Source organism: Lolium rigidum, chromosome 7, assembly GCF_022539505.1.
Source record: "Lolium rigidum isolate FL_2022 chromosome 7, APGP_CSIRO_Lrig_0.1, whole genome shotgun sequence".
In the NCBI taxonomy this organism is placed as follows: Eukaryota; Viridiplantae; Streptophyta; class Magnoliopsida; order Poales; family Poaceae; genus Lolium; species Lolium rigidum.
This window is the reverse complement of record NC_061514.1, coordinates 236,266,524-236,335,627: the sequence shown is the minus strand read 5'-3', so window position 1 is coordinate 236,335,627 and position 69,104 is coordinate 236,266,524. Positions and strand designations below refer to the sequence as shown.

Here is a 69,104-nt window from a genome sequence, read left to right as displayed (position 1 = left end):
GGCTCCAGCGACCTTTTACAGCTCTGCTTCGTCAAAGTTGGACTCGATCAATTCCTGGAACCTCAGGGTCACATCATCAAACACACATTGCGTGGCCACCTGATTTTCCATGACATTAAGATGACCATGGAGTGAGCAACTTCTAGGTACACCAGCTATAACATTTATGACCTCTAACCTATCACACCACAAACTATATTAACAAAGTAAGTGGTGGTCAATTTATTGATATTTTGTAGGAGGAAAACTTAGGTAATGCTTAAAAGTTTGCATTCGTGAGCAGACCTATATTTGTAAACCATAAAAAAACTATCAAACTCAAGGCATCCAGAGTCCAGACAGATATAACAGACCTGATGGAAAAAATATTTCTTTGGTATATGTATAGCAGAAATGCGTATAAAATGTGGGAGCTCACCAAGTCGGTCAATGAAAAGTGCGAGCTATTTTCCTAAGCATAAATTACCTCTCTGATGGGTGGAATCTTGAACCAGTGGGCGCATAACTGCAAGTGGGGCCTCAAAAATAGGAAGGTCTTGACTTTGGTGTTCAACCTTAAGCTTCTTGTTACCGTGGTCAGAATCAAGATGGCCACATCTATCCTTCCTCCCCTTAGCTTGCCATTTCTTTCCTTCCTGTACAAAAATATAGGTTAAATCATACCAAAAGTGGTATAATAACGAATTATATGGGAAATGTTTCCCTACAAGATTTTTTTTCAAATTTTTGATACACCAAAAATCTCTTAACTAAGTGAGGGTAGGTGCCATGGTGCTTAGAAAAAAGAATCTCTACATTCTAAAAAAATCAGAAGAAAGTGAACAGACTGTACTTTGGGATCAGGCTTGTCTAATATAGCATCGTTTAGAACCCGAAAATCATCAGCTTGCCATTTCTTTCCTTCCTGTACAAAATATAAGTTAAATCATACAAAAAAGTGGTATAATAATGAGTTATACGGGAAAATGTTTCCCCTCAAGATGTTTTTTTCAAAAAAAATCATACACCAAAAATCTCTAAACTAAGTGAGGGTAGGTGTCATGGTGCTTAGAAAAACCAATCTCTACATTCTAACAAAACTCAGAAGAAAGTGAACGGTCTGTACTTTGGGATCAGGCTCATCGAAAATAGCATCAGTTAGAACCCGAAAATCATCAGCTTCTATATGCTCCCAGTTGTAATCATACACCTTTAGTAGATCATCCAACGCTTGTGAAACAGTTTTTCTGTCGACTCCAATAGCAGCATGCAGATATGTGACAACAGAATCAAATTTTTCCTTGTAGACCTTTGAAGATGTCATCCTGCATGCAATGAAGGAAATCAGCACAGCACATCATACAGAAGGTGACCTCATAAAACAAAGTTATCAGAAGCATAAATACACATAATAGTTAAGTGAGTTATGATAAACATCTCATGAAGGCATACAGTGCAGATGAGAATATTGGTATATTACGAAAAGTTGTGTAACTACTGAGTGAATGCAAGATTGGCTCGAGGGATCAACAATTGGAGAGTGTATTAGTTATAAGCCACCGACTCATCCTTGGAGTAGTGTTGCAACTATTTTGATTTCAAATATTTCCTTTAACTTCTGTGTCGCTGTTATGTTGTTGTTACTGACACCTTGGCTGTACCCTAGTTACCTTTTAACTCTCCAAACTTCAAAATTAAGGAAAAAGTACAATAGTTAGCAAATATCGTATTTTGAAAGAAATAAACATGTTAAGAACCATCCCAAAAGTAAAAACTCAACAAGATCTGAATATATAAAAAGGAGATAAGATATTCATGTTATCACAATTTTTTCCTTGTGAAGATGTGCATTCGCGAAACATTGCATGGACAATACTGCTATCTCGATTCTCATATTTCAGAATTTTAATGCATATTGATCTACTTAAGTGAGGTATACCTCACAATTTCTTGAAAAAAGAAACACAAAGAGAGGATTAGACTGGTGAGAGGGCACATGCTTTACTCTTGCTTGAATGTGATGCTTACAATACTGAAACTACCCTTATCATGAAAATTGAAATAATATTCGAAATAACTTTGTGCCAAAAACATTACAATGACAAATATGTATCCTAAAAAGTAACAAATATATAGGAAACTAGAAACTTGATTGATAACATGATATCTGTCTCTTTTTTTTCTGATCGAATTTAAAGTTGGAATTCTCTAACATGATAAACTGAGTGTGCCGGCCAAATACTTTGAATTTACATGTCTGTCTGCACGGTTTCTAATGAGATGCACCAGGGCAAAAGCTGGGATGCACCGGGTAAAAACTTGTTAACACCAAATGCAGCATGCCAGCATGCATGCAAATCCATTTCCTAACATGCAACTGACATGGGAAAGCAAATAACCTGATGGAAATCATCACACATTATGGACCGACAGCACTAAATCCATGCCCCTGAATTTGGGAGCAATTTGTGTGTACTATTATATTGGAGACTCGGATAGAACCTCTAATGGTCATGAGAAGTTTGAATAAATTAAACAATATCAACACAGAAGTCATATAAATTGCAAACATTATCTAATTTCCATACACACATGGAGAACACGAAAAAGGACAAATGATATTGTGTATAGTACTCCAGATCTACTCTGCATACACTTAATTATGACCCATTTGCACTGGCTCAGTTTATTACACAAGGTTTTTTGATAGTTTCTGTCATTTTAGAGAATCCAAAAATTAAAAATATGAGTGCACTAACTCAATTTTACTCACTCAACAGAATTTAAAAAATCACATACACTTAATTATGAATGATAGTTTTACTCTGCATCCGGTAAATGAAACTACTTCATTTTGTCAACCTTGTGGCCCCACATGCATTGATTGTCCACATTTGATACGAATCAAATAGTACTGCACAAAAAAAAGTGATGTACTTAACGGCTCGTTTACATACATTACTACTAATCTCCAACGAATTAATGGCCAAGATTTAGTCCTCCCTTGGAAACGAGACCAAAGGACCATTTTCGTCCGGACCTACTACTACAACACGAAGCGGGATTTGCCTTATTTCGCTATGCTTTGTCGATGTCGTTGAAATTCCACATTGTCATCAGAGATGTTGATATTGATTTTTAGTGCACGTGCTAGTAGGACTTGTATGGCTGGTTAGTGCACTAACATATCATCCGGAAGTTGCAGACTTTCAGGTATAATCTAAAGCAGAGCATTTAGTCGTAGTACCATCACCACACAAGCCTGCAAACTCGAAAATCAGAACATACTGGAATTTGGTTCTAAAAAAAAGAAAACTTTCAAGTACTATAATCTAAATCGGAGCATCCAGTCGTTGCATCATCACCACACAAGCCTGCAAACTCGAAACAATCACCCATAACACGAATTACCACCCCAGACTCTGACTGAGCCGAGACGAAGCAACAAAGACATGACAATCCGCAACGACGGGACCCACAAAAACCATCACAGAACCTGCATTCCGCACCACAACGTAGACAACAACAGCACGCGCATACCTCCCGGTCCTCCGTACGAAACCAGAATCTGAAGCAGAGGATCTGGACAGCCGCGCCTCCTCCCAGGGTTCCCCGGCGGCGAAGCGGCAGGAAACTCCGAACTAGCCGCGGCCAGAAAGGAAGCAGAGCGCGTCAGAATCCGCGGAAATTGGCCGGGAATTTTAAGAAAAAAAGCGAAGGAAAAACCCCATTCGGAACAGCGAGCGCGCGCACCTCCTGCGGCCACCGGCCGGGGAGAGGAAGCCGAGGCGCGGGGAAGCGGCCGAGGCCTCCGCGGAAGGCCGCGGAGGCGCGGTGATCGCCGGCGGCTTAGGGTTTCGGGGGCGATTGGGGGTTTGGGGGTTTTGGAGCGGCGTTACGGCGTTGGGGCTTTTGTGCGCGATCGCGTGGAGAAGAGGGGGGCGAGTTGTTGTTGGAGTAAATAAAAGACAGGGGAAACAGAGGGCAGGCAGGATGCCAGGTGGCCGAACGGAGTGGCCGAGTGGGGAGGCGGTGAAGCCTAGACGACGAGACGAGAACAGGGGAGCGCTGGCTTCCGAATCCAGCAATTCGGCCTCTGGAGCGATTCGTTCGGCCTGGCTCCGCTTTACACGGCTCGGCTGCAGCCCATAACCGGCAGAATCAGCCTGCTGGGGGAAATGTGCGGCCACTCTCTCAGCCCGTTCGGAAGGCCAATCCTATACACCGACCAGGTCGGCGCCGATGCGGGTTGCCGCACACCCCTGGTCGGGTATTGGGCCTGGCCAATTTAGCGTTTTTTCGATTTCGCCTTCGTTTTCTCTCTTTTTTCTTTTTTTTGTTTTTCCAATTTTTTGTTTTGTTTTCTATTTCTTTCTGTTTATTTTTTCTTTTGTTCAAATTGAAAAAGTCTATATTCGGAAAATGTTTAAATTCGAAAAATGTTTAAATTTGAGAATTACTAAAATGGTTCAATATGAAAACTATTAAAATTCAAAAATTGTTCAAATATGAAAATCGTTCATATTCGAAATTTGTTCAAATATGAAATTTTTTCAAAATCGAAATTTGTTCAAATATGAAAATCGTTCATATTCGAAATTTGTTCAAATATGAAATTTGTTCAAATTCGAAAATTGTTCTAATATATGAAAATTGTTCAGATTTGAAAATTGTTCAAATATAAAATTTATTCAAATTCAGAAATGTACAAAAAAAAACGAAAAAAGAAAAAAAAAGGCTTACCTGATGTTGGGCTGCGGCCCGTTTAGGGAAAATGATTCGGCAAACTGGGCCAAGCCCACGAACTACCGGAAGAAGGTGGAGGGGGTGTGCGGCAACTGTTTCCGCGCCGATCAGGTCGGTGGACAGCATCACCCCGTTCGGAAGGCAAACCCTACACCGACCAGGTCGGTGCGTACCGCGCACCGCACACCCCCCGCGCGGTACGGGCCGGCCCATTTAGGTGCGGGCTTCCTCTTTTTTACGCTTTTCCTTTTCTTTTTTGTTTCTCTTTTTTCTGTTTCATTTTCCTGTTTGTTTTATGTTTTATTTTTCTTTTGTTCTTTTTTCTGTTTCGAAAATTATTAAATTTAAACGAATTTATAATATAAACAAATTTATAATCTAGAATGAATTTTGAAATTTTACAAATTTATATTTGAACGAATTTTGCAATTTGAACAAATTTTTAATCTTGAACGAATTTTGAAATTAGAACAAAATTTTAAATTTTGAACAATTTTAATAATTTGAACAAATTTTAATTTTGAACGAATTTTGAATTTTGAACAAATTTTAAATTTCGAACAATTTTTGAAATTAATTAAAAAATCATTTTTAAAAATTGTTCAAATTTAAAAAAACGTTCAGTTTCAAAATTTGTTCCAAGTTAAAAATGTTCAGAATTTGGAATTTTTTATTTTCCAAAAGTATTCACATTCTACAAAAAAATAGAAAAGGAAAACAGAAACAAAAAGGAAAATCAGTTACTAATGCTGTTGGGCCGCGGCCCAGCAAGCCACCTCAGGCCTATAGGGGTGTACAGCATCACCCCGTTCGGAAGTCCTCCGACTTTTGGCCTCCTGAAAATCCACCACGAGGATTGCCGATAGTCCTCTTTATGAAGGAAGAAAAAAAAGGAAGAAGATACGATTCAAAGTTGGTCGAAACCGAGTTCAAAATGAGGGTCGTATGCTTGAACATTTTCGTGCATTTGGGTAATGATGGATATGTGAAAATATGCCGAAGAACATGCTTTCATAGTGGAATATGGAGAGCAATCTGTAAGATTTGTAAGATTTTACAAAGCAATCTGCATCCTTGTCATCATCTTTCTTGATTTTTATTTGAATCTTTTCCTTGTAACGTTTTAGAGCTTATGGTTATTTGAATGACAACTCTAGTTCATCAAAGATCTCCTAGTGTGGGGTTGGGATCTAGTCTAAAGATGCCAATCTAAAGGGAATAAATTCACGTTATACCCTCATGAACCTATAGAGGTTCGGCCATGAGATCAAAATCCTATAGTTGATACCCTAGCTCTTTCCTTAGAGCATCTCCAATGCGGCCACCTATTTGGACCGCGCCCTTCCGAATAAGTTGCCAAGGACAAAAGATGTGGCCCAACGAAATTCCATGATTTTTATCTATGGTTCTTCCTCGGGTTTCCACTTATTTTCCCCGGCTTTTATTTTTGACAAACACTAATATTACGAACAAAGAGACCTTGTGCTTTATTGATCTTTTCAAGTGTTTGGCATATTTTTGAGGAAGGGAAACCACACCTGAGTAAATTGGAGTATCCAGGAGAACTTTGCTATCGGAGGCACTTTCATCTGAGGCTCTAGTGAGTTTAACGATTAGTGATACTGGCACACCTTGACCATATCGCCGCCAGTATGGGAAGCCACTAGCTCCGCATCGTTATAAGGGCAACTTTCGTAAAGGGAGAAACACGAATATCAGATCCCAGCCGCCATTCACCCGAAACCATGAGAGGAAGAGATCTGGAGAAAAAGCAAAAGAACTTCGATTCGATTTGCGGTCTTTACCCTCTTATTCATCGATTCCGCTTGTACAATAGAGAAGAACATTCACACTTGTTGGATTAGGGTTCAGACTCTATTCGTACTTGGTTTGTATTTGGATTTGATCTCCCTTATTGTGGCTTGCTACGGTAATATCGAGATGAAATTTATTTACTTCTTGATTATATCTTTGTTTTATCCTTCTCCCATGTGCGAGTAAATCTCCATAGGCGTGGGAGATGTAGGGGATTGGTGATATGTGATGCACCTCTTTACTTTCCGTCAATTTGTGGTTATGATTATTATTATATTATGCAAGAATGATTGCATATGTTTACCTAATGCTTGTTGTCTAATTAAGGGTCCGAGCAACATGATCTTGAGACATCGTAGATATAAACTTATTTACTAGTGAATCGGTGACCTTCGAATGACAAAGTTGATATCAAAGAGGGTCTAGTATTTCTTGAGTAACAACAAGAAACCACTACACTTGGAGCCTTGATTTGGTCCCACAACCTTAATCACGAATTCACGATGCTAGCCAGGGTTGTTGAGCGACGCACTGTAGAATCATGGGTGTTGGATAAAAACTGCCCGTGGAGTCCAACTATTTATGGGTTTCTTGCCTACTTGTGTATATAAAGAATTATAATTCACTTAATCCGTTTATTCCATTTGCACATCCACTGCCATCATGAACTGAATCTCTCCGCACCTAACTTCTCATCAGCAGGAAATCGGACTTTCTCAACTCTCTTTACTTTGATGTTATTTACTTTCAAGCAGCTTTTCAACACATAAATTGAAAATCCATTTAAACCCACTCTTTCACCTTGCAGTACTCATAGTTAATTCACTCAAGACTACTCAGACCTTCAGTGTGATAGAAACATCGCATATAAACACTCACCTAAGCTCCTCGTTGGAATCGATATTAAACCAAAAGTCATACTTCCACGAGGGCTCTCTAATGAACATGTGCTCTTGCGGACATCAAGTATTTCTGTGACGAAATAGAGTAGAGTGGCTTTCATTGTTGTTATAGTGTTGACCTAGGAAATTTTTGTGGCTCCTTGATTAAACCGCAAAGGACCGACGAGGAGGCGTCCCGTGAAACGCCCAACCGCTGGTGTTCATTCAAAGTGCGTTCGCTAGATATTATTTTTAACAAAGAGAAGGGAACTGACTTTTTGCAGGTTATTCGTCGGGCTACACACTGGATCTAGCTATGGGGTTTTCTCCTTCCGGAGAATCAGCGGAAGGATATGGATATTGGATGTAACCGGCTGCTGACGGTTGCTCAGGACTTCTATTTCCAGGCTACTGGGTGGCGGCATATTAATAGGATATAAAATGGGTAGCCTGATTATGTGCCTCATCTTCCTTTGATTGATTCATGTATCAACCTTGTCTGATTCATGATTATAAACGTTACTGTACTCGATATTTTTAATAAAAGAATAACCGTGTGCATCTATTAATGCAGAGGCTTGGGTTTTGCTCCCATGTCGAAAAAAAAAGTGCGTTCAGTCCACACTGATTTTGCTCGGAATCCAGTGTTTCTCTTGGTTCTACGATGAAAATCTGCAGGGCCGGCATTGAGAACAAGCAAGTGCGTGTGTGTTTGCCCCATCCCAGAGTGCTCCACGATACCCAGCTAGCGTTCACTCGAGGAAAAAGACATCCCGATCCGTTCGATCTGGGAACGAGCCCCGCATCCATCTGGACCGTCCCAGCATGAAACACGACACACAACCGACGGAAACCCTAGCCACCCACGCTGCCTAGCTCCTCTCCGCCGCCCCATTCCTCGCCTCCCCTCCGCCGCCCCTTCGCTTCCTCCTCTCCACAACGTCCAGCTCCCCATGAACAGGACCGAGAGGATGTAGCCCTTCCTCACCGGCGCTCGGTCCGCAGATGCGACGCGCGAGAGTGAAGGATGAGCGGCAGTGGCCCACTTCCTCCTCTTCGCCGCCGCCCTCCCTCCCCTGGCCGTCGCCTCTCTTTCCCCACACCTCCTCCTCTCCTTCTCCCAGCGGGCTCGTCGCTCCTCTGTGGACGAAATCCATGGGAATCACGATCAACAGCGTGGAGGATGCGGCAGTGGCATGGGAAGTCGACGGCGCTGATGAGGATGGAGACAGACACTCAGTGGTCCGGTTTGCATCTTATATTTGTCACGTGGCCGACGTACTGGTCTCCAGCGCCCTCGTTGGAGACGAGGGCCATCGTGGGCGTGCAGTGACGAGCGCACAGCTTTGCCTCGCATATGTCACTGCTTCGACTGCCACCCAAACGTGTAAGTGCCATTCCATCTCTCCCTCTCTCTCTTGTCTGATTAAAGTTTGAGGAGATTTGTTTCCCGTATGGGCTTGTAGAGGTTAACTGTGGAGGTTCAGTTTACGATTTGATCTGGTTGGTTCGGTAAGATCAGAAAATGAGAAGGGCTACGATCTGTACATGTTTAGGTATTGTCCAGATTATTTCCTTGGTTGCCGAAAGTACACATGGTTTTGTGGGGTTGTCTCTTTATTTTGAAGTTCAGATTGTGCTTATATATAGTGTTGATAATTTAGACTTTGTAGATTGCAGGTATGCCAAGAAAGATCCATCAGAAAATATTAAGTACTTCCATTTGTTTAGATATAAAGTGAAAATCCTTACATTGTGAAGAACATTGGGTTTATTGGATTACCCTTCTTTCAGAACTAAATGGCTCCTGCCGAAGGAATGTACTGATGATGAGTCTACCGCCTAAAATTACCAAGTATACTGCTACGATGCCCTGCGGTATTTTATCTATGAAGTCAGATGGGTTCAGTTACTTGGTATTGCTTGAGGAGATCAATAGTCTGTGGGATATCAGTTGCTTGAGGAGATCAATAGTCTGTGGGATATCAGTTGCTTGAGGAGATCAATAGTATGTGGGATATCAGTTGCTTGAGGAGATCAATAGTCTGTGGGATCAGTTGCTTGAGGAGATCAATAGTCTGTGGGATATCAGTTGAACGTAAACTCGCTATCGCTGCCTACAAACCATAACCCACTTAATCACACTTCGTATCATAGGTATGCGATGTTGCGTCCTCTTCATTGTTCTATTGGTGAAGAGTTTCCGTTTCCTTCCCCGTTGTGTTCTCAGTCTGCTGGTCCAGAGGGACTTATGTTGAACATTTCGTTTCTATACTTGGCACGCATTGCACTCAATACTACAGGCTTCTTGAAGGACAATCTTCGAGTGAGTCAAATTTGCTCCAGATTCTAGAATCTATGTCCTAGAATTTCAGTACATCTCAGGTAACAAATTGCAACATTTTTTCTAATTTTATTGCAGGAGTTCTTTTATTCGGTTTGGTTGTCAGAGTTTATTCTAGAGCCAACAAGCAAGAAAAAAGTTGGAATGAACAATCTACAGGGGTAAGTACAACACCATATTAATCTGTTTTCTTACTGAGGATGAGTACAATTTACTTCTTGTTTGTGGAAAGCATACTGATGATGATGGTTCAGGTAAAGATATGATGCAAAAGCATCGCCGGTAAGTCTTATTCAGTGGTATCATTACATCTGTCGGTAAAAAACTAAGAACGTGTCTAAATTGTTAGGCTCGCTTGCTCTATCAGGCCTGTACTTGTCAAACTTTCTTTTAGGTGATATTATTATTTGAACTATTTCATGCCGCACGAGGTTCCTTGATAAAATTCTGTGAAGTTTTCCTTCCTTGAAGCTACAATCATTTAAATTCATACTTATTGTGAGGTGCAGGAATCAGCTTGCACAATTTTCCCGATGGAATGGTGCTGTTTCTTGGTTCTGTGAAGGTAATTCCTTTGTGTATTCATGTTATTATATTCACATAATTGATGTTCTAAAGAGGTTTTAGGACTTAGACTTCACCTTGCATTTTTTCTAATAGAGAAGTTATTGGGGCCTACCTTGACTATTGCAATTTTCGAAGAGCTAAATTACCATTTCTGATTAACTTGCTCTAATTATATTGGTATAATGTGAAAATACAGGGTGTTCGCGTGGGACTTAACTGGCTTCTGCTATTGCATTACATAACATACCTGATGTGATGAAATCAACCCATCAGCCTTTCCGGTTAAGTAACCTGACTATTCTTATCTGAAGGTGTGTGTTGCATCCTTGCCACTTTGAATATCCTTTGCAAGTTTTTTCTAATAAGATTCAGCTGCCTTTATTATTTGGCTGTAATAATGCAGTGTTTATATGCCATTAATTTTGAGTTTTTTTGTATTCACTAGGTCTGCACGCATATCGCTGTGATTGCGCGCTAACCGTTATAATGTATAATATTACATTTAATCAGTCTATTTTCAGTTTGATGCTGAGCAAGCATAATAGAATTAGGTGGCATTAAGCGTATTAGTACACAAGGGACCAATTTGGAAATTGTGTTTGCATGATCTATTATTCTGAATAAAATTTGCTGCAGAATTTTTTTGTGTGGAGAGGATGATTTAGGGAAGTTATGGTTGTACAAACAAATATCTGAGACTACTGATTTTGTGTTGTTTACTATCCGTGCTTCTTCTCTTATTCACTATCCTATGATTAAATATACGCATCTTCTTTAGGGACTGTCGAATGGATATTTTTAAAGAAATAATTACAAATTTGCATATAGATTATTAGATCTTTATTTCTACGCTTACATTGTATGCTTGTAGCAATTGAAGTCCACCTTTTCTTTTAATATTGGTCGAGTTCTTCGCTGGTTTATTGTAATGTGTTGTCATAAATTATTATCTTAAATCAATGGGTTACTACCTTTAAGCACTATTTATTGTTCGTTCTATTTCACAATGGTGATATTCAACTATATATACATAAAGTCGATCTATGTGGACAGGATACTACATCTGTATCATGAAATCTTGAAATCCTTGTATCATGACAGCATAGACCGACTTTGTTACTGTGTGGGATCCTACAGCAAACCAATCCATGTGAGCACAAGAGGTGAAAGCTTATTAGGAGCTTGATTCACGTGGAATAGTTGATAGATATCTGAAACCAAGCTGAATGAGAAGAAGTAAGTGCAAGCTGTGTTACTTCTGTTTTCTTGTTGCACTTTGACTCGCAATAGAAAGGTAAATCATGGTGACTGATATTACATTCAGTGGTTGTTAATTTCTTCTGTCCTAATGTACCGAGGCAAACAGTTTTGCATGTCCAATGCGTGAACCAGAAACTGCAAGAAGCATAAATCAGCTGTTTAACATAAATGTGATGGCTATCTAGGTGAATCACTTTGTGCTTCATGTGCTGATTAGTTCAAAGAATCAAATTTCATTCAAGGCAAGCTACACAGGTGGAAAAGCAATTGGCTGAAAACTCTCTCTCTGATGTTTGAGAAGCAAACTCTTGCAGATAGCTCAGTGGACAAGAGCTATATCAAAGTTAGCGAAGCATCAATATATTGAAGTTTTGCTTTTGTTCTGCACTGTCATTGTGTATCATTGGAAATAAGGAGATGTGTTTTCTTTATGCCTGTTGTAGATGACCGAATTCTGTATTTTCTTTATTGTGGAGTTACCAAGTGATGTAAGGGCACTCGACTTTGATTTTCTCCAAGCATTAATTTTAGGGCACTCAACTTTGATTTACTAATTAGTGGACAGATGAAAATTAGATTAGGCCTTGATTGGACTGCCACTGTACGGTGAGGAGGCGCCCCAGGGGGCGCCCCAACCACTAGTGCAATTATGCAAAGCGCAGCGTGAGGAATAGCCGAGCTTTCCTCCTTGTCGGCACCGTTAATCGGGAAGCGGAGAGCATCAGATCCGTCGCGGCTCTCGGGAAAAAGTAGGTACGGAGTAGCAAGTCAACAGCACCATCCCCGGAGCTTTTCCAAAAGAGTGAAAGAGGACGAGAAAGCGCCTTGTCTTTTAGCGAGAGTTTTTCCGACGAGATGCAACTGCCGTACGTGGTGGTCCGATCGACAGAGTGGCTCCGCATGTCGGTCACGCACCAGGTGTTCACTGTTCAGCTTCCTATCGTGTTCGCCACCGCTAGCCGAACAGCGAGAGACAATCCAAGCTAGAGCAAGGTGCAGGTGCTCCTGGGATCAATGTTTAATGTCTTCAAGGTGCAGGTGTTCACTGTTCAGCTTCGTACTGCAATCGATGTTCAATGTTTTCTTCAGAAAGTGCTTGTCTACGTTCGGTCTCTGCTTGGTCGTGTTCAATTTCCACTAGAGTGTGATCAACTTTTTGTGTCCGTGCCATAGGGGCAAACCAGACCAAACGAACATGCTAAATACCGCTACCTCCGTTTTATTTTAATTTACCAGAACGGCTTATATTATGGAACAAAGTGATAATAGTCTTCCGTTTCATTTGGGTGGCAAAGAGCAGAGGATGGGGGTCCCTGACCGTGGCGGCACTTAGGCAATGTCATCTCCCAGATCACGGTTTGAAGGCTGGACTTGCGGTGTGGGTGAAGACTTTTTCTAGCGAGTTCGCCTCGTTTCGATGCCAACGGTGGCGATGACTGTGAGTGTCGTTACTCTCTTTGGGGGGGGGGGGGGTGTACCTTCTTTGCGCTGGGGCTCCGGGTGAAAAACCTTGATCGTCTGTCTCAACGACGGCGGCGCGGCAAATCGTTCCCTTCTTTGGGGTGTCATCCTGGAGCTCTAATTTCCTCTATCTCGTTCTTGTTGCCGGTGGCAAGTTTTGGTTCTTCTTGTTCTTTTCATTAATCTTTGATTTGGTGTGTAATAGGTTCTACTTATCACCTTTTATCAGTTCGGTTGAGTGAAAGCCTCTTCCAAGGATATCGCTTATCCTTTTCATAATTCTTATCACATAGGTTCAGACACGTAACAAAATATATCTAAATACATTTAAATTTAGGAGAAAAATTATGAAACGGTTATCGGACTGAACAAATTAGAACCAAAATACTAGACCGATGTAAGCATGAGTGATAGTGATAGTGTGAGTGTAGAACAAGCTATATGTGCGTGGGTCATGGGGACCTCTCAAGCACTCTGCCTAAGCCGGATAAATTCCGATGCTCCAAGCGAACCTTTTCTTGTCGTGATGAGATTGCACGTACAGTATTATGTTCCCGTACAACAAATCTTTTTAAATTAAGATTTTATCTTTTCGAAACGGGCTTAAAGTAAGATTGAGTGCTCTAGCATCTAACTTTTTGTCAGCACTAGCAACTGCTGCGTTGCCCCGCTTAGGCCTTGTTTGGTACTCCAAATTTTAATCCGCTCCAAATTTTAAATCCCCACTTATCCCCAATGCATGTTTGGTGCTAGAGTATGAGAGAGTTTAATCCCCACTTATCCCCACTTATTCCCACTTTTTTCCCAAATTTTAGTGTAATTTTTTCAATCCCCAATACTCTACCCCTGCCTAGTGGATTGGGGATGGGTTTTGTGGGGATTGGATGACAGCAGTGATTCACTCAATACTCTAGAGTATTATCCCCACTAATCCCCACTGAAACACTAGTACCAAACAAGGTCTTAGTGGGAGTAGTAATAATCTTTGGTGAAGCCAACTGCGTTTGCCCATCTCCAACTCCATGATCTATTTTGCCGTGATGCGTCCGCTTGTATTTATGTGGATAGTCGGGCATATTCAATGAGGCAACCTATTTATGATATGCCGTATTTTGCGTCTGTGTGGACTTAGTTTTATCCTAAATCTTATTATCTTTTGCGTCCATGTGGATCGAGGATGAACATACAGTATGTCCTCCACAGTTCGTAGCCCACCAACCACACCCAGTCCTTTTCAAATGCAGGGTGTCTCCTTGTCCCCACTGTCCCCTCCCTTAGCCAATGACACTCAAACCCTAGCTCCCTCGTTGCCATGGCCCCAAAGAAGTGGTTCGTAGCCAAAGGGAATCACGACCATGAGGCCTCGTCCTTTGCGGCCCGCCACACCCTTCTAATCGACCCCACCAGGGGTACGAAAGCTTGTGAATGTGTGATTGAGTCCGCACACTGACTAGGAGGCAGGCTCACCGGTGTCGTGGAGGGATGCCCACCTACCGCCCGGGTAGCACATGAATCCTAGAAGGGTTCTAGTGTCGTGCCCGGAGAGAGATCTACCGGTACCGTGCCCTTATATCGGTGGACCTACGCGTCTACCCGACATACACCAAGGGTTCGCTGCTTTGGGACCGGTCGTTCGAGTGGGAGCGCTACATGTGGCGGCAAACCTTCTTTGATGAGGTTGTGAACTCCACCTGCTCGTGTTGGCCGTTGAAGTAGGAGGAGGTGACCTAGGCGATCGTTGATGCAGCTGAGAGGGAGACTGCTCTGGAGGCAGAGACGAGGGTCATGGCATTGGCTAGCCCACCGATGCAGTACTCCCTGTGGGACGAAGCGCATTGATCAGTATGGAGTACCCCCCCCCCCCACACACCCCACAGTGGGCACCACCCCTTGGCAGTGGCCTTGACGCATGTCATCCTTAAGGTTGAAATCGAGGACGGCCTCTAGGCCACCCCTAGATTACTATGGTTTTTATGTATATGTAATTATTTTAATGTATATCTAGTTTAAACTTATTGTCAATCTATGTTCATCTTTTTTTTTCTATGTTTGTCTAGTTTAGTTTTATGGATTTGGAAGAAAAATTGAATGGATGGTGGCCTTGGATTCACCTACACACTGAAAAGGACCTCTGTCATGTTCGGGTGGCCAACTAAAACGAGGACAATTTGTGTATGAAATGGTGGCCACGTTTGGAGATGGCCGTGTACCTGGAATTTGATAACCATTAACCAGAGATAGATTAATGAAGAGCAAGAGGAACTGGAGATGATGCACCAACTCCGGCCGCTCCGGGTGAGAATGCAGATCCATCCATCGATCGCTGGACGCGACGTCGCAAACAAGGTAGCAGTAGCACCCACCCGTCTGAGCCCAACCGACAGCTGTTGACGCAGCAGCGCGTGCGTACGTACGTGCAGACAACGACAATGTCCACCACACTCTCCCTACACTAGATCACCACCCATTTCGCTCACCACCAAACCTCACTACTAATCTAAATTTCGGATAGACGATTACAGCTGCTAATCATCATCAGTGGAGTACAGCCGCATCTCGATGCTTTTTTGACCTAGATCATCATTTTATATAAACGAAATAAATATCTTTGTGATTTCTTGCAACGTCTCTCTCTCTTGGTTCTTGTAACCTGTGTATCCTTTTCCGGCCTTCCTCCCTCGGCGACGACTAGACACCCCACGATCCCCCCGCGCACGCCCGCGCCAACTACCGCCACGTCGCTGCCCTGCGGGTCCCACCAACCGTCGTCCCCGGTGGACCAGCCCCTGTCAGCGACACAACCAACGTTCTCCTCTACCTTTCCCCGACGACGGCTGCGTTTTAAAGCGACGTGATACCCGTCCCTCTCTCTCCTCTCTCCTCACTCCTCACTCGCTGTGCTACTGCTAGCTAGCGGCCACTTCGCTTCGCTTCCACACTACTCGACCTCGAGCTGGGCCGCCGCGCGCGCCGGCGATGCCTAGCTCCCGGCGAACCACCGGCCGCGGCGCGGCGCCCCCCGCGCCCGGAGGCGGCGGGGACGACGACCCGCGGGTGCCGCCCTTCACGGGGAACAACACCGACCACAACCCGCGGGACCTGCGCTCCTGGGCGCGCCGCACGGGATTCCACCCCTCCGCCTTCTTCTCCGGCGAGTCCGCCGTCTCCAACTCCTCCACCGCCACCGCGCACCCCCCGCCACCCCCTCCTCCCCCGGCCGCCTCCCGCCGCCCGCCGCGCCCGCCGGAGCGGGACCCGGAGCCCGAGTTTGACCCCGATCCGGCGCCGCCAGTCGACCTCGACCGCGCCCGCAACGCCCGCCCCCGCCGCCGCATCGACCTCCGCGGCGAGCTCGAGATCCCCCCTACCGCCGCCGCCCCTGCCGCTGCTCCCGTCGAGCTGTCCGCCGAGCCGGAAGCGCCCAGGGAAGGAGGGCGCGGGAGGAGGAACGGCGCCGACCGCCAGCTCGGCGAGACGGAGCCGCTCAATGCCGGCAGGAACGCCAACGGCGGCGTCCGCGCTGACGCGGACGCCAGGAAGAAGGCGGAGGAGGCCGACGCGAAGCGCAAGGCGGAGGAGGCCGAGGCCAGGAGGAAGAAGAAGGAGGACGAGGAGAGGGACGCCGAGCTGGCTGCCTACTACCAGGAGCAGTGGGCCAACGAGGAGGAGGACGGTGTTGCCCACGGTGCCCAAGAGGGAGAGGCCGCGCCTCTCAGTCGGGCGTCGGGGCTCCGCTGCGCCGTCGCCGAGAACCCAGGCTGGGGTGAGTTTCCCCGTTCTTCCGCTACCCAACTAGTATTCCCTGTGACGCAGCGATTAATGACGAACGCAGAGCTAGTAACACCGACACTCTAGGCTTTAGTCTTTCTGATTGTGATAGTGATGTTCGAGCTCGAGTAGCCAGGAATAATCACACTGATAATGATTGTGGCCATAACGTCTTCAAGTCGTATAATTGTTATTTATTTATTATGAGCGCCTACCGCTAAGTATATACTCTTAAAATACACCAAATACATTGCTGGAGTTGATCCTTCACCTCTGTCTATGCAACTTGCCAAGCTCGATTAGACAATATATGTGGGATTTATTGGAACCCCTTGCTCTACACATTCCAGTTGGTTCTAGTAGTGGCTAATTCTGATCATTGTGTTCTGGAGCTTCAAACTATTCCCTGTGATACAATGATTTGATGGCCAACATAGAGGAGAGGTACATTTCGCACGAACGCTCTAGACTTTCTAATTGTGATAGTGATGTTCGAGGCCGAGTAGCCAGGAATAATCATACTGATAATGATGGTGGTCGTACTGTCTTCATGTGTATAACTGTTATTATTATGACTACCTACCACTTTCATCCTTCACATCTGGAATGTGCGATTAATTTCAGCCCCCTTGCTTCTACACATTCCACTAATTATTTACACTAATTTGGAACTTGGTTATTTTTCCGTACTTGTGACTTGAATGTGATTTGGTGTATTATTTCCACTAATTTGAATGCTTGCATGATGCATGTTTTATGTATGAACCAATCAACCAAACTAAAATAATTCATTCTGTTTGCTTTTGGTACCTGCATTGCCTTTTTAGCCAGCTTTAAATTTTCAACACCAAAAGTATGAAAAAGGATGCCAAAAACATGTCAACCCTCCCAATGTGTACCAATGTGTATGTGCAGGTGCGGTGTTTGCTTTCTGTGCTTCCCTGGTTCCCTCCCAAGTGGCGCAGATGGTCATAAAAATATCTGTAGTCTCATATTGTTGGGTAGATAGTGATATCCTGTAAAAAAAACTGAAAATATGACATATCAGCCAAATTTACCCTTTTTGTTTTTCCATGCATAGAAAGAATCAACTATTAACAATTACAACTTTGTGCATGGTAAGTTATTTTTTGATGATGCTACTGTACTGGTCATTTCTATAACCATTTGCATCATACTTTAAGAGACAAGCACCAGAAATGTGAAAGTACTGCATGTGTCCTTTGTCATACTTACCTTATTATGTTAAAAGAGTGTTAAGGTTATTCTGCCCAGCCTGCATCTCGACTACTGATTACTTTGGCTTTATTGATGTCTCCCTAGATATAGCAGTAAATGAACTGCTTTGGGCATTGGATTAGGTCTTGGGCTTCTTCTGTGGGTTCATACTTACTTCAACTTTGAAGGGGCATTCCAATATTTAAAAGATACTTTTAGGCTAGCTGATTTTACCTTATGATTTCTTAGGATGAAATAGGTTTAGCGTATTGTAGGGCACACGTTTTTCAACTTCATTTAAAACCTTGTGATGTAACACACTACACATTTGACCTTCTATTCTCTTACTTTTTGATGAATTTGATGTCAATCTGATAGAAACTGCAGGGGCAGTCATTCACTAAATTTTATCTTTCCATTGCAGGTCTCCTCGTATTTTATGGCATACAACATTACTTGTCAATAGCTGGTTCACTTGTATTTATTCCTTTGATAATGGTACCAACCATGGGCGGATCTGATGTAGGACCTTCCCTTCCTTTCTTAACTACCCTTATTTGCATTTAGCTGGAGAACTGCCTTCAAATAATAAACTCCTTTCGTGTGGCAGGTGGACACAGCAACAGTCATATCCACCATGTTATTAGTATCTGGTCTTACGACAATACTCCATACTTTTCTTGGTTCTCGGCTTCCATTGATTCAAGGAAGTTCATTTGTTTATTTGGCTCCTGCATTGGTGATCGCGAACTCTGAAGAATTCAGAAATCTAAGTGCAGATGTATGCTCGAATTCTAGATCCCCATTTTAATATATTTTTCTACTTTTTCTCAAACGTTAATGATAGATGATGCAATGGACACATTGCGTCGAATCTCAGGAACTTAAATGGGACAATATGGTAGAGACTAGGGTTCTACCGGGTCTAGGGCGGAGGTTGTAAGGGTGGAAGTGAGGGCGGAGAGGCTGGAGGGCTCGGCGCCGGCGGCTGGGCGCCGTCGCGGAGGAAGGAGGCGGCGGCTAGGGTTGGATGCGGCTGGGCGCAGGGGGTCTCCCGTCTCCCTTCGAGAGACGAGACGATATGATACTGAATATTTGTCCGATTAATCTCGAAGGGATACAAGTGTTTATATAGGAGGACGGCCTCCTCTAAACCCTAATTTACTTGGGCTAAGCCCCTAATTTACTTGGGCTAAGCCCATAACTAGCCACTAGTGGGCTTCCTGCGTGTATAGGTCAAACCGACCATAACATCTCTCCCCGCCTTCTCAAACAGCTCGTCCTCGAGCCGAACTTCGGAAGCTGGCGGCGGAGATCTTCAAGCTTCTCCCAAGTCGCCTCGTCCTGCGCGGGCAGCTCGTCCAATGCACCAAGACGTGCCAAACACCACGGCGCTCGCCGGGCCTTCAACACGCGAGCCACGCTCGCCGGGGCGAGCTCGAGACGCCCATCCGAAGTAGGTGGAAGAGCTGGTGGTGCGAAGGAGGGTCGCCTCGGTAGGCCTTCGAGAGACCGACGTTGAAGACGTCGTGGAGGCGCGAGCCCGCGAGCAACTCGAGGCGGTAGGCGAGCTTGCCGATGCGCTCCAGAGCACACGGAAAGGACCGGCGTAACGAGGGCCCAACTTGCGCGGGAGCGCGGGTCCAAGGACCGCGTCGTCCGGTGAAGAAGGCGGAGCCGGACCCGGTCGTCCACCGCAAACTCCGCCTCGCGATGATGAGCATCATAGTACCTCCTAGCCAGCTCGCCGAGCTCGAAGAAGCCGGCCGGCGTGCCTCGGCCCGATATCTCGTCGCGGGTACGCAGCGGGTCATCCGCCGTCTCGGTACGAGCCGTGCCGGACGCATAGGGAAGCATCGCCGGTGGTGGCCTCCCGTAGACCACCTCAAAGGGAGTAGTGTGCGGCGCGGAGTGGTAGGACGTGTTGTAGCGATACTCGGCCCACGCCGGCCCGGTCCACCCAAGCTCGTGGACGATCCCCGGTGATGCGGCGCGAGTACATGGCGATGATCTTGTTGACGACCTCGGACCGGCCGTCCGTCCGAGGATGAAACGCCGTGCTCATGCGGAGCTTCACGCCGCCAACCCAAAGAGGTCCCTCCAGACGTGACCCGTGAACACAGGATCACGATCACTGACGATGGAGGACGGAAACCCATGGAGGCGAACGATGCCGTCGAAGAAAGCGCGTGCCACGGACGCCGCCGTATAGGGATGGCCGAGGGCGATGAAGTGCGCGTACTTGGAGAAACGGTCGACCACCGTGAGGATGACGGACTTGCCGCCAACCTTCGGCAGCCCCTCGATGAAGTCCATGGAGATGTCCGCCCATACACGGGACGGCACGTCCGGCGGTTGCGGTAAGCCCGCCGGACGGAGCGTTTCCGTCTTGTTCCGCCGGCATGTGACACACGCTCGCACCCGGTCTCGCACCGGGACGCCATCCCCCGGAATGTAAAAATCAGCGCGAGACGGTGCGGGGTCTTACGGACGCCCTCGTGACTGCGCAGAATGCGCCAAGGACAAGGCCCGATGGCGCAGGTCTCCATGATCCGGCACAAAGATGCGGCGCCCATGGAGGAGTAGTCCCTCGTCCGGGCGCCATGGCGCGGCCGGCTCGCCGTCGGCCGGCGCCGGCGCGCAGCTGCTGCGCATCCGCGGCCTCGGTAGTAGCGCGGCGAACCTCGTCAATGAAGGCGAAAGATGGCCCGGAGTGGATGCAGAGGGCCGCACCGACTGTGGGCGCGTCCGCAGCGTCGTCGATGTCCCGGCGGGACAGGGCGTCGGCGACTGTGTTGAGGCGACCGGGGCGGTACTCGACGGTGAAGTCGAAGCCGAAGAGCTTGCTGATCCACTGATGCTGCGCGCACGCGTGGAGAGGCGCCGATCCGGCAAGAACTTCGGTGCTGTAGTGGTCCGTGCGCACACGGAACGTCCGGCCCCAAAGATACGCCGCCGGTGGCGCACCGCACTGGACCAGCCCGATCAGCTCGCGCTCATATGCGGCGAGCTTGTGGTGGCGCGCGGCGAGGGGCGGTCGAAGAAAGCGAGTGGCCCCTCGCCACGGTGAAGGACGGCGCCGAAGCCGATGCCGGAGGCGTCGCGAGTCCACCACAAACGGCTCGTCGAAGTCCGGCATCCGAAGAACGGGGCCCGTCGTGAGTGCCCGGCTGCGGGCGGCGAAGGCCGTGGCCGCCTCCTCGTCCCAGGAGAAAGCGTCGCGGCGAAGCGGCGCGTGAGAGCGCGGCGATGAGGCCGAAGTCCTGGATGTACCGCCGGTAGTATCCCGCGAGGCCCAAAAATCCGCGAAGAGCTCGCGGCGGCCGGGGCGTCGGCCGAGCGGCGACGGCGGCGACCTTGTCCGCGTCCATCGCGACACCGTCGGCGGAGATGACGTGGCCCAAGTACGCGACGGAGGTCGTGCCAAACGAGCACTTCGAGCGCTTGAGATGAAGACGATGCGCTCGAAGCTCGTTGAAGATGATGGCCACGTGCTTCGCAGTGCTCCGCCCGGGATGCGCCGTAGATCAAAATATCATCAAAGAAAACAAGCACAAAGCGTCGTAAGTAGGGGCTGAGCACGTCGTTCATCGGGGCCTCGGAAGGTCGCCGGCGCGTTGGAGAGGCCGAAAGGCATCACCAAAAACTCGTAGTGGCCATGGTGAGTGCGGAACGCCGTCTTGGCGATGTCGTCCGGGTGCATGCGCACTCGATGATAGCCCGAGCGCAAGTCGAGCTTGGTGAAGAAGCGCGCGCCATGCGGCTCGTCCGGGAGCTCATCCACGACGGGGATGGGGAACTTGTCCTTGGACGTGACGGTGTTGAGGGCGCGAAAGTCGATGCGAAGCGCCACGTGCGCGTCGGCCTTGCGCACAAGGAGCACGGGGGCGCGAACGGCGACGTCGAAATCCGGATGATGCCCTGTGCCGGCATGACCGCCACACGGCGCTCGAGCTCGTCCTTACGCAGCTGCGGGGTGCCGTGCGGCCGCACGGCGACGGGCGCCGTGTTCGGCGGCAGGTGTATGCGGTGGTCACGGGGCCGCGAGGAGGGAGGCCCCGCGGCTCGTCGAAGAGGTCGCCCGTGCTGCCTGCGAGTAAGTCGGCCGAGGAGCGGGTGCGCCTCGTCAAGCGCGGCGGCCATCGGGTGGAGCTGCGGAGATGCGCCGGTGCTGCCCAAGCCCGTCCGGTGAACACGGCGGCCGCCCTCGCGCCGGAAGATGAGGGACGGCACGTCGAGGTCCCAAAGGATGGGGCCTAAGGTGCTCGGGAAGTCGAGGCCGAGGATGAAGTCGTAGCAGCCCAAGTCGATGCCGACGCGGTCGATGGAGAATGGCTCGTCGCCTACGAGCACGGGAACCTGTCGCGCCACGCCCGGCACGTAAGACGGTCCCCGTTGGCGACGGTGACGCTGTACCTCTCCGATCCCGCCGGGCCGGAGAGCGAGGCGGCGCATGGCGGTGTTGGATAGGAAGTTGTGCGTCGAGCCCGTGTCCACCGGCCGCAGTGAGACGCTCCCCATTGATCGTCACCGGGAGCAGCATCGTCTTTGCCGTCTTGATGCCCGCCATAGCATGAAGAGAGACGACGAAGGCGGACGCGTCGACCGGCGCGTAGGTCGTGACACCGGCCTCAGTGACGGTGGCGGCCGCGAGCTCGGCGGTGAGGGCCTCCACGTCGGCGTCGTCGACGGTCTCCAGGTAGAAGAGGCGGGCGCACGTGTGGCCCGACGAGTACTTCTCGTCGCAGTTGAAGCACAGCCCCCGGCGGCGCCGCTCGAGGCTGCTCCGCGGCCGTCGGCCGCTTGAAGGGGCGAGTCGGCGCGAGGAGGGCCCGCGGGCGGCGGCGGCGCGGGCGCGGCGGGGCGGTGGGCGTCGGGGCGGGTCGGAGCGCGGGACGAGCGCTGCCACGTTGCGCGTAGGCCCGCTGCATGGCGATGGCGCGCTGCTCGTAGGCCCGTGCGTAGTACATGGCCGTCCGCAGGTCCGCGAGCTCGCGCATCTCGACGTCGACGCGGATGTAGTCGGGGAGGCCGCCGACGAAGAGATCGGCGCGCTGCCGCGCCGAGACGCCGGGGCATGGCATGCGAGCGCCCGAAACGGTCGGCGAAGTCCCGGACCGTGGTGGTGAAGGCGAGGCGTCCCGGCTCGGCGAGGCGGCTTCCGCGTAGGGTCGGCCCAAACCGGCCGGAGGCACGGGTCACGGAAGCGCTCCCGGGACGGCATCCCGCCCTCGTCCTGCTCGAGGGCGTAGTACCAAGTCCGCGCGGCGCCCCGTAGGTGATAGGAGGCGATCCACGTGCGGTCGGCGGCGAGCGTCCGCTGCCCCCGAAAGAACCGCTCACACCGGTTCGGCCGGTTCGGGGGATCGGTGGCGCCGTCGTAGGTGGCGAACTCCGGCTTGGTGAAGCGGGGCGGCTGCCGTGCCGAGGCGGGACCTCGGGGGCGCGCCTCCGGCGGCCGGGTTGAAGGACGTGCTCGCGGCGAAGGGGCCGCAAACCCGCCGGGACCGCCAAAGGGGTGGGCGGGCTGCTGAGCCGTCGTCCGCGCCGCGGTCCGAGTGTAGACGGGCGACGCGTCGATCCATGTGGGAATTGGCGAAGGCGATGGCGGCCACCACGCGGGGCGACCGTTGTTGGCGGCGGAGGCGGGCGGTGGGGGCGGCGGCGGAACGGCGGCCGGTGGGGGCGGCGGCGGAACGGCGGCCGGTGGGGGCGGCGGCAGAACGGCGGCCGGTGGGGGCGGCGGGTGCTGGCCGGCCTTGATCTCCGCGAGCTCGAAACGGATGGCGCGGAGACTGTCGGCGAGGTCCGCCAAAGTAGCGGGCAGGAGGTCGAGGCCCGTGGGGGCGGCGGCCTGGTCTCCGTTGGAGGCGGCGGCGGCTCCCTGCAGCGCGTGGGCGCCGGCCAGGGCGGCGGCGGTGGCGGTGGTGGTGTTGGTGGCGGCGGCGGACGTGGCGGCGATGGGGTCGACGGGGGGGCCGTTGGAGCCCATGAGACCTAGGCAATCTGATACCAAAGTGGTAGAGACTAGGGTTCTACCGGGTCTAGGGCGGAGGTTGTAAGGGTGGAAGTGAGGGCGGAGAGGCTGGAGGGCTCGGCGCCGGCGGCTGGGCGCCGTCGCGGAGGAAGGAGGCGGCGGCTAGGGTTGGATGCGGCTGGGCGCGAGGGGTCTCCCGTCTCCCTTCGGGAGACGAGACAGGTATGATACTGAATATTTGTCCGATTAATCTCGAAGGGATACAAGTGTTTATATAGGAGGACGGCCTCCTCTAAACCCTAATTTACTTGGGCTAAGCCCCTAATTTACTTGGGCTAAGCCCATAACTAGCCACTAGTGGGCTTCCTGCGTGTATAGGTCAAACCGACCATAACACAATATCATAGCGTGAAAGCTCACCTGTTATTGTATCATTAGGTTTTTATAATGCAATATTGAACCTATACAACCTGTGCTGATAAAGTGATTCATATACTGAATTGTTTGTGTGAGGGAGCTAAATACTAGAATTATTTCACAAAATCTGGTGTATAAAGTTGACTGATAAATATACATTTAAGTGGGAATGGTGACATTGATTCCTTGAAGTGCAAAATAATTTTCTTAGAAATGTAAATCTGAATAATGAAACTTTGAGTACCATGGGTATTTTGGTACTTCGTGATATAAAAGCATATGAAATAGCTATCACCGTAAAAATAGGATAATAATGATAATGTCTAGTAGCAAAGACATTCTGCATACATCCACAGCATCAAAAAAATCTAAAATAACCACTTTCGAGCTATATTCTTCTCTTTTAAGGGTGTGGTTCTATATTCCCTTGTTGAGGATATGTAGCTTGTGGCGACAAGATGTCTTAAGTGGACTGTGCTTGTACTATGTAGTTTCATATTTAGTGGCAAATGACATTCCACACCAAAATTTTCTGTGCTGGATTGAAGTTTTCACCTTAGTGAGGATTTAGCATTGTACTACTTCTTCCGATCCATATTAGTTGCCACTAATATAGATTTATCTAGACATATCTTAGTTCTAGGTACATTCATGCTAATGGCAAGTAATATGAATCGGAGGGAGTATTTCAAAACAAAGTTTCACCATTTTAATCTTCGGACCAAGAGCCTTTCATTATGCATCATATCTCTTGATTTAGCATTCATTCTTTATTACTTGCAGAAATTCAAGCACATAATGAGGGAATTACAGGGGGCTATACTTGTTGGTTCAGTTTTCCAAATAATCTTGGGGTACAGTGGTCTTATGTCACTGCTTCTGAGGTATGTGAAGAAAGTCATCATATGACATTACCATCCTAGGACACACACAATGAATATAAAGTATGTTTGCGTCTAATTACGGTATTACAGGTTGATAAACCCAGTCGTCGTGGCACCAACTATTGCTGCAGTGGGTTTGGCGTTTTTCAGTTATGGCTTCCCTCAGGCTGGTAGTTGTGTAGAAATCAGCATGCCCCTCATTGTATTGCTTCTTCTGTGCACCCTGGTATGCCTTAGAGATCCTCTTCTTTTTAACAACTGACAATGCTGACTGTCTCATTTTATTTTCCTTGCTTCCGCATTTTAATGCGTGTAGTGTTATTGTTGCCACCGCAGGTGGTTTTTTCTTTCACTTGTATCGCTCCCAACATCATACTGATCACTGCACTTCTGCCTTGCAGTACCTGAGAAAAATATCTCTGTTTGGAAACCGTATCTTCCTCATCTACGCGGTACTTCTCTAATCCTCTATCCATGTAGATTGGTTGTTGTGTAGATGGTTTACTAACATCAACTCCTATGAACCAGTAGTTTTGATCCCTTCTAACTGAAGTGGGATCTGTTGTTTGCAGGTGCCACTAAGTGTTGGCATTATATGGGCGTATGCATTCTTCCTAACTGCTGGTGGAGCATATAACTTCAAGGGCTGTAGTTCAAGTGTACCCAGTTCGAATATATTATTGGATTCATGCAGAAGACATGCAGATATCATGAGGCGTTGTCGAACTGATGTTTCTGATGCTTGGAAAACTGCTGCCTGGGTGAGGGTTCCCTATCCATTCCAGTGGGGCCCTCCTACATTTCATTTCAAAACAGCTATCATTATGATGATAGTTTCAGTAGTTGCATCAGTTGATTCGGTAAGTAGTTTCTGACAGCGCTCTATCAAAGCAGATATCCTTTGTCTCAAATAAATATTCACAACAACGAACTAAACTCACTATTACTTCTGCAGCTTTCATCATATCATGCTGCTTCGTTGCTAGTCAATTTAAGCCCTCCAACACGTGGAGTTGTTAGCAGAGGGATTGGCCTCGAGGGGATTTCTACTTTTATTGCCGGACTGTGGGGTACAGGAACAGGATCGACAACATTAACAGAGAACATCCATACCCTTGACACGACCAAAATGGCCAGCCGGAGAGCTTTGCAGCTTGGGGCAGCCTTGCTGGTCATTTTTTCATTCTTTGGTATGGTCTAATATTTGTGCATGATTGATTTTGGCGTTCACTAGTTATAGATTGCTCACGTCTGAATTCCTTTGGCTGCAGGAAAAATTGGAGCCCTCCTTGCTTCTATCCCTGTTGCTTTGGCCGCCTCTGTTCTTTGCTTCACATGGGCGCTTATTGTCGCTCTTGGCCTGTCCACACTGCGTTATACTGAAGCCGTAAGCTCAAGAAACATGATAATCGTTGGGTTTACCCTGTTCATCTCCCTGTCCGTCCCCGCATACTTTCAGCAATATGAACCCAGCTCTAATCTTATTCTACCGGGTTATCTCCTTCCGTACGCTGCAGCATCGAGTGGGCCAGTTCGGACGGCTAGCAATGGGGTAAGTTTTTTCTCTCTGAACTGAACTGTGCTGCAAGTTGTTGGTTAATCAAGTCCAGCGGTTCTGAAACTTGAACTGGACTAATCCTCGTATCGTTCTCCAGCTTAATTATGCAGTGAATGCTCTTCTATCCATCAACGTAGTGGTTGCTCTTGTTGTCGCGTTGATCCTTGATAATACGGTGCCGGGGAGCAAGCAAGAACGAGGGGTGTACATCTGGTCAGATCCCAAATCCCTGGAGATGGATCCTGCATCATTGGATCCTTACCGCTTGCCCAAGAAGATTTCGTGCTGGTTCAGATGGGCAAAGTGCGTCGGCATCTAACTAGTGAGAATAGTGCTGATGAGAGGTGAAGATTATATTTGTTCTATTGCAATGTTGTAGGCATATATGTATACCGATGCTATTCAGATAGGGCCTTCTGCTCTTAGTTCTGAGGTTGTAAATTTGAATCAGATTAGGGGCAGTTACATATGTATTTACAAGTTGGCAGAAATGGTAAGATTACTACTCGTACATGCATTCAAGCCTCTGGAGAGAAATGTAAATGTAGCTCGATGATGGCCAAACAGTGGTGCGTTTGGTTTAGTGGCTGGTCTGGGTCGGCACGGATTAGTGGTGGGAGAATGGAGAAAGCATGGTGAGGCTGGCTTCAAAAGAAACAGTGACCAGTCCATCAGATTTGGACGTATTCCTCAGATCTATCCGAGGTGGGCTGCAGGGCAGGAGTCACGTCAACTGGTTCCAGGAAACCAGGGGAGGGCATTCACTCTACATTACGAGGTCAATATCAACAAGACAACAGTTCATGGACCATTATATGTAATTGATCTGAATGTTATATCTGTGAATCTCTGTGGCAAGTATAAAGGCTGGTTCACTGTCAATGGAAACTGGGAAGATACAATCGAACACAATAGATCTTTGTCTACATGGAACACATTTGTGCAGTTTACATTAAACCTGTATGACTAGGAATACAACAATGTTTTGACAATGGTTGTCATCAAGGTTGCAGTGTACTAGTTGTTTGACGAGGTTGGCTTATCGCTTGAGCATCCTTTCCGATTGCACACCGTGCGGAAGGGGTAATTCAGGTTATTACATTCCGGACAGGTCCAGCTCCCTTCTGGAGCATCCTTGTCTTTGCGAGCTGAGCTCGAGTTAGCTCCCTGTCAGAGAGGAAAACCATAATTACATGCAAGAATACACACGTGGTCCCAGACTTTTTGTCTGACAAGTTAACCTGCTATTTTCTAACAATTCAAGAAAAAGAGTATGATGCTTACAGAGGTCGGTCTTGGAGCTCCACATTTCTTCATGTTGCAAGTGTTTCGGAAGGCAAAATTGACATTTTTACATGTTGGGCATTCCCAGTCACCCTCAGACAGTCCATCTGGGCCTATAAATGAGAATTTACATAAGAAAGAACTCAATAGACGGGTAAATGAACTGTCAATTTCTTGCTGCAGTCCATGTGGCACAATGGCAGTGTTACATAATATTGTAAATGGCAAAGAAAACAATTCAGGGCCAAACTACAAAGGATAGAAAACTAAAGTATTGCCAGAGCATAGTAGGACCTATTGCCACTTCATGTCTAAGTAAATAATAACATAACAAGATCAAAAGTTCATTATCTTGTTTAAACATTTGTTGCATCACTTAATGTTGATATCTTAGGAATGCACCATGAAACACTAAAAAAACAACCGTACGGAGGCTTTAGTGCAAAAAAAGGAATACAAAAGAATATAAAGAAGATAACATAGCTTACCTCCCCGACGCTTTCGTGAAGCAGTGGTGTCATTATTTTCCACTAATGCTCCACCAGACCATGGGCTAGAAACCTTCACACACAAATAAGAAGGTCAAATATTTAACCGGAAGAGAAGACCAATACAAAAAAAAAAAAAAAAAAAAAAAAAAAAAACATAACAAGTATGGCTAATAGTTACAAACCGGCATTGGGGATCCTCTAAATCCATAGTTGTATCGACCCAAGTCAGGGCCGTATCGACCCAAGTCAGGGCCATATCGACCCAACTCAGGTCCATGTGCATAACCCATCCCTACAACAAATAAAAAGGGGAATCATAAGCCATTCTGAGTCGACGCTGAAATGAGCAAAACTCTGATTTGAGAAAGAGACACACCACCCATTGGACCTCCCATTGGTCCAGGTTGACCATAAGAAGAAAGGAGACCATATGAGCCAGGAGGTCCTACTGGTGGACCATAACCATATCGCAATCCAATTTGTGGATATGGAGAACCATAGCTAGCAGATCCATTAGGCATGTGAGGCGGCGGGGCACCAGCACTACCGTAAAATAGAGGTGACCGATCATATCCACCACCAGCAGGAGCTGGCATCATTCTCTGCAAATTAAACAATTTTTTACTCAATATTGCAGAAATGGCAGCATTGCTTTGTCCACCTTCATGTGATTTTCACATCAATCCTTACTTTTACGAGGTCAACTGAAAAAAGGTTAATGCTGTAACGGAAACTATATAATACGCATATGCCTATTAGGTTAGGTCAATTGTTTACCATATAACAATGACGGAAAAGTTCATGTTAACTTTGCTATTTGTACATACACACCCAAAAAAGTCAGGACAATTGTTTGTACATACAGATTAGTGATTGCAGAAGTAGTGAAGCTACAAACGATGACCAAAGTCAATATACGAATGTCTAACCAGGAAAAAAGGAAACAAAATAAGCTCTACCACCAGACACCTCATACCAGTGATGACATTACTTGGGGAATCTACAACAACTTACTGGGCTTGGACTCGGTGACGGACGGGGCGCACCACATGATCCACGGTTGCAAGCATTTCTAAAACTGAAGTTGACATTACCACACTGATGACAACTCCAGTCCCCCTCCCTGACAGACACTGAAAACAGTAGGACTTTCTTTTAACCAAAAAGCACTCGGGTAAGAACAAGACAGTACAATGAGTTTCCTCTCTTCGAAAGAGAGAAAACTGCAAGACGGTAAAATACACATACGAAACTTAAAGACGGTATACAAAAACAAAGAACATTTAACTCTACAAGACAATTCGTAACAATGAAACCACAGTTGAAGCCACGTGATGCACAAGACAATTCCTATGTTACGTGGCTTTACATTTTTCTTTTGGGTAACAACATAATTACAATCTTCCAGGAACTAATTCAAATGGGTGGAACCTTAACCACACAAGGGATGCACAAACAAGATTACGATAAAAGATAACCCTACATTACATTCATTCATGTACTCTGCCCCCTTTTATCTCACACGATCCAAGCTCGGAATTCCATAACACCCACACACACCTCATACTCTATAAACCATTCGACACACGTCTCACGATGAATCCCTCCTCCACCAAACCCTACCCGAGAAGATCCCCAACTCAGCCCAATACCCAACCCTAGCAAGACGGGCAACAGTAGCAAGCAGCAATAGATCAGAGGAGGGTGGTTGCGTAGAATCTCACCGTCATTCCGCGACCTCTTCGTTCCGAACGCGCCGCGGTTCTCCATCTGCGAAGCAGCACCAAACTACTCACGAATCAATCAAACCCTAGCATCGAACAGACGCCAGAACCGCGAAGCGGAAGTGAGACCGAGTGCAACCGAAGCAGCGCGTACCTGGGCAGACGCCATCGGAGGGGGGAGGAGAACACGCAGCAGCAGCGGCCGGCGGAGGGAGGGGGAGAGAGATGAGCCGCGGCGAGCGAGCACAGGGGGAGGGGAGAGAGATTTATTTTTGGAATATTTATTAACTTTTGGCCGGCGTGAATTTACTTATGAGCTGTGGATTCGCTGGGCAGCGTGGAGCGGCGCCTTTTATGCTGCTGCCACCTGCGGCCAGTGGGCCTGATGTGAGAGGTCGGAGTTGGTTTAGGTTTGGCGCCGGTGTAGTTGAGTAGATTTTTAGGTTTTCTTCTTCATTTTTGACTTGATGATGCCTGTGTTTGGGTGTTTGCCTCGTAGTGAAGACGGTAGCTCGAATCTCCATCATCAGATCCAAGCCGTCGTAAGGTTGCTGCTTGCCTCGCCTCTACTTCTATGGGTGGAAACAGGCCGTGGTGAGGGCGGTGTCGTCTTCCTCAATAACTTGGTGGCTACTGGTTGTGTTCCTCCCCAATGTTGCTACGAAGAAGAAGCTCTCCTAGTCGTCCGTGGTGGCGAGGAGGAGGGCCAACTCGGACCATTGAGGTGCCCTGTTGCTTCTCTCATGGCCGGCCTTGGTGTCGAGGGGGGATGAGGCGAGGTGCACTGGTTTTGGATCTGGGAGGTAGATCATGTCCTCTTCATCGGTGCTACTCGAGGTGGAGAGCTCGGCTGAAACTTCCCCTGACCTGCCGTGGTGGCGAGGAGGAAGCGGCAGCGGAGCGGCTACTCCTCAAGCTCTACATTAAAGATTGCCTTCAAGGTGCTATGGAGCTGCTCTTAGAGGACTCCTTTGAGCGGAACACGGAGCATCTTCTATTGACGCTCTAACCTTGGCCAACATGGCGGCTCCTACTCTACCTCTAGGATGGAGGCCCTTCTTCGCATCCTTCGTCGGAGCTCGACGCTCCTCCATCGACCACCGCCAAGTGGTTTGTCCTCGAAGGAGGAGGAATGGCCGGCGTATGCGTTGCATCGCCGGAAGCGCTTAGCATCGGATCTTGATGGGCACGTCTTGAGATCGCCGGCGGGAAAAAGGGACCTAGGGAGTTTGTCATCTTTTTTTTGAGCGAAATTTGCCATCATTGTTAATCTTTTCCTTTTTCGTCATCATTTGTTAATCTTTTCCTTTTTTTCGTGGGGAAAGAAGGCTCGGAGGCTCACACAAAGGCCCACTAAGTCCAAACTCCCTTTTCCTTCTCCATTACCACCGCCGCTTAATTCTCAAAAAAAAAATACCACCGCCGCTTTCCATTTGTTTTTTTTCCTTCCATTTTCTCATTTCCGGAAGGTTTTTTCCTTTCCTTCTTGGCCGTTGCGGCTGCCTTCTTCTCCTCTCTCTCCTCTCCCTTCTCTTCTCCGAGTAGCCGCTGCCGCCGTCGCTGACAGAGTTGAACCGCCGGGTCCCCGATGTTCTCCTGGATCCTCCGCGGCTGCCGCGATGAGTGCTCCGCCACCGACCAGCTCAAGCAGGTTTGACCTCTAAATCCTCTTCCTTTTTCCCAGCAATTCGAGATTAGCAGGGAAACATGGGCTGAATAAAAGAGGGAACAGTCCCTTCCCCCAAGATAGACTGTTTCGTGCAGGTTAGCCAAAACGCATCAATCGGTGCTTTGTTTTTCCTGGGCGAAAGGTGTTGAGAGTGTGGGGCGTGGGGAGGTGTTAAGAGTGTTGGCCGCGATGAGTGTTTCTCCTGTAGATTGGTACCCCTAGTTTCCCTTACCCTGTATGGACAGAGAATTTCTGCTTGCGTATCTTTCGCAAGTGTGTTGAATATGGAGCAAACCATGTAAACCAGCCGTGTCTTTGGATTTGTGGTGATTCTCATCTTAGACTCATTGCCAGATTTGTGTCTGTTCTAATCTTAAACTGTTGCTGGATAGACATATGAATCTGGGGAAGCTCTAGATTTGCAAACTTGGAGGATTCAAGAACGTTGCAGGCGATTTGCATTAGCCTGGGTGGGAATCTAGTCCACTCGCTGACTCGGTCCCGTCCCACCCTGAGAGGCCTCTCTGATGTCATTAGCTGCTGTCGTTTCGTTCTTTGGTTGATCAATGTGTGGATTTTCCTCCTGCCTGATTTACTTTTTTAAGTATAAAAGCTTGTCATGTTTGATTCAGCACCATGTTTAGAGGGTGTGAAGGTTGGCTAAATTACTACCTTGTGCAAAACCAGTGAGACATCAGTGTCATAGCATATCCTGATACTGACTGAGAGAACTGGTGGCGTATCATGGCGATCCTATTTGTAACACTCTGTGGATGGACTTTGGAAATAAAAATAACGGATTTTGGGGTGCTTTGGCGGTGACATGAAAGTGCGAATGTGATGAAAATAATAGAGTAAAAGTGACATGTTGCCAGTACAAATCAAGTACTCCCTCTGATCCAAATTACATGTTGCAGGTTCAATGAACCTAGACAAATTTAGGCAACATTTTTCCTAAATCTGCTACAATTAATTTGGATCAGAGGGAGTAAAAAACTTACATAGTATTCAAGTAAAAGCATTGAGAAAAAGTACACTGGGTTATTCTGGGGTATATATACTGTGTATCAGACAAGCATCTCAACACAGCTTGTTGGGAGAAGGCTTGTTGCAAATTGTTCTCTTTTCTCTTTTGAGCTCTAAAAATATGTTTCCTCTTATGAGTTATATATACAGCTTGTTTTCCTTTTCTCTCTCAAGTTCTATGAATTGGGAAAAATTAAGTTATACCAAAGTGCTGAACTTGTGGTTGTTTGCTCGGAAAGTGGAATACGCCAGTTTTGAGTTTCTCCGAGCTATTTTCCTTTTCTTTTTCTCCTGAGCTAATCATAAATCTGACAGTGTTTAACTGGATAAAAGGATTGTACAGTATGCAGGACTATTCCTAATCCAATCAGTTCATCCTATTTCTTACCTACTAACTTGACTATCTCTCTAGGCTCGTGATGTCTTTGTGGCTAAAGAGGCGGTCTTGCAAAAGAAGATATCACAAGAGATGGAACGTGCCAAGGAGTTCACAAAATCAGGAAACAAGCAAGCAGCAATGCAGTGCTTAAAGAGGAAAAAGTACTATGAGAGCCAAATGAACCAGGTTGGAAGTGTCCGGTTGCGCATCAATACCAAGGAGAAGATGATCGCGGATAACATGGGGAACAAATAAGGCAAGTGTGATCCTAGTTCTGCAGCTATATATCCTTTCTTAACTCGTCTTTCCCTTGCTCAGATATGTAATCTTGGTAAAAGAAGGTTTTCTTGATGTGATCGGGGTAACATTATTATTCTCTTACTGCACAATATATTTAACAGAAACATGCCATTTTTTGGTGCAAGAGAGTATCTGAATTAGATCTTTGCAAAGTGTGTGATTGTCAAAAAATTGGATAAGACCTACTTTATTTGTTTACAATATTTGGACAAGACCTACTTATTTCCTACTCAAAACTTGCCTTTGTCAAAAGTTCCTATTTCTTGAACAGTCCTTGTCAATCATAAATAAAGTTTAAAATAGCGAGCTATGCTTCTTAGGCTGTATTTTCCAGACGCTAAGATAGCTATGGCGAAGCTAAGCTATTCTGTGTTTTTCCAAAAATAAAAGCAGGGAAACTTTCAGAAAACTTAGGCATCATATATTCATATTATCCAAAGAATATGACCAGAAATTCAATGGTTTAGTTATACAAGCGTGTACAGGACAAGCATGATGATTGTAGCTATAAAAGAAGCGCATAAGTGCATATTGCATAAGTAGGTCCAACTTTGAAATTCAAATCTTGAATTTGTTTGGCCTAGCGGGAGAAATAGCGCTATTTTCTGGCCCAATTTAGCGCTTTAGCGGGCTATTAGCATGAGTTTCTATTTAGTGTTAAAAGTGCATAGCGTTAGCGAGAGTGTTCTGAATCTGCTATACCGACGCTATAGCCCGAGATAGCGCACTATTTAAAACTTTAATAATCCTCGTTAGTTTCAGCTATGTGTTTGTTTTCTTCTTGCAGTTTAAGGGAAAGTTTTCCCATTTCAAAATAGAGCTTTATCTGATAGATAGTATATATGGTGTGATCCATAATCATTAAATTTTATCACCCATCCTCTTAACAGATTCGACCTGGTAAAGAAATAACTTGATGTTCTAGTTTTGTTCACTTCCTGCACTTTTCTCCAATTGCAATTTTTTTTTGTCTTGAATCTGAACTGCATTTATCTTCTTTGGGGCAGTCTCTCGGCGACACCAGTTGTGTTTATCATTACTTCACTAGCATGAGCTATTTCTTCTCGTAACCAATCAGCCATAGGCGGAGGGAGATCAGTACATTGGTGTACAAATGTACACCCATTAGTTTTGGCATAAGCTTGTATATTAGTGTCTAGTTCACATGTAGAGCAATAAACATCAAGCAAATTAGGAGAAATATGAGTAAAACCATGACTTTGTACACCCATTATTCATAAGCTGACTCCGCCATTGCGATCAGGAGTATGTTTTAATGCCCCTAGAATGGACCGGTTGCACCCTAAAGTTTTGGTTCTTTCTTTCTCCTGTGTTTGTTATTCCTGTTTCTGAAGCATATAACTCACACTGTCGTGTAACTTGTGTAATGAGGTCTTGGTATCCGCTTTTACAAGCGAATAATCATGTGTTCTATTTTGATACTACGTGACTGCGTATAACAAATAGTCTATGTTGCATCTTGCATTATCCATTTATCTTTTTATTTGCATGTGCTTTCCAAACTTTGCTGTTTTACTCTCTTTTCTAGAATCATATTTTCGATTTTATCTTATTTGCAGAGCATCTGACAGATATTTGAACCTGAGTAGCCTACCTTAACATCTGTAGCAGGCTAGCAGCAAGCAAGAATGGTGGCGAGTTTAAGATATCTGCCGTGTGTATATATAGTGATAGCCTTTTTCTTTGATATGAAAATCTCTGTAATGACCATGTCAACTTTCCTGTCTCCAATCTTTTGTGAACTATTCGACTTGTGTTTGAGTTGGCAATCTAGCATTATGTCACACCTTTGGATATAAAAATTAACCTCCTTACACTTGTTTGTACCCCCCAAAATAGGAAACACAATTTGCAGCTAAAAGTAATAAACAGACCAATATATGGATCTCGGAGGGAGTGTCACTACTTTTATCTTGTCCCACGAAAATCACACAATTGCAGCTAAAAGAAATGGCACCATTGGATTGTTGATGAGGACATCCCCGCTATCGATATAGTATCAAGCATTATTGGGCCACAAGAAACTATAGCAAACGAATTGATGGTATGGTTATGCTTCATCTTCTTTTGGGTGGAATATAAAATTGGGTGCCATGCCGATAGAGGCCAATAAACTTTGATCTTATGAAGAAACAAAGCCAAAGAAACACGTTCTGAGTGAATTTGATGATTTCAATACTTGCCTTTGATATTTTGTTGTGTCACCACCATCCTAAATGAGCAGCATGACAATGTTGCATATCATTAGAAACTCCTTCAAAGTTACTTCCCAACCCAACAAGCTTGCATCATCTGTAGCTAAAGTAGGGAGCAATTTAGTGTGAGCTGTCCAGTTCGTTGAGCCAAGTTGAACCCTTTTCACAGCTAGGTATGGGTATAGGCGCAGCCATTTTTAAAATAAAAAAAATACATTTAAAAGTTTTGGAAAACTTCAAAATAAAATTATGTGTGTACATATTATCTTGATACTTACTCTTTGTCAATTCTTAAGTGAAAATACGACCATATGTGGTCTACACAAAAAAGAGAAAAATTAAAATTTGTTTTCTTTGAACAACAAATCTTATCATTAGATTGTCATTTGCACATTTTATCACTTTTATGTAGGCCACATAGTATCGTATTTTTCCTTGAGAATTAACACGATAAATATAAGATAACATGTACATGCAAAAATTATTTTGATTTTCTGGACCTTTTAAATGGCTTTTTTTAAAAAGTTTTGAATAAACAGGTGCGCCTACACCCATGTTCCCGAGGTTGTCTCTAGTTAAAAAACCAGATATATTATCCCGTTAGAAACATAAGTCAACTCATTCAGAGCATCTCCAGCCGTGTCCCCCAAAGCGACCCCTAAACGATGTCGGTCGAGCGTTTGGGGGACGTGTTTTGTTCGTGCCGCGTTTGGCGGACGTCGCTCCTCAGCCGCGTCCCTAAACGCGGTCCTCAAACACAAATTAAGATAGTTCACATTCAAAAGAGATCGTTCTCGTCGAAGTCGTCGCAATCAAAGTAGCCGCGATCAGTTTCAGTAGTGCAATCTAAACATAAATTAGAAGAAGGGGTTCAGCGACGCTGACGGCGCATCCTGAGTCGAGGTAGGCCCATCGATCACGGCGACCTCGTCGTGCTCTGCCCGGTGTGCCTGCTCCGTCACCGACGCCGAGGCTGACGTTGTTTCAGATGTCGGTGTCGATCGATGACGCATGTGTACTAGCAGACGTTGTCGCAGACGCGCCTGCTGGTGTCAGCTCTTGCTCTAGGGGTGGGGTTGCTATCGATGCCATGGCCGCCGCCATTTTGGCTTCGATGTCGTCGAGGATCATGCCTTTGTAGAAGTTGTGCGCCGCCCGCGTTCGGGGAAACATTCCAGTTGTCGACGTGGTCAGCAGGGACATGTCCTCCTTGCCTTTCTTGAGCTCCATCTTCTCCTATTGCCTCTTGAGCAGCGTCGCCCACCTTTCGTCGGCCCTTTTGTCTCGGGAGAGCAGGGTCGAGGAGACCTCGGCGAGGCAATGTGTGATCGACGCATGCATGCGTCTTCTCAATCACCGTTGCGTCGGCCAAGGCGGCCTTGGCAGCCTTGTTGCCGATAGGGTGCCCTACCGATGTTTCGAGCGGTGCATCCAGATCAATGACATCTTTCCCCTTCGACAACAAAAGATGCGTCAACCGCCATTTCTCGTTCGTTTTGAGCTTGCTATAGCAATGCATCAGCACGAAAGACTTAAACCCTTCTGAGTTCTTCCGGTACATCGCCATGACGCGGTCGGCGCAATCAGATCGTGATTAAACTAGGCGCTAAAACTTTTCGTAGAAAGAGGCGTACCACATCGCCGAGGTTCGTGCCGTTGTCACCTTTGTTCTCGACCTCGTTATGGAACCCATGGAACATGTTCACCGACACCTGGATGATGGCCCAGCGCGTCATCCTCTTCGTCGCCGCCCTCTTCGTCATCCTCGTCGTCGTCCTCCACCCCCTCGTCCTCCCCCTCCTCCTCCTCACCACCGGCGCCCTTGAATTCGAGCGGACCCCTGCGCCCAGTGAACGGGGCACCGTCCGCACCGGGGCCTGGCTGGCGCTGGGGCGCTTGGTCGTACGCCGGGGAGTAGAACACGGCGTTGGGATTGAAGCCGCCATGCGGCAGCGCATTCTCGTACCGCGGCGACAAGTTCGGTGTCACGCACCCGGGAGTGGCATAAGGGCCGTCGTTGAAGAAGCCGGATGTCGACGGGGACACCACTCCCGAAATGTACGCTGGCCCCGACGTACTCCATAGGCTCGTGTTGGTAGCAGCGATACACGCGGCCAACGCCTTCTAGTGCACACACGCCACCTCCGACTTCTTCTCATGTTGCACCACCCGTCGTCCCTCCGCTCCACCGTCGATATCTTGCGCCGCAGGCAGTCTTGCTCCCACCTTTCGTCTGTCCAGCTTTCCGGCTTCTTCCTCACAGCCGGCGCCTTCCGCGGCTTCGCGAACGGTGCCTTCGGCCCTTTCAACTCATTGCCCCGTGGCTTGGTGGCCGCTTTCTTGGCCATTTTTTTGGGGCATGTCGGCGGCGCCATGGATGTGAGAGGGTAGGGGCGGCGGGAGGGAGAGAGTAGCGATGGCGAGAGGGAGAAATGAATCGGCGGAAGAGGCGGTGAAATCTTTTGGGAGAGCAGAAATGCGCGGTGGGAGAGGCGCGATGTGGCGGAAGAGGGGTTCGAATGTTTATGTCTCGTTGACGCGTCGATCTCGCGTCTCCTCGCCTCGCTTTTCGTTGTGTCTGACGCGTTCCCTATGGACCGGAGACGGGACACCGTATTTGGCCTCATCGGGCGGAACAAGACTTTCGGACGCGCGGCTGGGAGTGAAAATTTGTCCGACGCAAGCTTACCGGCAGGACTACAGTTCAAAGCTAGGATGCTCTGTGTACGCTCTGTGTACCCTCGCGACACCATGACGGTCGACAGGCTGTTGCGGTGTTTCCCGCTAATTAACCGGCCATCTATCTTCTTAATTGATAAAAATGTAAGTCTTGTTTCAAAAGAAGTGAAGACTACAGGAGATTCATACCACCAACATGAGTTCATTCGTGTGTAAGTGTTACCTATTGATTGTACTCCCTGCTATATAACCCTGCAATTGCTGTGAGCCCCTTCTCAAACTTTTTAAAACAGTCAGGCAGCTGAGGTGACAGCACGGCCAAAACGTTTGCATGCAAGGTCATTATCAAATATAGTTTGACGCTAGGCGACTGCTGGAGAATGGCTAAAACACGGGCCGCACAGCTCGAAAAAAGCTAAAACCCAGCGCATTAAACAAAACCTTCAATAGCACAAAGGCACAGTTCAGGAGGCTACGATGCATAACACCTCACGAGTCGGGGACCAAACTCCATGAGAAACTGAGCGAGTAAGTCACCAAATAATAATTTTAAGGATCATAATCTTTACAGTGTTAAGTCACCCACCTGCCTTTTGTGCTACTAAATAAATGTGGCGGTAAATCATCTCCTTGTAACATCTCATACCAAAAACGAGCGTTTTCTCAACAGAGACTCGCTTCAAGGGAAGCACCCTAATTGACGCTCCTAAACTCCGGTGACAAAATGTCTCAAAGAACAGCATCCGCACTTCTGCAAGCAGGGACATGGGTGAAAACTTCAGTGAAACTATGCCATTGGTTGTCGCCTCCTGAAATACAAGATTATATACCAACATAATCAATTTTTGACAGTGGTATGCAATTCTAATAAGATGGAAAAGTGTAGGCGATACAAGATAACCGACTGGAGCAAAACTACGGTCAGTTATCCACAGATTTCACTAAAAAATACTATTCCATATAACTTAGCTGTTGTTGGCAGCTTGTGCAGAGACAGTATACAATGCCCCATGTCTTATAAATAGTAGTATAATCCAATTGCTACACTAGCCAAAATAGCAAGAAAATACAGGACTGATGCAACAATACTAAGCGACCATATAATACCTTTTTGGTCGGATGCGGTCCTCTTCAAAATCCATCATTCCTCCAGATTCTGAGAGAAAGTCGTCATGCCCCCGTAAGTCAATGTCTGCCTGCTTACATTGTTCAACTTCTGCCATCAAGTAAGAAACATGGTCCGGCAATCCACTATTTAATAAGATTAGTTGCTACCATATGAACATTCAAGAGTTGGTAACTAAAATCAGAACCGGAAATGATCAGGTAAAAGGACACAGAACAATGCATATAACCCACAATTATTATCCTAAAAATATATGTAAAGGGCTCTATCCTAACTACAAGTGTGAATATTTGTTCATTTTTAATTCAATGTCTAACTTAAGTAAAAAGAGTGCGAACTTTCAATTTCATCCAACTGACCTTGATTGACTTTTTGGCTTCTTCCACTCTGTCTTCAAATTCTTTCTGGTGTTTCTTGTTCAATTCACTCGTTGTGTCAGCCCACTTGATTTTCTCCTGAATTTGGTGTAGTAAACTATCTGATGTTCCCAACCTGTGAGTATAAACATTTGCGTCACAATTGGTAGATAATAATATACTTCTGTCTACCCCCTTGAGCTAGTCACCTCATAATGAGCAATGGTGACAATTAACATATTTCTAGTTGCAAAGCAAATAGTCAGCACCAAAACATATACTGATTCAGCAAGCAGCACTTGCATATAAGCAAGACCAAACGCCATGTAAAAACAAAAATGCACATGCATCCAGTCAGAAAGTAAAGCAATGAATTATATAACACATAAAAGTTTGACTTTTCAGTTTGTTAATCAAATCAGCTTGCAGAAAGCATGCCACATTTTCTCAACTTCTAAAGAATAGTCCCATGACTAGATATATATGCTACTACAGCTTCAGAATTTAAATTGGCAATTACAATCTATACAAAAGGTTACTCAAAATAATATGAAAAGATCCACATTTATTGGGACAGATGGAGATGAAAGTGTAGAAACATTTGTTGAATAGATACAGACCAGTCCGACAAGGTTTCTATCATGTTGTTTAGCTGACCAGGTGTAAGGTCCCTTCCAGCTGCAAATTGCACCTGAAATGCATAAAAACAATAAAGAAAGGAAAGATCACTTGCAAGATGAAGAATGAATTCATGAATGATTGCGCTGTATCTAGGCTCCATATTCTTACCTCAAAGCACCGCCGCAGCTGATCCAATTTGCCTTTGACAATACCCTTAGGAAACATTCAAAGCATTACAAATTGAAGCCAAGAAACCAAAAAAAAAATTGGAAACAAGATAGACACAAATGTTCCTAAAGTAAAGAGTTAGGACTAAGGCTATGTTAGGCTTGAGCCCAAGCTTGCTCTACAAAAAAAATGGCAAACCAAAATGTGGATCAATGTTTTGTTGCCCAATGAGTTGGTCAAAGTTGGCAAGAAAAATAAACTAGACTTCGCAAGTATTTGTTGACAACCGTACAAGCAAATACCAAATTTTGCATAGGGTGGAATGTTGGTCACCCGTCAGACATACCCTAAACAACACCACCACATACCTTACAAATATTACAGCCCTAATCTCCTAAATTTAATAAATACCAGGTAAATGGTAAATGAAAATTTCAAATGAGGCATTTCTTGCTAATGAATACAAAGTATGGGAGTATATAGACATTTATAACTTTATAAGTGGATAATGTGAAAGGTAGGACAAGAACTCACCGAGTACATGCATTCATTGATGAGGAAATCTTCAAGTTCTCTTACATTGGAAACATCCAACTCTTGCATGAGCTGATCATATGGTAGTACCTAAAGAAAGAAATGACAAATAAACACAGTGACTATGTTTAGGATTATCTATGCAGAAACACGGAAACATAGGACAGACTATAAGGTACGTACATAATTAATACATAATACACTGAATCACACGAAAAGAATATAATCCACAAAATTTGTAACCTTGATTAAATGAACATTGATCGTCAAATATCGAAGAAAAATGACCATTAAACTTTACTAGACTTGGGCTCTCCAACAAAATTATACACACTATTTACAACTATAACTAAGACACGCTAGAAGATTCAAGCAACAAACATGTCATCCTAATGACAGTACGGCACTGTAACTAACTAACTGCTCACATGATTACAAGCAAGTTTTACAACCTTCAGTTTTTTAGCAACGAAAGGGGAGCTACACGGAAACGCTGTGCATATCAGACAAGATTGGCCAAAATGCGTACCTTGGTTGACTCGGCCAAGGTTAGCACACTGAGTTGCTTCAGCTTCCTGGCTTGCTCAGGCAACAATGCAGGGAGGGTGGTAGAATTACCTGCAATTACATTAAAAATAATCGTTCAGGCAATACATTTTCATATCTCACGGTTATCAGTAAGACACCAGTACCACAAAATACAAAGCATAAGAATAGCAATGATGGATGAAACAAAGTTGTAGCAACCAAAAGCAAAACTAAACTAGGTCAGAAGCCAACCTCACAAGGCCAGGCACACTGATCATACCAATGCATAAAAAGGTAAACTGATTACCCCAACTGAAGTATAACTTTTAAGCATTGGAATGTGCGCGTTTTCCGAAGTTACGAAATACAAGATTTGGAAAATCATCTGCAAAGGCCACTACACCTAAACATGTGCCTATTTATTTATATCAATTCAATTGAGCAGCAAAGCATTAACGTCATCGACTAAATGAGTACAATTCGCTGGATCCAAAGTTCCCCCAAAAAAGAAGTCCTATCATTGTTCACTAGGGTTCAGGGCAAATGGCTAAATTCGTAGGTGTATACTTAACACATGCCAGATCAGGCAATGAGCCACAAAGCACAGATAGGCATACACAAACGACGCGTTACGCTAATCCGAACGGCAATGTATCATGTACGCACGAAAATACAGAGGGGTGTGTGTGCCTTACTCTTGTAGTCCTTGAGGGTGCCATAGGCGAAGAGGCGGAGCAGGTCCAGAGAAGAGGCGTACTGCGTGCCAGCGAGCTGAAACGACGAACGAGAAACAGACACAGCACGACACATTAGATCGAAATCAGAAAACCCCGTCGGTAAAACCCTAACTCCAAACTCCCGCCGCGGCGGCGGCGGCGGCGGCGCGGGGAGCACCGGCAAAGCGGCGGTTACCTTGGAGAGGGCGGGGAGGGTGAGGAGCTCGGAGAAGGCGAAGAGCGCCGGGTGGGAGGTGGCCTCGAGCACGAGCGCCGCCAGCTGGGGAGCCGAGGAGAGCGCCGCCGCCTGCGCGGAGAACTGGCCGATCAGCTCCGCCTGCCGCCGCTCCGCGTCCATCGCCATCGCAGCCGGCGACGGGAGGGGCTAGTAGGGTTAGGGTTCCGGGGATCTCCGTCTGTCTGTCTGTCTGTCCTGCGGTTGGTTTCGCTTCGCCTCCCTGCTGTTGTATTGTTCTCGTCTGGCTTTTGGGCTTTGGCTCTGGGTGGGGTTTTGGTTGGATTTTTGTTTCCGGGGTGGATTCGGTGTCCGCCAGGTTGCTTGCGCCGCGATTATGCTGCCATGGCGAACTTTCCTTTTTATAATTTTCCGAAAATGCTCGCTCTAAGTTTTTTCTTTTCTGAAAAAAGTCACCAATCTAGAAGCTCTGAAAGTACTCCCTCCGATTCATATTAATTGACTCCAATATGGATGTATCTAGAACTGAAATATGTCTAGATACATCCATATTAGAGTCCATTAATATGAACCGGAGGGAGTAATAAAAAGGGCCGCGCTGAGCGTCCCCCGCGGATCTAATTTCAGATCCCCGGATCGGCAGCCATACGATGTAGCCTTTAACAGCCGTTGGATTATCGAAACGGTACCTTCTCCCGCTTTTGCTACCATGCATGCACTTGTAGCAAAAACTTATCCGTTTGTAGCAAACACAGGAATCCGCACGTCCTTCGGGCTGGGGAGAGGTTGGAGCTCCCGTGACGCCGCCGCGTTGCCGCCGGCGGAGACGGTGCACGACTAGCCGGCGACAATCAAAGCAGAGCAGCGCGCGTCGATGGCGCACCTGCCGAGATCCGTCCTCTACCCAAACGGAGAACCTAGTCGTGCTGCACAGGTTGGATCGAGCTCCTCGTCAAATCCAGATCTCGGCCGTCGTTTTCCGACGGGATCCTCGAGCGGTGGCGCCGGACTTTGTTCGGAATTCGTTGAGTCGAGTCGAGTCGAGCTCGAAGAATTGAGTCGACATGTCGACATGTCGACGAAAAGGCGACAACTGGGCGTTGGGCGTGATAATAATAAATAATATATAATATGACAGGAAAATGAAATTATGCATCATATGACAGCAATTTAGGAGATTTAGGAACATAAATAACAACTTGCAGTAGCATAAGTTCAACAACATAAGGTCCAGAGGTTCGAAACACATTCAACCCACATAGTTTCAACATAAATTAGGTGATATGGCAGTAGGCTAGCAGCAAACAAAGCAACAGGCAACAGCCAAAACCAAGCAACAGACAAGGCCAAGACGATTCACATAACAGCCAACCAATGCCAAGCACTTCTACACATCATCGTCATCATACTCCAAAGCATCGGAGTTGTCTCCATCATCCTCATTATCTTCACCACCTTCAGGCTGAGATTGAGGACCGTCGGCGCCCACCACATCATCATCAACATCTTCATCATCACAAATGAAGGGATCTTGATCTAACTCATCTAAAATATATGGTGCACGCCTAGTATAGAAATTCCCACCACTTGGAACCCCATGACCTCCCCTAGTCTGATTGCGACGAACAAGTGATAATGATGTAGTGGCGGCAGCATCTACTTGGTCCCATGTGAGATCATCATCCTCGTGCACTCGCTGAACCACTTCGGCATCCTTGTCAACCCACTCATTGTCCCATTGGAACTCTTCTAGGAAGAGAGGGTTAACTTTATTACCTTCATGGTGAAGCCTAACAAACCTTTCTTGTATCTTGCTGTTGAAAGATATGTAGGAAAGATCATCCAACTTCGGATGTCCCAACTTGTTTCTCTTCTTGCTATGGATCTGAAAGTAACATGAAACAACAGCCCATAATTTAAGCACTTGCTAATTGCTATAATTCTGAAATTAAAAATAGCCAACAGAGACTTGTCCACTCACCCTCTCAAAGGTGCTCCAGTTGCGTTCACAAGCAGAGGCGGATGTACATAGACCAACTATACGCCTTGCAACCTTAGTGAGTGGCAATGCTTGGCCACCACCATTTGATTTCCACCAGTCAACTAACAAAAGGGAGCAACCATATGTTAGTTTTGTACATATAACTTCATGCTAAAATCAATGAATAAATGACAGAGAAAGAAACTCACGAGGACTCTTTCTTTTCCTTCCATTGATAGCTATTTTGGTGTCGAAGCAATCACCACGAACTTGTTGGTAGTCATCAGCTAGCACATCAATAGTTGCAATCATCTCCTCATCACCATCCATCATTTTTGTCACCACCTGATTAAATGTCATCCTCAAGGTTTGTGCATAATCTGGATCATTTTCCATTATGTCAAAGAACCGGCCAGGGTTCAAAAACAAAGCTGCCCCATGTAACTTTTGCATCATTTGATCATCCCAACGTTTCCTAAAAATCTGCATTAACTTCTGCAGGAATGGTGGCTTTCTTGAGAAGCTTTCATTGAGTTTATTCTTGCACATTTCCATGGCTGCACGTAAGTCGGGGCATTGCTTTGGATTCTCATCGCCATCAACTAGCCTCAACACAATTAGGACAGGGTGTGATGCTCTTATGCAATCTTCCACAACATTCCAGAATGTCATTGACATCACAACCTCATACACATGCTTCCCTGTTTCAGTTTTTGCTGACTTGTTCTTTGTCCAGGAGTCACTAACAAATAGTTTCCTCAAAGCTTCTTTATTTTTGTGCATGCTTTGCAGGGTGTAGAAAGTGGTGGCAAACCTAGTAGCTGCTGGCCTCACCAACTCATTCCCACCTGTGTATTCTCTCATCTTGTCAAGAAGCTTCAAATGCCTATAAACAAAGGTTGTGACACGCTTTGCTTTCACAATCCAATCTTTAAATCTATCTATCTTTGCGATGTCCTCAAGCATCAGGTCCAAACAATGTGCAGCACAAGGGGTCCAATATAGCTTAGGATACTTCTCCATTAGCAACCTTCCTGCAGCCTTGTAATTGGAACCATTGTCCGTGCAGATTTGAACAACATTATCCACACCTATCTCCTCCATTTTCTGCCCAAGTAAGCCTGCCAAGTAAGCAGCATCATGTGTCTCACTAGATGCATTAATAGAACCCAAGAAGAATGTCCCTTCCGGGCTATTGACAAGAAAGTTGACCAAGTGTCTTTGCTTCCTATCCGACCATGCATCCGACATAAGTGTGCATCCATAGGTTTTCCAAGCAAGTTCATGCTTCTTCCTCATGTCGGATAAATCATTGACAGCTTCTTTGATGTACTTGTCACTTGCCTCGTGATAGCTAGGTGGTTTCAGTCCATGTCCATACTGCCCAATTGCTTCAACCATCTCCTCAAAGCTCCTTGAGTTCACCACATTGAATGCGATGGCATTGTCATACAAGAACTTGCAAATGTACTTGACAGCCACATTCCTCTCTGCATCACTCTTACCAGATCTATACAAGCTCAATTGCTTAGCACCCGGGGCATGTGATGTCTACGGGAGCTTCTATTCTTGTAGACAGTGTTGGGCCTCCAAGAGCAGAGGTTTGTAGAACAGCAGCAAGTTTCCCTTAAGTGGATCACCCAAGGTTTATCGAACTCAGGGAGGAAGAGGTCAAAGATATCCCTCTCATGCAACCACCGCAACCACAAAGCAAGAAGTCTCTTGTGTCCCCAACACACCTAATAGGTGCACTAGTTCGGCGAAGAGATAGTGAAATACGAGGTGGTATGAATAAGTAGTAGCAACGGCACCGAGAAAAGTGCTTTGCCCGGGACGAGTAAACAAGCGGTAGTAATGCGGCGGTAGTAACGCGATAAAACGAGTAAACAAGCGGCGATAGCGATATTGAGGAACAAGGCCTAGGGATTAGACTTTCGCTAGTGGACACTCTCAACATTGATCACATAACAGAATAGATAAATGCATACTCTACACTCTTGTTGGATGATGAACACATTGCGTAGGATTACACGAACCCTCAATGCCGGAGTTAACAAGCTCCACAATTCAATGTTCATATTTAAATAACCTTAGAGTGCAAGAAAGATCAACACGACTAAACCAAGTACTAACATAGCATGCACACTTGTCACCTTCACGCCACGTAGGAGGAATAGATCATATCAATACAATCATAGCAATAGTTAACTTCACAATCTACAAGAGATCGTGATCATAGCATACGCCAAGTACTAACACGGATGCACACACTTGTCACCATTACACCGTGCGGGAGGAATAAACTACTTTAATAACACATCACTAGAGTAGCACATAGATAAATTGTGATACAAAACATATTGCAATCATAAAGAGATATAAATAAGCACTTCACTACGCCATTCATAACGGTGAGTAAGTATTCCGTGAAATATAGCCTAAGAGACCCACACGGTGCACACACTTGTCACCTTTACACACGTGGGACAAGGAGTCTCCGGAGATCACATAAGTAAAACTCACTTGACTAGCATAGTGACATCTAGATTACAAGCATCATCATATGAATCTCAATCATGTAAGGCAGCTCATGAGATTATTGTATTGAAGCACATAGGAGAGAGATGAACCACATAGCTACCGGTACGGCCCCGAGCCTCGATGGAGAACTACTCCCTCCTCATGGGAGCAGCGAGCGGTGATGAAGATGGCGGTGGAGATGGCAGCGGTGTCGATGGAGAAGCCTTCGGGGGCACTTCCCCGCTCCGGCGGGGTGCCGGAACAGAGACTCCTGTCCCCCGGATCTTGGCTTCGCGATGGCGGCGGCTCGCGGAAGGTTTTCCGTATCGTGGTTTTTCGTATCGGGGTTTTCTCGACGGAGGCTTTAAATAGGCGGAAGGGCAGCGTCGGAGGGTCGAAGAGGCGGCGGCACCATAGGCTGGCGCGGCCGGGGCCCGGGCCGCGCCACCCTATCATCCGGGGCCCACGGGGCCCCCTCCGCGGCTCTCGGGTGTTCCGGATGCTTCCGGTGAAAATAGGAACACGGGTCTTGATTTCGTCCGATTCGAGAATATTTCGTTACTAGGATTTACGAAACCAAAAACAGCGAAAAACGAGAGCGGCACTTCGGCATCTTGTTAATAGGTTAGTTCCGAGAAGATGCACGAATATGACATAAAGTGTGCATAAAACATGTAGGTATCATCAATAATATGGCATAGAACATAAGAAATTATCGATACGTCGGAGACGTATCAAGCATCCCCAAGCTTAGTTACGCTCGTCCCGGCGAGGTAAAACGATAACAAAGATAATTTCGAAGTGATATGCCATCATAACCTTGATCATACTATTTGTAAACATATGTAGTGGATGCAGCGATCAAAACAATGGTAATGTCATGAGTAAACAAGTGAATCATAAAGCAAAGACTTTTCATGAATAGTACTTCAAGACAAGCATCAATAAGTCTTGCATAAGAGTTAACTCATAAAGCAATAAATCAAAGTAAAGGTATTGAAGCAACACAAAGGAAGATTAAGTTTCAGCGGTTGCTTTCAACTTGTAACATGTATATCTCATGGATAATTGTCAACATAGAGTAATATAACAAGTGCAATATGCAAGTATGTAAGAATCAATGCATAGTTCACACAAGTGTTTGCTTCTTGAGGTGGAGAGAGATAGGTGAAGCTGACTCAACATAAAAGTAAAAGAATGGTCCTTCAAAGAGGAAAGCATCGATTGCTATATTTGTGCTAGAGCTTTTATTTTGAAAACATGAAACAATTTTGTCAACGGTAGTAATAAAGCATATGAGTTATGTAAATTATATCTTACAAGTTGCAAGCCTCATGCATAGTATACTAATAGTGCCCGCACCTTGTCCTAATTAGCTTGGACTACCGGATCTTTGCAATGCACATGTTTTAACCAAGTGTCACAATGGGGTACCTCCATGCCGCCTGTACAAAGGTCTAAGGAGAAAGCTCGCATTTTGGATTTCTCGCTTTTGATTATTCTCAACTTAGACATCCATACCGGGACAACATGGACAACAGATAATGGACTCCTCTTTAATGCATAAGCATGTGGCAACAATTATTATTCTCATATGAGATTGAGGATATGTGTCCAAAACTGAAACTTCCACCATGATTCATGGCTTTAGTTAGCGGCCCAATGTTCTTCTCTAACAATATGCATGCTCCAACCATTAAGGTGGTAGATCTCTCTTACTTCGAGACAAGACGGACATGCATAGCAACTCACATGATATTCAACAAAGAATAGTTGATGGCGTCCCCGAAGCATGGTTATCGCACAACAAGCAACTTAATAAGAGATAAAGTGCATAAGTACATATTCAATACCACAATAGTTTTTAAGCTATTTGTCCCATGAGCTATATATTGCAAAGGTGAATGATGGAATTTTAAAGGTAGCACTCAAGCAATTTACTTTGGAATGGCGGATAAATACCATGTAGTAGGTAGGTATGGTGGACACAAATGGCATAGTGGTTGGCTCAAGTATTTTGGATGCATGAGAAGTATTCCCTCTCGATACAAGGTTTAGGCTAGCAAGGTTATTTGAAACAAACACAAGGATGAACGGTGCAGCAAAACTCACATAAAAGACATATTGTAAACATTATAAGACTCTACACCGTCTTCCTTGTTGTTCAAAACTCAATACTAGATATTATCTAGACTCTAGAGAAACCAAATATGCAAACCAAATTAGCAAGCTCTAAGTGTTTCTTCATTGATGGGTGCAAAGTATATGATGCAAGAGCTTAAACATGAGCACAACAATTGCCAAGTATCAAATTATCCAAGACATTTTAGAATTACTACATGTAGCATTTTCCAATTCCAACCATATAACAATTTAACGAAGAAGAAACTTCGCCATGAATACTATGAGTAGAGCCTAAGGACATATTTGTCCATATGCTACAGCGGAGCGTGTCTCTCTCCCATAAAGTGAATGCTAGGATCCATTTTATTCAAACAAAACAAAAAACAAAAACAAACCGACGCTCCAAGCAAAGTGCATAAGATGTGACGGAATAAAAATATAGTTTCGGGGAGGAACCCGATAATGTTGTCGATGAAGAAGGGGATGCCTTGGGCATCCCCAAGCTTAGACAGCTTGAGTCTTCTTAGAATATGCAGGGGTGAACCACCGGGGCATCCCCAAGCTTAGAACTTTCACTCTTCTTGATCATATTGCATCATACTCCTCTCTTGATCCTTGAAAACTTCCTCCACACCAAACTCGAAACAACTCATTAGAGGGTTAGTGCACAATAAAAATTAACATGTTCAGAGGTGACACAATCATTCTTAACACTTCTGGACATTGCATAAAGCTACTGGACATCAATGGAACAAAGAAATTCATCCAACATAGCAAAAGAGGCAATGCGAAATAAAAGGCAGAATCTGTCAAAACAGAACAGTCCGTAAAGATGGATTTTATTAGGGCACCAGACTTGCTCAAATGAAAATGCCCAAATTGAATGAAAGTTGCGTACATATCTGAGGATCATGCACGTAAATTGGCTTAATTTTCTGAGCTACCTACAGGGAGGTAGACCCAGATTCGTGACAGCAAAGAAATCTGGAACTGCGCAGTAATCCAAATCTAGTACTTACTTTACTATCAAAGACTTTACTTGGCACAACAAAACATAAAACTAAGATAAGGAGAGGTTGCTACAGTAGTAAACAACTTCCAAGACACAAATATAAAACAAAGTACTGTAGCAAAATAACACATGGGTTATCTCCCAAGAAGTTCTTTCTTTATAGCCATTAAGATGGGCTCAGCGAGTTTTAATGATGCACTCGCAAGAAATAGTATTTGAAGCAAAAGAGAGCATCAAGAGGCAAATTCAAAACATATTTAAGTCTAACATGCTTCCTATGCATAGGAATCTTGTAAATAAACAAGTTCATGAAGAGCAAAGTAACAAGCATAGGAAGATAAAACAAGTGTAGCTTCAAAAATTTCAGCACATAGAGAGGTGTTTTAGTAACATGAAAATTTCTACAACCATATTTTCCTCTCTCATAATAACTTTCAGTAGCAACATGAGCAAACTCAACAATATAACTATCACATAAAGCATTCTTATCATGAGTCTCATGCATAAAATTATTACTCTCCACATAAGCATAATCAATTTTATTAGTTGTAGTGGGAGGAAATTCAACAAAGTAGCTATCATTATTATTCTCATCAAGTGTAGGAGGCATAGTATAATCACAACAAAATTTACTCTCCATAGTAGGTTGTACCAAAAGACCACTATTATAATCATCATAGATAGGAGGCAAAGTATCATCAAAGAAAATTTTCTCCTCAATGCTTGGGGGACTAAAAATATCATGCTCATCAAAGCCAGCTTCCCCAAGCTTAGAACTTTCTATATCATTATCAACAATGGTGTTCAAAGCATTCATACTAATATTACTACCAGCATGCAAATAAGATTTCATAGGTTTTTAAAATTTCGCATCAAACAATCCATATTTTAAATCAGGAAATAGAATAAGAAGCTCATTGTTGTCCATTATGCCAAACTAGTGTAAACAAGAAACAAAAAGATGCAATTGCAGGATCTAAAGGAAATAGCTTCGAGCACAAACACAATGGCGCCGAGAAAAGTACTTGTACCAGGAACCGGAGTATGAGTGCCTTTTTACCTTTCCTCCCGGCAACGGCGCCGGAAAAGTACTTGATGTCTACGGGAGCTTCTATTCTTGTAGACGGTGTTGGGCCTCCAAGAGCAGAGGTTTGTAGAACAGCAGCAAGTTTCCCTTAAGTGGATCACCCAAGGTTTATCGAACTCGGGGAAGAAGAGGTCAAAGATATCCCTCTCATGCAACCACTGCAACCACAAAGCAAGAAGTCTCTTGTGTCCCCAACACACCTAATAGGTGCACTAGTTCGGCGAAGAGATAGTGAAATACGGGTGGTATGAATAAGTAGTAGCAACGGCACTAGAAAAGTGCTTTGCCCGGGACGATAAACAAGCGGTAGTAATGCGAGCAGTAGTAACGCGATAAAACGAGTAAACAAGCGAGCGATAGCGATATTGAGGAACAAGGCCTAGGGATTAGACTTTCGCTAGTGGACACTCTCAACATTGATCACATAACGAGAATAGATAAATGCATACTCTACACTCTTGTTGGATGATGAACACATTGCGTAGGATTACACGAACCCTCAATGCCGGAGTTAACAAGCTCCACAATTCAATGTTCATATTTAAATAACCTTAGAGTGCAAGAAAGATCAACACGACTAAACCAAGTACTAACATAGCATGCACACTTGTCACCTTCACGCCACGTAGGAGGAATAGATCATATCAATACAATCATAGCAATAGTTAACTTCACAATCTACAAGAGATCGTGATCATAGCATACGCCAAGTACTAACACGGATGCACACACTTGTCACCATTACACCGTGCGGGAGGAATAAACTACTTTAATAACACATCACTAGACTAGCACATAGATAAATTGTGATACAAAACATATTGCAATCATAAAGAGATATAAATAAGCACTTCACTACGCCATTCATAACGGTGAGTAAGTATTCGTGAAATATAGCCTAAGAGACCCACACGGTGCACACACTTGTCACCTTTACACACGTGGGACAAGGAGTCTCCGGAGATCACATAAGTAAAACTCACTTGACTAGCATAGTGACATCTAGATTACAAGCATCATCATATGAATCTCAATCATGTAAGGCAGCTCATGAGATTATTGTATTGAAGCACATAGGAGAGAGATGAACCACATAGCTACCGGTACAGCCCCGAGCCTCGATGGAGAACTACTCCCTCCTCATGGGAGCAGCAGCGGTGATGAAGATGGCGGTGGAGATGGCAGCGGTGTCGATGGAGAAGCCTTCGGGGGCACTTCCCCGCTCCGGCGGGGTGCCGGAACGAGAGACTCCTGTACCCCGGATCTTGGCTTCGCGATGGCGGCGGCTCCGGAAGGTTTTCCGTATCGTGGTTTTTCGTATCGGGGTTTTCTCGACGGAGGCTTTAAATAGGCGGAAGGGCAGCGTCGGAGGGTCGAAGAGGCGGCGGCACCATAGGTCGGCGCGGCCGGGGCCCGGGCCGCGCCACCCTATCATCCGGGGCCCACGGGGCCCCCTGCGCGGCTCTCGGGTGTTCTGGATGCTTCCGGTGAAAATAGGAACCTGGGTCTTGATTTCGTCCGATTCGAGAATATTTCGTTACTAGGATTTACGAAACCAAAAACAGCAGAAAACGAGAGCTGGCACTTCGGCATCTTGTTAATAGGTTAGTTCCAGAAAATGCACGAATATGACATAAAGTGTGCATAAAACATGTAGGTATCATCAATAATATGGCATAGAACATAAGAAATTATCGATACGTCGGAGACGTATCAGCATGCCTCAGCCGCACTAGTTCTTCCGGAGACTTCAACAACAATGGAGCAATTTTTAGTTGCTTGGTTGGCGCTGGCTTGAAGAATGCAGCTGCAGCCCTTTTGTTGGAGGCTGTCCCAGAACTTGCTACAGGAGGAGGAGGACCAGTACATGATGCTTGGCTTGCTTGCTGTCCCGCAACTTCTTGCACTTCATCATCTTGATCACCACCTTCTTGCTCTTCACTTTCATCTATCCCGAGTGGCATCTTTCGCCGCTTCTTATCTATCCATTCTTGCATCTCTTTCATGATTGCAGTGGTGATTTTCTCGCATACAAGCACATCTCCAAAGCCTCCTAACAGATGCTGCTTCAGCCTCTTGATCCCAGAAGACACAACCTTCCCGCAAAGGAGACACTCGACAATTTGTTTGTCCTCGGTTGGCCAGTATGCGTATTTCCAACCTGGATCCTTTGACTTGGCTCTCCTCTTTGGATCCTTCTTTGGATCATACGGCTCGAGCAGTATCGACCATCTCGAGTCGTCAAATGATCAACACAGCAAGAAATAAAATCAACACAGAGCAATACAGTCACAGTATAGAGTTGCAGAGGACACAGAAGAGGGGCACGGGCACACCACACAGGCACAAAGAGGGAGGAGCAGCAGAGCTGCAGAAGGGGCGGCTGGAGAGGGAGGAGAAGAGCAGAAGCTGTAGAGGGGGCGGCGGGAGAGGAACACGGAAAGGGAGGCGGAGGGGAGAAGCAGAGAAGGAGGGCAGGAGGCTTACCGGAGGTGGAGCGGAGCGGCCTTGGTGGTGGCGGCGACCTTGGTGGTGGTGGCTCGATGTGCTTCTGCTCCCGCGCGATGTCCTTCCGCTGCCGCTCGATTGACTTCAGGTGCGCTCGATTCCCTCTCTCTCCCGCTCGATTCCCTCTCCTTCCCGCTCGATTCCCTCTCCTTCCCGCTCGTTTTTCTTTTCCCCTTCCTAGGTACGCGCCAACTGCCCTGGGCGCGCGACTGAACAGCCCGTGACTGTTGTGGGTATACTTTATGGGTATATCAACGGCATGGCCTAGATCCGGCAAGCCCGGGTGGCCCATAGATGGTGGTGAGGCATGTGGCCCATCGGGCGGCCCAGTTGCTCGTAGATCCCGAAGGATGAAGTCCAGCCCAGGAACAGGAAGCCGGATCTCTACCGACCTACGAAGGAGGCCGGATCCGTGACGGCCCATGAAGTATCTGGATCCAGTACATACTTGGAGGAAGGTGGATCCTTGACGTACACGGCAAGACATTGTACCGTAGTTAGGCAACTTGTATTCCGGCTAGGACTCTCCATGTAAACCCTAGATCCGTGCGCCTTTATAAGCCGGATCCTGGGAGCCCTAGAGGCACAACCACAACTCATTGTAACAACGCGAAGGCGCCCGGATAATTCCGGACAAGCGGCAGTAGGCCTCGTCATCGTGCGGGTGTTCCGAAGCCGGGTAACTCGCGTACCACCGTCCCGTGTGCACTCCGCCCTATGGCCCCTACTTCTTCTCCCCTCGTGAGGATCCCTCCTCCGAGGTACCGTCGATTAGGCAACGACAGTTGGCGCCCACCGTGGGGCTGCGGCGTCCGGAGGCCGGAACCGGGAGGGTTCCGCCATGGGAAGCTACGACGACACCATCGCCGTGGGGCGTGTCCTTTACGCCGGAAATCTGCCGATCGTCCCTCCGGATGAGTGTTGGATTCCGGCTAAAACCGACCCCCGTCAAGCTCTCCATCGTCCCGGCTGGCGGCATACATATCTTCATCGGGGAAACCGTCGATTCCGACGGAAACCCACTGGTAAGTAGCGCTGACGCGACCGCCGCTAAGCAGGACGCAGTCGCGAAGATCCGATCTGAGACGCAGGAACTTCCTAGCGAAGATTCCGCCTTAGATCTGAAAAAATCGAAACCCACCCAATCCGCCCCTGAGCAGGAAATAACGGTGGAAGACCAATGCAGATCCGCCTGGGTCTCCCAGGTGTTAGAGAAGCAAAGGTGTCACTTCGTACACTTCTTGGCCCATACCGCCGGAACCGCCCCTCAAGAAGCCGGAGCTGGTCCCGAGCAGGTCGTGGCCCCGGAAAATAACGCTGCTCCGAACGAGCAAGAGGTCGTCGGAGAAAGCGGAACTCCGGTTGAAGAGTCAATCTTGGGAAATCTAAGCCCAATTTCCGGAGACACCCAATCCATGGACACCGAAGAGTTCGATCGCAAGGTGAAGGAATATGGATACGGTGAACAGCCTCGAAGTCGATTCCACCCAACCAAAGCAGTGTACTTGCAACCGTAGCGGCGCCGGGAGAAAACGGATCCGAAGAGGCGGGAACCCAATCCGACCCCCGACCATCCCACCACGGATCTCCGATATCGCGGGAGCGGCCCCGTAGGGATTCTTCCTCGGAGAGCCTCCTCGTCGCCCGAAGAGATGGTCGCACAAGCGGGCATGGATGCGGTTTATCGCTCGGATATTCTTAACAAACCCATCACTCCCGAAGACGTAGAAGCTTTAGAAGCTAAGAGAGTGGAGCTGCTGGCCACAGCCAAGAAGTTTAAGGACACCGCAGCCGCCATGCTGGAGGAAAGGAAGCATGCCGCAGTTTTTGTGGAAGACTTCATCCAGCGTGAGCAGGAGGTGGACGAAGGACTGGCGAAGGTCAAGGAACTCCGAAAGCACTGGGAGGACAAGATCGTTGAAGCTGATCGGGAGGTAGAAAAGTCCGGCGGGAGTTGATAGCTCCCCGCGGGATCACCTTCGCAACTCCAACGGAGCGAGCAGCCTTTCGCAACCCCAAAAGACAATATGACGAAAGCCGCAGAGATCCTGAAGAAAAGTGACGAGGAGATTGACATCAACTACTTACGCACGCTCGTCGCTTCAGCGGTTAAACAGCAGAGCAAGGCAGACACTTCGCGCAAGTTAGAATCTAACCCGGAGCACTCGCGTCTCCACTCGCGCGAAGGACGCCCGCGACGATCGCCGTCGAGATGACGAATCGCGAACCGGATCCTCGGAACGAAGAAGGAAAACCAGGGAACACCCAAATCCGATCCCCGTACCATCAAAGACGCCACCGTCAGATCCGAGAAAGGGAAAGGATGCAATGTAAGCCGGACGAGACCAGTACCGCAACGCCTCTCCTCCGCCTAATGGTTACTCGCGTCCCCCTCGCCGCCGTAGTCCAGCCGGAAACACCAGGCCTCAGGGGCATGGTGGAATTGTTATTCGCGACAACGAGCTGCCCTCAAGAAACAGGAGCAGGGAGCGCACGCTGGAACCTCGCCGGAATCAGAACAATGATCGTGAGCCCGAGCCTAGGAGGAGCCGGAATGAGGAGCGCGACCCGGAGCCCCGCCGGAGCCGGAACGACCAGGGCAGCCAACGTCACGGCGAAGGCAGCCACAGAAGCCGGAGCCAGCACCGGGAGGGCCGGGGAGAATCTCGCGAGCAGAAGCAAGAGGTCGGATCGGCCCCTCGCAGGTCTCCCTCACCACCACCTAGCGGTGGCGGCGGAGGTGGAGGCGGAGGCGGTGGCCGGAGATCTCGCTCTCGCTCACAGTCCCCCCGTCACGGCTCGCGCGACGCACGGGAACGCCTCAACGAATACGTGAACCGACTACATCGGACCAAAGTGCTTTGGCAGGATGATTCGAGAGGAACCAAAGCCACGGAGCTCCCCGAAGCTACCCGGAAACCCGAAGCATTATGATGGCACCGAAAGGCCGGATACCCGGATTGAGGATTACTACAATGCAAGTAACCTTTGCCGGAGGGACCCCTAATATCGCTCGCCGCATGCTCCAGTTGTACCTTGTAGGTCCAGCCCGGATCCGGCTCGGTGACCTCGAGAAAACTCCATCTTTTGCTGGTTTGACCCGAAGACCGCTTTCGAGAAACACTTCGGGGCACCTACAAAAGGCCTGCCACGGCAAGCGACTTACAAGCTTGTATCCGGAAGAAGGGAGAATCCTCAAGAAACTTCCTCACACGATGGTTGGCATGCGAGAACGAGTGCGAAAACGTCGACCACACCACTGCCATGTACGCCTTCATTGGTGGACTTGCAGAGAGGAGGATTGCTGAGGCATAAGCTCACATGTTTGGCTAACGCCAATAAACTGACTTTGGATGAGATGATCTCCATTGCCAGTGACCACACTGCCGCCGATGACGATGCAGGCGGTGATATCGCAGCTACAGCAATCCCCCTGCACCAACAAAAGAAGAACCGTGACAACGGAAACAATAGCGGCCATAAACGCAAAAACCCTGATGACCAGAAGAGCGGAGGATCCGACATGGTCGCCATGGCGTTCCAACGCGGAGGTTCAGGAGGCGGAAGAGGACGCGGCCGTGGAGGCGGAGCCGGCAGGGGTCAGCAGCATGGCACCGAAGTCACAGCTGGCGGATCCCGCGCTCCGCAAACCTACGAGGAGTATAGAGACATGCCTTGCTTGGCCCACTTGGATCCGGCTACAGGGAAGTCCACTCACACCAACCGCAACCGCAAGTGGGTCAACGACCTAAAGAACGACCCGGAGGCGGGATACAAGCGAGCCCGGAAGCACCGCCCACGCGGCAAAGGAGGCAAGGGCAAGAACAAGGACAAGGAGGAGGACAGTTCCGAGGCGATGGACGAGGATGATAACTCGCCGGATCCCAAAGCCGGATCCGCAGGTAAATCCAACCCCTTCGAGAAAAAGAGCGTGGGGGCTTACCACACCTTCCTCGGAACCCCAACGGTCCGCGCTACAAAATCAGCTACCCGGATCCTGAACGCCACAGTTCCGGCCGTGCCGCGATATGTCGGTGGTCGGAAGTTCCGTGCACATTTGACGAGGAAGATCATCCCGCCATTGTGCCAAAAGAATACTAGGCCTTGGTTGTAAGTCCCCGCATAGACGGGTATGACTTCTCCAAGTGCCTCATGGATGGCGGAGCCGCCTTGAACATCATGTACCCGGAGACTCGGAGCGGATGAACCTCACCAAGGAACAGCTCAAACACAAGCAACACTGAGTTTCACGGCGTGGTTCCGGGTAAGAAGGCGAACTCCCTCGGCAGCATCACACTTCCCGTGGCTTTCGGCGATGTTCACAATTTCCGCGAAGAAAAGATGACGTTCGAAGTTGTGCCCTTCAAGAGCTCCTACCATGTCATCTTCGGCAGGCCCACCTACCACAAGTTCCATGCAAGAGCGTGTTACATCTACAACAAGCTCAAGATTCCGGGTCCTAATGGTATGATCACCATAACCGGAGACTACAAAAAGGCTCACGAGTGCGAGTTGGGCGAAGCCGCCTTCGCAGAGTCTGTCATATCCGGAGAAGAGCTGAAAGGCTACGAGCCGCGGTGGATCCGACCGAAATGCGGACCACCAAGAAGCAGATTTCCGAACACAAAAACTCCTTCGTGGCCGCGATAGAGACCAAGAAAGTCAGCTTCAAGGAAGGCGACGATTCCAAGCAGGTCTCGGCCGGAGCCAACATGGACCCCAAATAGGAAGACGCGCTCGTCGAGTTCCTCCGCGCTAACATGGATATCTTCGCATGGCAACCTTCGACATGTCCGGAGTACCAAGGGAACTCGCCGAGCACTACCTCAACATAAACCCGGGGCTAAACCGGTGAAGCAAGCTATGCGACGCTTTGGAGATAAGAAGCGCCGCGCCATAGGAATGGAATTAGCAAAGTTACTAGAGGCAGGTTTTGTAATAGAAGTAATCCATACTGATTGGGTCGCAAATCCTGTCCTTGTACCCAAAAAGAACACTGAAATACTAAGAATGTGCATCGATTACTCCGGCTTGAACAAGCATTGCCCGAAAGATCCGTTCCCCCTGCCGCGCATTGACCAAGTCATTGATTCGACGGCAGGGGCGGAGCTTCTGTGTTTTCTTGATGCGTATTCCGGGTATCATCAGATCCGGATGAAGAAGTCTGACCAAAAGGCGACCTCATTCATCACCCCGTTTGGCGCTTACTGCTATGTTACTATGCCCTTTGGCTTGAAAAACGCAGGTGCCACCTACCAACGTACGATGCAGCGGTGCTTGAAGGACCAGATTGGCCGGAACGTACACACCTACGTCGACAACATCGCGGTCATGACTCGGAAAGGATCCGACTTGATCAGCGACCTCACAGAAACCTTTGAGAATCTCCGTCGGTACAAGATGATGTTGAATCCGCTGAAATGCGTCTTTGGCGTGCCAGCCGGAAAACTCCTTGGCTTCATTGTCTCTAACAGGGGCATTGAGGTAAACCCGGAAAAAATCAAGGCAATTTTGTGCATCAAAAGGCCAACTTGTCTCAAAGATGTGCAACGGCTTACTGGTTGTGTCGCAGCAATCAGCAGGTTTGTTAGCCGTCTTGGCGAGAAGGCACTTCCCTTGTACAAGCTATTGAAGAAAACAGACAAGTTTGTCCGGGACGAGGCAACGGATGCAAGCACTACAAGGGTTGAAGGAGATACTTACCTCCCCACCTATCTTAGCAGCTCCGGGAGAGTCGAGCCTATGCTCCTTTACCCGGCAGCCACCAACGAGGTCATCAGCCTCGTCATCGTGGTGGAACGACAGGGAAGAAGGTCACGAATATGGAGTCCAAAGGCAAGTTTACTATATCGGCGAGGTCCTTACGGAATCCAAACAGCGCTACCCTCACTTTCAAAAGCTTGCCTACGGAGTATTCATGGGCAGCGAGAAGCCGAGACATTACTTCCAAGAACATCCAGGTAATCGGCCGTGAGCAAAGCTCCGCTGTCAACGATTCTCAACAACGCCGACGCAACAGACGCACAGCAAAATGGGGCATTGAATTATCCGCCTTCGATATCGGCTACAAAGCCAGGATCTGCGGTTAAATCACAGGTCTTGGCGGATTTCGTTGCAGATTGGACGAAGCTCCGGATGCTAATCCGGAGCCGGAACCGAAATATGGGTAATGCACTTCGATGGATCCAAGCAGCATCAAGGCTCGGGAGCCGGAGTCACCCCGAAGTCCCCTACCGGAGAAGAACCGCAGATGTTCTGCAGATCCACTTCGAAGCTACAAACAACATGGCGGAGTACGAGGCTCTACTACACGGACTGCGCATCGCTAAGGAAATAGGGATCAAGCACATCATCTGTTGCGGAGATTCCGACCTTGTGGCACAGCAAGTAGCCGGAACCTGGAACGCCGAAATTCCGTCATGGCGGCTTACGAGACGAAGTTGACGAGATCGCCAAGTGCTTTCTAGGATACGAAGTCAAGTATGTCCGGAGAGACGACAATACAGCGGCAGATATGCTATCCAAGCTCGGATCCGGCAGAAAGCCAATTCCGCCTGGAATTTTCCTCGGAGCATCTCCGGATACCCTCGGTGAAGGGCGCTAACCCGGAAAACCCAGAGGTGGCAGTGTCTCCGGCCAAAGAGGTGTTGGCCACCATTCCGGCTTGGACACAGCCTTTCCCTGGACTACCTCATCGATCGGAAGTTGCCGGAGGACGAGGTCCTCGCGCGCAGATCATCAGACGAGCAAGATCCTACACAATTGTTGACGGACAGCTCTACAAACGAAGCGCAACAGGGGTGTTTCTCAAATGCGTCTCTAACCAAGATGGCATTGAAATCCTCAGAGAGATCCACGCAGGGGATTGCGGGCACCACGCCGCCCCGAGTCACTCGTTGCAAAAGCTTTTCGGCTAGGCTTTTATTGGCTCACAACTAAAGAAGATGCTGACAAGATAGTCAAGACCTGCCGAGGTTGTCAGTACTATGCTACTCAACCAAACGCTCCAGCCCAAGAGCTGAAGACCATACCTATCACCTGGCCATTTGCGGTCTGGGGGCTTGATATGGTTGGTAAGTTAAAAAGATCATCTCCTGGCGGTTTTGAATACCTATTGGTCGCCGTTGACAAATTCAGCAAGTGGATTGAGGCAAAGCCGATGAGAAAGGCCGACGGTGCTACGGCACTAAAATTTGTCTCGCAGCCTCGTGATGAGATTCGGCATCCCACACAAGATAATCACAGATAATGGCACAAACTTCGCTCGGGAGAATCGAAGGATTATTGTGAGACAATGGGGATTCGATTGGACCTCGCATCTGTGGCTCACCCACAGTCCAATGGTCAAGTTGAAAGGGCAAACGGTCTAATATTATCAGGAATCAAGCCACGCCTCGAGGAACCGCTGCGATGTGCAGCTGGAGCTTGGGCCGACGAGTTGGACGCCGTCTTGTGGAGTTTGCGAACTACCCCTAACAGGTCAACGGGGTTTACCCCATTCTTCCCGGTATACGGATCCGAAGCCGTGATTCCCTCCGACATCATCCACGATTCGCCGCGAGTTTCCGCCTATAATGAAGAAACAGTCGACGAGGCCGACAGCTATCTCGTGGACCCGATCGAAGAAGCTCGGAACTTAGCTGACCAGCGCTCCGCCATCTACCAGCGAAGCTCCGACGTTATCACGGCCGTCGAGTCCGGAATCGCTCGTTCATGGCCGGAGACTCGGTTCTCCGCCTTCGCTGTGTGAAAGATCACAAGTTGCAATCTCCATGGGAAGGACCCTTCATCGTTAGCAAAGTGCTTCACAACGGATCGTACTACCTTGTTGATTTCCGAGAGCCGAGGGACAGACTCGCTAATTGGCGCCGGAAACGCAAGCGTGAGGATCCGGATGATATCTACGACGAGACAGATCGCCCTTGGAACATTGCACAGCTACGTCCTTTCCACACTTAGCATAGAATTGCATACCTTGTAACAATATTATACATGATCAATGAAATAAAGCTTTTGGTTCACTCTTTGAGTCATTTACCTCCTTTACTTGTTCATTTTTAGATCGTGTATGTTTTCCGACTAAAACCGCGAGTCGGATATTTCCGCCTAGGCGTGTATGAAAGTTGTGATTTTCAAAAATCGTCCCTCGGGACGTGAGCTTAAGTTTTCTGATTAAATTGTTATCTGTTGCGAACTCGTGGATTCCTAGTAGCGATTTCCGGCACCTATGCTTGGGGGCTTGTTTCCGCGGTTATTGACGGATTACCATTGGGTTTCGTCGCCGCTGGCGAGTGTTTCCGGCTAAGGTCTTCCGGCTCGCGGAAGGTCAAGCGAGCAAGCCGGAAAACAACGACATCAGCACTTGCTTTCCAACATAAAACGAAACATGCAGAATAATATTAAGGGGTAGCAGGATAAGTTGTTTCCGCCCATGCATAATTGTTTCGTCCCTAGCTACTTAAGAATTTAAAGTCTTATTACAAACCCTCTCTGGGGCCAAAATGATGCATTGTTTTTCCGCAGGACTAAGTTTTTACTTCTCCTTAGCAGGAGAAGTTTCCACATTGGCATCAGCTCCTCCGACAGCAATTGGAGCTTCCTTCTCCGCGTCTTTGGCAGGCGAAGAAACATCTCCATCTTCTTCCGCTCCGGCTTGCAAACCGGAGAAGCAGCCGCCACCTTGGTTCTTTGAGCTCGTCCAAGTATATTGGCTTCCGGATTAGGCAGGCCCGGCTTCCGCTTCGAGATCCTTTGAAAGTTCAGCTTCGAGAGGCTCGTCGGCCAGGAAGAACCACCTTCTCATAAAATTCATCGTGGGCGGATCCTCCGGGCGATGCGTGTATCATAGCCGCTAACCGCGTCAAGCAGGTGCATTGACATCGGCTTCCGGAGGAACGCCGTAAGTCACCCGGTCTAGGTCCAAACTCGGATTATGCGCTAAGCACATAGCCAAGGACATGGCAGCCGCCCCGTGCCGAAGAAGATTGCAGATCCACAACCAGCTCCGGAAGCAAATCCATCCTCTTGATGAGCTTACGCACTTCGCAAGTTCGGCTCTTCTTGATGTTGAGGTTGTGACAGATTTTCCTGGAGGCGAAGATGAGATCCTTGCAGTCTTCTCCGGCTAGCTGTAACAGGTCATCGCGCGCGAACTGGCTCCGACGTTCCTCGTCATATCCAAGCGGATCTGGAAAATACAAGTTTTGTTAAAAACAGCAAGTTACACGTCCGTCGCCATATGAGTTTCGAGGACGTACCCATGACGTCGGAGTTGAGCAAGTCCCGACAGCTCTCTCGTTGTCTTCATATATTTGCGAAGACCTCCAATTTCTTTTTGCTGCTTCCGGATGATGTCGCTGTCGGTTTGTCTTTTCAGCTCAAACTCACCGGCTTTTCCGAGCAAGCTCCGAGTTCTTCTCAGAAATTTTTTGTTCTGCCTCCGCGAGCTTCGCTTCAAGATCTTTCTGTGAAGCCCGTAGAGTTTCCAACTCGGAGGAAGCCGCAGCGAGAGAAGAGGAGGCACCTGCTCATAGTTACATAAAACGTCAAGTTCGGAAAATGCGAACCAACCCACAGTCGTCAGTAATCGGAAACCAACCTTGGGCTTCTGATAGCTGTTTCTTCAATTCCGCATTCTCTGCTTGGAAGCGCTGGATTTTCTCCGCCTGGCTGATGGTCACACGACGTTGCAGCGCGATGTTTTTATGCAACTCGTAGTGCAAAGCTTTTTGCTCCCGTAAATGCAGCCGAAAACGGAGTAAGTTCCGCCATCATGGTTTAAGTCTTTCTAAAAGCATGGCGGCTGGAAATTTTTCCGCCATCATGCTTGGGGCTACCACGACTTTTAAATTTCCTTTTCAGTTCAAGTTCTCTAAAAGTATTCAGATGCTAACTAATAAAGTTTCCGCCTAAATACTTGGGGGCTACTGGGGAGTTACCTTTTGCTTGCAAACAAGCTTGTCGAAGAATTGGCCAATGTTTTTCTTGGCGTCCTGGATCTCCGATGTTTCGACGTCCGGTTTGCCCTGTGCGTTGTTCAGCATGGCATTGAGCAGATCTTGCTCCAGCTCCCATTTCTCTGCCTCCGTTAGTTTGTTAAAAAACTTTGTGGCGTAGGCTTTTGGGGTGGAGGTAAGGTCAGCCGGATCTCCAAAGTTCTTGGGAAAAACGACCATATCGCCCGTGGCGGCTTCAGCTTTGCCGGAGGAGACCTCTTCTGCTTCCCCTTGGCTTCGTCCTTCAAATTCATCGTTGATAGGACCCTTACCGCCGGAATCGTCTCCGCCCGCTCTGTCGCTGCTAACCGGAATTACTTCCGGAGGAGTGGGAGCGGCAGGAGCTGGAGACTGGTCCGCGGGAGGAGGTGAAGGTTGCAGGGGGGCTGGTGGAGCGCTCGGCGGAGTTGGCGTCAAAGGACCAACGGCGGGAGACTTCTTCTGCATATACTTAGTGATAGGCTCCTGAACGTTGGTCCGCGTGGTGGTAGGGTTCGGATTCCTGTGAGCAAGTAAAAGGAAAATAAGCATAACACAGCTCGCCAATATAGATAACGCACATTACTCGGAAACTTACGTTGCACCCGAATGCAGGGGCGTGAAGGTTTTCCTCGCTGTTGAAAGCATCTTCAGGCGTTGACGTTCCGCTTTCCTGGAATCAAGCGGAGGTGGTTTAACCACTCTGGGTTTCTTGGCGGAAGCCTCGCCGCTGCCCCCAGCGTCGGAGCCGGAGACTTTGGCGCGGGAACGCTTTGTAGGTCGAGGAGCAGCCTTTCGAGGTGCTTGTTCCTCTTCCTCTTCGTGGGTCCTCCGGATCCTCTTCCGCCGAGTCACCGCCGACGGGAACTCGGAGTATGGCGCGCAGTGTTTTCCTCCGCCAAAGAGTCAAGCTGCGAAAAGAGTGAGCGTGAACAAGTTAAACACTTAGAAAATTGTGAAAGGATAAAGGAATGCGAAGGTATAAGCGCTTACCGGAGGACATTTGTCGTGTGTGCTGATATCCTTGACCAGTTCCGGGACCTGTTGGCCTCTAGCAATCTTCACCAACATTTTGAACCTCCTCTTGAGGGAGTCAGCCGGAAGATCGTGGCGGGTGACTCGGAGGAGATCGTCAGCCCCAGTGTACGCGCACATCAGACGTGCGTTGTAGCGCAGAGGTTGGATCCTCCGCGTAAACCAGCTGAGGGTGAGCTGGGCTCCGGTTAGTCCATCGTGAACTAACCAGGAAATCCTCCGCGCAGCCTTCTCCAATATGGGCGTTTGGGCAAGCGTGGGGATGAAGCTCCAGCTCGCCAATTCTTCCGGAGGCGTGTTGCTGAAGGGCGGGAGTCCGTCGTGGACGTTCGGAACTGGCACGTTCTTCACATAAAACCATCCGGCGTTCCAATACCGGACGGATTCGTGGGAGTCGTGAGGAGGATACATCCGACCGTAGCGAAGCATGAACGTCATACTTCCGCAGCTTGAGCATGGCCTTGTCTTTCATCTCCTTCTTCACGCGGAAAAAGAATTGCCATAGTTTGATGTCGGGACGAATTCGAGATGCCCCTCGCAAAGAGTTGCAAAGTTTGAAAGCGGAAGGTAGGAGTTGGGGCAGATGTTGTGGGGTTGAAGCCCGTATGTGTCGAGCACGGAAAGGAAGAATTCGAGCAGGGAGCGATAATCCGCGCTCGACCCACGCCTTTGTCATGACACGTTCATCCGCGTCGGGCTTGGGGACGTCGGAGTCGCGCGTGAAGCTCCAATTTCCGGAGATCATGCCCTCGTTCTGGAGTTCCCGGAGCTCCGCGTCTGTTGTTTCGCAGGGCCACCATTGACCCCGCACCCCTTCACGGCTCCGGGCCTTGGAAGCTTTTTTGTTTTCCACCTCTTGTACCTTGGCTGCCATTCTAGCTTGGCCTTGCAGTTCTTCTTCGAGCTCTTGGGCTGTTGGGATCCGGCCTAGTAAAGTACTGGAAGAGGCGGAGAATGGTTGAGCAAGTCTAACGTCGGAAACATATGGTGGCAGATATGCAATGGGATCCGGGCAAATCGGTTCCACGGCACTGGGATCCGGGTTACTCGGAGAACTACCAGTACGATGGGGAGAACCGTGAGGCATGCTTCCGGCTGCACCCATGCGAGCTAAGTTGAGTAACCGGAAAAACTACACTACAGCTACTTCTTCTTCTACAAGTCCGGTGCACGTACCGGCAATGGCGCGACGGTCCGGCGAGGCTCCGGCGAAGTAGAGGTCAATAAACTGGCGGCTTTGAGCCTCCGATGACCACGGATCGGCGGCGGAGTTGATTTCTTGGTCAACCGTGGCGATCTTGGTTGAAGGAGAGGCTTGAGGCGGCGGTGCGAGAAGCTCCTGCGCGGAAAGCTCGCCGGAGTTAAGATCTGTCGGGCGGCGCGGCGCGAGGAAGAAGATGAAGTGGTGAGATGCGGTGAAAGAATGAGGAATTACCGAGTCGCGGGGGTATTTATAGGCCACGCGCGGAGATTCGGGATTCGGATCCAACGGTGGAAACGGAACGGTCGCACCGTTGGATGGATGACACGTGTCTTAGGTCAAGTGCGGTAAAACAACGTGGAGGTAACTTAACCATGCACTCCCGAAATTTCCGGCTAAAGATTTGCATCTGCGAAAATTTAGCGCGGGAAAAAAGGAGGTTGTGCGCGGGAAAAATGGAATCTCCGTTGTGATACCTAATCTGAAGACGAAGGAGTTCCGAGTGAATGAACCCGGAATCAAGTAGAAGTTTTTGAAGCTCTTCAAGATTCTCTTCGGATCCGAACTGAATGAAGTCGGAGGAATGATGAATCTCGGAGAACTTCGGGGGCTACTCGTTGTGGGTATACTTTATGGGTATATCAACGGCATGGCCTAGATCCGGCAAGCCCGGGTGGCCCATAGATGGTGGTGAGGCATGTGGCCCATCGGGCGGCCCGAGCTTGTCGTAGATCCCGAAGGATGAAGTCCAGCCCATGAACAGAAGCCGGATCTCTACCGACCTACGAAGGAGGCCGGATCCGTGACGGCCCATGAAGTATCCGGATCCAAGCACATACTTGGAGGAAGGCGGATCCTTGACGTACACGGCAAGACATTGTACCGTAGTTAGGCAACTTGTATTCCGGCTAGGACTCTCCATGTAAACCCTAGATCCGTGCGCCTTTATAAGCCGGATCCCGGGAGCCCTAGAGGCACAACCACAACTCATTGTAACAACGCGAAGGCGCCCGGATAATTCCGGACAAGCAGCAGAGAGGCCCTGTCATCGTGCAGGTGTTCCGAAGCTGGGTAACTCGCGTACCACCGTCCCGTGTGCACTCCGCCCTATGGCCCCTACTTCGTCTCCCCCTCGTGAGGATCCCTCCTCCGAGGTACCGTCGATTAGGCAACGACAGTGACGATGCCCAGGCGAGCGTGGCGACGACTTTTTTCCCTGGGCGCGCGCCTAACTCGATTTTTCTGGGCGTCGCTCCCAGTCGTCCTCTCCAGCGCGACCGGACGACTAGACGCCGTTTAGGCGACGACTTCTGAACAAAGGCGCCGGAGTTCCGTCGGCGCAACCAAATCGAAGTACCTACAACAACCCTCCTGTGTATTTCACTCATGACCCGGAGAGTGAAGAAGCTGCTCCATCGGTGAGTGTATTTCCGCGATTTTTTTTCACTTTTATTGCTACTTTGATTTGATTTGCTACGGCACTTATATGCTCCATAGGTGATTTGATTTGCAAATCACTATGGTTCTGCTACATATACTACATATGGTTCTACTACATATGCCAACTGGGGTAGCTAAATGATTGATGGACTATGTAGTGTTATATTTGCTACATCTGATAGTCTTGCTAAAAGATAGTGCTACATTTGATAATGCTAGTGATTTGTTCTGGTGCTGCTCCTGGATTGTTGATAGATTGTGCAGCAATTGCTAACAACTATTGAAAATATGGTGCTACTTTGAAATGTTGCTACACTTGCTACACATTGAATTAGAATTGCAAAATAAAAATGTAGCAATGTACAAACAAAATTTAAGTGTGCATGATAAAATACGTATGCTACATTCTAGTATGCATGAATAACTTGATGCTACATGGTGTAGCAAAACTATTGTTAGCATAATACTGTGATTCATTTGACGCTACATTTTAGACAATGACTTGAACAAGTGAAGCTCAGGATTATGCATACATGCAGGGTTTTGTTGCTGACAGCATCTTGAGGGGTTTTGATCTGAACAATGCTGCACCAGAAACAAGTTCTGCACTAGAAAGCAGTGCTGCTGGAAAATTTGTACCAGGACCTCACAGTGGGCAAGCTGGTTCTGCTGCAAGTGTAGCTCAAGATTATGATGAAGAGATACTGTCCCAGCCTATGGTACCATATGTTGGCCTGACTTTTGATGATATAGAAGAAGCAAAAGAGGTGTACAATAATTATGCATACAAACTAGGTTTTGGTACAGACATTGGCAATACAAAGTACAGCACAGCGCGACATGCGCCAAAAGGTACAATTCTAGCAGAGTTTTCGAATGTGTTCATGCTGGCAAACCTTTTGACGGAACAGCTAAAACTACTAGAAGCAATTCAGAAGGTTTTGTAGCAACGAATATGAGCAGCTTCAGTGCGCAGAAATCAAAAGGGAAACAAGCCAAGGAGCAGATGGATGTAAAAGGCACAAGGCAGCGGAACATAGTGCTGCGACATGACCGCAAAGCGCACATGGTAGTTGGCATGCGTGCGGGAGTTTGGACAATCACAGCTTTCAATGCAGAGCACACACACCTAATGGTGTCAATGGTCGGGAGAAGACGGTTCTACCGATCACACCGGAAGGTCCTGCAGAGGAAGATTTCCAGCTTGCCGCAAACACTTCACAACCGAACATATCTACATCAAAAATAATGGGAGCCCTAGCAGATGTCCGTGGTGGTGATGTGAGAGGGCTGCCATATGTCAAGAGGGATGTATCAAACATCCGCACAATGCT

General features: G+C 47.5%; 6 protein-coding genes and 1 pseudogene across 18 annotated transcripts in view; 4 read left to right on the top strand and 3 right to left on the bottom strand.

Moving 5' to 3' along the window:
• LOC124678960 (histone-lysine N-methyltransferase SUVR4-like) overlaps positions 1 to 3,577 on the bottom strand; it is a 7,990-nt gene extending 4,413 nt beyond the window's left edge. Inside the window, exons 1-4 of the mRNA XM_047214803.1 lie at positions 3,520 to 3,577; positions 1,106 to 1,304; positions 833 to 904; positions 467 to 635 (exon numbers count right to left, since the gene is read on the bottom strand). Coding sequence (XP_047070759.1) covers positions 467 to 635; positions 833 to 904; positions 1,106 to 1,303 — 439 coding nt within the window. The 5' untranslated portion in view covers position 1,304; positions 3,520 to 3,577. The remainder of the gene's footprint in view (positions 1 to 466; positions 636 to 832; positions 905 to 1,105; positions 1,305 to 3,519) is intronic.
• A 4,556-nt stretch (positions 3,578 to 8,133) lies between these two features.
• LOC124675739 lies at positions 8,134 to 12,142 on the top strand. Of its 9 annotated transcripts, none has more exons than XR_006993402.1 (7): positions 8,134 to 8,808; positions 9,102 to 9,134; positions 9,216 to 9,747; positions 9,844 to 9,926; positions 10,275 to 10,330; positions 10,529 to 10,643; positions 10,778 to 12,142. XR_006993402.1 is itself a non-coding variant. In XM_047211815.1 (5 exons), exons 2-5 carry the CDS (start codon positions 9,586 to 9,588, stop codon positions 10,546 to 10,548), a joined length of 321 nt encoding a protein of 106 aa, XP_047067771.1. In that variant the 5' UTR covers positions 8,134 to 8,808; positions 8,888 to 9,585; the 3' UTR covers positions 10,549 to 10,771. The 9 variants fall into 9 exon arrangements, 1 of the variants encoding a protein (XP_047067771.1); XR_006993398.1 differs by lacking the exon at positions 9,102 to 9,134 and adding an exon at positions 9,095 to 9,101; XR_006993401.1 differs by having other exon boundaries at positions 9,095 to 9,134.
• A 3,887-nt stretch (positions 12,143 to 16,029) lies between these two features.
• Positions 16,030 to 27,392, top strand: LOC124674388 (nucleobase-ascorbate transporter 11-like). The gene is made up of 10 exons (XM_047210431.1): positions 16,030 to 16,816; positions 18,464 to 18,561; positions 18,650 to 18,820; positions 25,217 to 25,317; positions 25,408 to 25,543; positions 25,719 to 25,769; positions 25,890 to 26,177; positions 26,273 to 26,507; positions 26,589 to 26,869; positions 26,973 to 27,392. The coding sequence occupies exons 1-10, from the start codon at positions 16,030 to 16,032 to the stop codon at positions 27,192 to 27,194; spliced, it is 2,370 nt and encodes a 789-aa protein (XP_047066387.1). The 3' UTR covers positions 27,195 to 27,392.
• Positions 27,393 to 27,679: 287 nt separating this feature from the next.
• LOC124674389 (ranBP2-type zinc finger protein At1g67325-like) lies at positions 27,680 to 30,679 on the bottom strand. Of its 2 annotated transcripts, none has more exons than XM_047210432.1 (8): positions 30,529 to 30,679; positions 30,375 to 30,438; positions 29,665 to 29,783; positions 29,027 to 29,252; positions 28,833 to 28,942; positions 28,648 to 28,720; positions 28,160 to 28,272; positions 27,680 to 28,042 (listed from the first exon to the last, which is right to left on the bottom strand). In XM_047210432.1, exons 1-8 carry the CDS (start codon positions 30,541 to 30,543, stop codon positions 27,893 to 27,895), a joined length of 870 nt encoding a protein of 289 aa, XP_047066388.1. In that variant the 5' UTR covers positions 30,544 to 30,679; the 3' UTR covers positions 27,680 to 27,892. The 2 variants fall into 2 exon arrangements, with proteins under 2 accessions (XP_047066388.1, XP_047066389.1); XM_047210433.1 differs by having other exon boundaries at positions 30,375 to 30,420.
• Positions 30,680 to 31,856: 1,177 nt separating this feature from the next.
• On the top strand, positions 31,857 to 35,514 carry LOC124676666 (vacuolar protein sorting-associated protein 32 homolog 1-like). Of its 2 annotated transcripts, none has more exons than XM_047212710.1 (3): positions 31,857 to 32,025; positions 33,482 to 33,704; positions 34,756 to 35,322. In XM_047212710.1, exons 1-2 carry the CDS (start codon positions 31,963 to 31,965, stop codon positions 33,701 to 33,703), a joined length of 285 nt encoding a protein of 94 aa, XP_047068666.1. In that variant the 5' UTR covers positions 31,857 to 31,962; the 3' UTR covers position 33,704; positions 34,756 to 35,322. The 2 variants fall into 2 exon arrangements, with proteins under 2 accessions (XP_047068666.1, XP_047068665.1); XM_047212709.1 differs by lacking the exon at positions 34,756 to 35,322 and adding an exon at positions 35,329 to 35,514 and having other exon boundaries at positions 31,862 to 32,025.
• Positions 35,515 to 39,164: 3,650 nt separating this feature from the next.
• LOC124678147 (COP9 signalosome complex subunit 7-like) lies at positions 39,165 to 43,167 on the bottom strand. 3 transcript variants are annotated; one of them, XM_047214068.1, is made up of 9 exons: positions 42,889 to 43,167; positions 42,672 to 42,747; positions 41,978 to 42,066; positions 41,449 to 41,538; positions 40,915 to 40,959; positions 40,746 to 40,816; positions 40,129 to 40,261; positions 39,751 to 39,856; positions 39,165 to 39,452 (listed from the first exon to the last, which is right to left on the bottom strand). In XM_047214068.1, exons 1-8 carry the CDS (start codon positions 43,054 to 43,056, stop codon positions 39,785 to 39,787), a joined length of 744 nt encoding a protein of 247 aa, XP_047070024.1. In that variant the 5' UTR covers positions 43,057 to 43,167; the 3' UTR covers positions 39,165 to 39,452; positions 39,751 to 39,784. The 3 variants fall into 3 exon arrangements, with proteins under 3 accessions (XP_047070024.1, XP_047070023.1, XP_047070022.1); XM_047214067.1 differs by having other exon boundaries at positions 39,751 to 39,859; positions 42,889 to 43,166; XM_047214066.1 differs by having other exon boundaries at positions 39,751 to 39,839; positions 42,889 to 43,161.
• A 25,851-nt stretch (positions 43,168 to 69,018) lies between these two features.
• The window catches only part of LOC124672557, a 9,370-nt pseudogene continuing 9,284 nt past the window's right edge, over positions 69,019 to 69,104 (top strand).

Bases quoted from the DNA above. Each gene is read 5' to 3' on its own strand.
- LOC124678147 (XM_047214066.1), bottom strand. From the start codon at position 43,056: ATGGCGATGGACGCGGAGCGGCGGCAGGCGGAGCTGATCGGCCAGTTC. The intron at 40,262-40,745 runs GTCTGTATCTAT...TTATACTCACAG, and splicing joins ATAGAAACCTTGTCGGACTG to GTTGGGAACATCAGATAGTT. The intron at 39,453-39,750 runs GTATTATATGGT...CTTGTATTTCAG, and splicing joins GACCGCATCCGACCAAAAAG to GAGGCGACAACCAATGGCAT.
- LOC124676666 (XM_047212709.1), top strand. From the start codon at position 31,963: ATGTTCTCCTGGATCCTCCGCGGCTGCCGCGATGAGTGCTCCGCCACC. The intron at 32,026-33,481 runs GTTTGACCTCTA...CTATCTCTCTAG, and splicing joins CCACCGACCAGCTCAAGCAG to GCTCGTGATGTCTTTGTGGC.
- LOC124675739 (XM_047211815.1), top strand. From the start codon at position 9,586: ATGTTGCGTCCTCTTCATTGTTCTATTGGTGAAGAGTTTCCGTTTCCT. The intron at 9,927-10,274 runs GTAAGTACAACA...TGTGAGGTGCAG, and splicing joins GGAATGAACAATCTACAGGG to GAATCAGCTTGCACAATTTT. The intron at 10,331-10,528 runs GTAATTCCTTTG...GTGAAAATACAG, and splicing joins TGTTTCTTGGTTCTGTGAAG to GGTGTTCGCGTGGGACTTAA.
- LOC124674388 (XM_047210431.1), top strand. From the start codon at position 16,030: ATGCCTAGCTCCCGGCGAACCACCGGCCGCGGCGCGGCGCCCCCCGCG. The intron at 18,562-18,649 runs GTAGGACCTTCC...TTCGTGTGGCAG, and splicing joins CAACCATGGGCGGATCTGAT to GTGGACACAGCAACAGTCAT. The intron at 26,178-26,272 runs GTAAGTAGTTTC...TTACTTCTGCAG, and splicing joins TAGTTGCATCAGTTGATTCG to CTTTCATCATATCATGCTGC.
- LOC124674389 (XM_047210432.1), bottom strand. The intron at 29,253-29,664 runs GTAAGTTGTTGT...TTTAATTTGCAG, and splicing joins CGTCACCGAGTCCAAGCCCA to AGAATGATGCCAGCTCCTGC. The intron at 28,043-28,159 runs GTAAGCATCATA...CCTCTCTGACAG, and splicing joins GAGCTCCAAGACCGACCTCT to GGAGCTAACTCGAGCTCAGC.